The 72089-nt window shown below is 36.2% G+C and overlaps 5 protein-coding genes across 16 annotated transcripts; 2 read left to right on the forward strand and 3 right to left on the reverse strand.

Annotated features, from left to right (window-relative positions):
• The first annotated feature begins 1932 nt into the window (after nucleotides 1–1932).
• On the forward strand, nucleotides 1933–9696 carry LOC127792352 (probable WRKY transcription factor 20). Of its 4 annotated transcripts, XR_008021114.1 has the most exons (7): nucleotides 1934–2286; nucleotides 3557–3760; nucleotides 4615–5164; nucleotides 5252–5402; nucleotides 5499–5657; nucleotides 8167–8753; nucleotides 8927–9696. XR_008021114.1 is itself a non-coding variant. In XM_052322820.1 (6 exons), exons 1-6 carry the CDS (start codon nucleotides 2014–2016, stop codon nucleotides 8645–8647), a joined length of 1815 nt encoding a protein of 604 aa, XP_052178780.1. In that variant the 5' UTR covers nucleotides 1933–2013; the 3' UTR covers nucleotides 8648–9696. The 4 variants fall into 4 exon arrangements, 3 of the variants coding, with proteins under 3 accessions (XP_052178780.1, XP_052178779.1, XP_052178781.1); XM_052322820.1 differs by having other exon boundaries at nucleotides 1933–2286; nucleotides 4615–5161; nucleotides 8167–9696; XM_052322819.1 differs by having other exon boundaries at nucleotides 8167–9696.
• Nucleotides 9697–12551: 2855 nt separating this feature from the next.
• Nucleotides 12552–13284, reverse strand: LOC127792189 (uncharacterized). The gene is made up of 2 exons (XM_052322594.1): nucleotides 13053–13284; nucleotides 12552–12916 (listed from the first exon to the last, which is right to left on the reverse strand). Exons 1-2 carry the CDS (start codon nucleotides 13204–13206, stop codon nucleotides 12768–12770), a joined length of 303 nt encoding a protein of 100 aa, XP_052178554.1. The 5' UTR covers nucleotides 13207–13284; the 3' UTR covers nucleotides 12552–12767.
• Nucleotides 13285–15360: 2076 nt separating this feature from the next.
• On the reverse strand, nucleotides 15361–21325 carry LOC127791540 (zinc finger CCCH domain-containing protein 18-like). 7 transcript variants are annotated; one of them, XM_052321466.1, is made up of 9 exons: nucleotides 21010–21325; nucleotides 20645–20797; nucleotides 19692–20518; nucleotides 19430–19597; nucleotides 19152–19331; nucleotides 17686–17759; nucleotides 16164–16301; nucleotides 15934–16024; nucleotides 15364–15830 (listed from the first exon to the last, which is right to left on the reverse strand). In XM_052321466.1, the coding sequence occupies exons 3-9, from the start codon at nucleotides 20504–20506 to the stop codon at nucleotides 15740–15742; spliced, it is 1557 nt and encodes a 518-aa protein (XP_052177426.1). In that variant the 5' UTR covers nucleotides 20507–20518; nucleotides 20645–20797; nucleotides 21010–21325; the 3' UTR covers nucleotides 15364–15739. The 7 variants fall into 7 exon arrangements, with proteins under 7 accessions (XP_052177431.1, XP_052177429.1, XP_052177428.1 ...); XM_052321467.1 differs by having other exon boundaries at nucleotides 20645–20764; nucleotides 21006–21325; XM_052321465.1 differs by having other exon boundaries at nucleotides 21006–21325.
• A 12870-nt stretch (nucleotides 21326–34195) lies between these two features.
• On the forward strand, nucleotides 34196–54948 carry LOC127792502 (uncharacterized). 3 transcript variants are annotated; one of them, XM_052323011.1, is made up of 3 exons: nucleotides 34196–34299; nucleotides 36676–38111; nucleotides 54787–54948. In XM_052323011.1, exon 2 carries the CDS (start codon nucleotides 36695–36697, stop codon nucleotides 38081–38083), a length of 1389 nt encoding a protein of 462 aa, XP_052178971.1. In that variant the 5' UTR covers nucleotides 34196–34299; nucleotides 36676–36694; the 3' UTR covers nucleotides 38084–38111; nucleotides 54787–54948. The 3 variants fall into 3 exon arrangements, with proteins under 3 accessions (XP_052178971.1, XP_052178969.1, XP_052178970.1); XM_052323009.1 differs by lacking the exon at nucleotides 54787–54948 and adding an exon at nucleotides 39451–40036; XM_052323010.1 differs by lacking the exon at nucleotides 54787–54948 and having other exon boundaries at nucleotides 36676–38354.
• LOC127792306 (uncharacterized) lies at nucleotides 50379–51314 on the reverse strand. Its single transcript, XM_052322760.1, has one exon. The coding sequence runs from the start codon at nucleotides 51312–51314 to the stop codon at nucleotides 50379–50381; it is 936 nt and encodes a 311-aa protein (XP_052178720.1).
• Nucleotides 54949–72089: the final 17141 nt, after the last annotated feature.

Raw genomic sequence — 72089 nt, forward strand, 5'->3', positions numbered from 1 at the left:
ACACAAGTTATTTTCTAGCTTACTAGAAGCATAACAAAATAGTCATCAAGAGAAAACAAATTCTTGAAATACAAACGCAAAGAGATTGTGATCAACACTGGTGGAAACCTGAACAAAGGAAAAAATGAAAGGGTCTTGCCCGAAAAACAATAAAAAAAAAAGCCATACTCTGGTCTACTAAGCACTTTTTCGAAATCGTATCGTTTAGATTTTAAATGACTTCCTTATGAATAACTTGGTAAAATTTCAAGTCAATCGAACAAAAAATTACCATTCAATCTAATGCACAAAATTGCTGGAGATCACCCTCAACATTGGAGGGATACTCACCCAACACTCTTCTCTAATTAGGTTATATGTTCCTTTTTACAACGGTTATTATGTTGAGGGAGTAACTACCTATTCCAAATCGGTGCTTTGACCCAATTATTTGGTGATCTTCGTACGTTATCAACCATACATAACAATAACTTTTCCTTAAATCTTGCGTAAGATAAGATCTGAAATGTCAAAAGTGTTATTATTTTAGTTCATTAAAATTATATATTTTGAATAAATAATACCAATTATCATCATGTCAAGGGAGTAGCAATCTACCCTAAATCAGTGCTTCAACCCAATTCATTAAAATCATATATTAACGACCATCATGTTGAGGGAGTAGCAACCTACCCTAAATCAGTGCTACGATCCAATTCCTTGGTAGCTTTTATATGTCATCAACCACGCATAACAATAACTTTTTCTTAAAACTCACATAGCATAAAGTCCCACGTATAGTCACTATTATTTTAGTTTATTAAAATTATATATTTTAATACACATTTTGAATAAATAACACCAAAGGTAAAATTTACAAAATTGCTTCCCACAAAAAATAATTCTGGCGATAGAAAAAAAATTGTAAAATTGAAAAATAGGAAGTTAATTTAATTTAATTGGGTCAAATTTTTTGGGATATTTATTATTGGCAAATAGCAAGTACAATCAAGTGAGGTAGGAAAATGACAAAAGCCAATAAAGATCAAAGATCCCATATCAGGCATTTAAGACTACTTCCACTCCTTGTACCAACACATCAACATAAATATTTTTTTAAATTAAATTATGGGCTAATTAAAAAAAAAATTAAAATATAATAAAATTTTAATTTTGTACCAATTACTTATTTTGTGGTTTTACTATTGAATTCTGACTTATTATCATCTATATTTTTTGTTAAATGATTCACTCAAATCACTATGAATGTCTCTAATTGTTGAAATAGAATTATATTTGAAAGAGAATCTTAAAATATATGGGATGAATTTAAATAAATTATTTTAAAAAATATGGTTATAAATTTTGTTTATTTGGTATTATTATATTTTTTAAATATAATAATATTTTTTTTAAAAAATAATGTTTGATAAAGTAATGTTGTGCTTTTGAAGCACAAGAATTTTTTACGAGGCCCATCACTTTTGTTACTTTGAATATATCTATGACATATTAAGAAAATGTTAATTAAACAATTGTTATATGCTTTTAGTTTTAATAAGCATAACAGTATACTCAGTAAGTAAATATTATTTTTATTAATATTATTTTTATAATATGATATAACCATAGTGATGTAACGTGATACAATAATATTGATCAAATATATATATGATAACATTTGAGAAAATCTTTTTACGAATAATGCTCACTTTGATAGGTAAAATGTTCGAAAGATAATTATGGAACAATATATAAGAGTATTTGGGATATTTATGTAATTATATTATTATTTATTTATTTAGTATTTAGTTCTCTAAATTATAGAGTCGGTTTAAAATACTAAACGCTTGTTAATTAAAATAAATAACTAAATAAATCCCTAATACTGAATTGCCCAAACTGTCCCTCCACTTTTCTTCACCATCGAAGCGACTCTCTTCGTCTTCTTTCCTCGTCTTCTCTTCTTCTTTCTTCTTCTTCTTCTTCTTCTTCTCTCTCTCTCTCTCTCTCTCTCTCTCTGTCAAATCGTCAATGGACGACTCTCTTTCGCAGTCTCAGTCCCAGTCCCAGTCTCAGAGCTCTGTAAATCATGAAGACGAGGCCACTCCTTCGGAGCTGCTTCCGCTAGGCGCCTCTCGCCACAGCTCAGATGCGAACTCCGCCGCCGGATCGAGCTGCTCCGCCCGATACAAGCTCTTCTCGCCGGCGAAGCTCCCGATCTCCCGCTCTCCCTGCATCACCATCCCTCCCGGCCTCAGCCCCTCCTCCTTTCTCGAGTCCCCCGTTCTCCTCTCCAACATCAAGGTCTCTCTCTCTCTCTCTCTCTCCCCTCTTCTTCTTTAGTAGCTTCAGTTCCAGATTCGAATCGGCCGCTCAGATTATCCTCTTTCTGCCCCCTGTTTGGTTGCTTAGAAAATGAATGGGGGAGAAAAGGGAAAAAGAAAAAGAAAAACCGCTTCAATTTTTAATTTGGGTTAATTATACTTACCACCCTCATTTTCCATGTAAATTCAGTATGACCCCCGAGTTGTCAATTTTGTTGCGTTAAGCCCCAGGTCAATGGTATCTTTGTTGCATCTACAGCCGGAACTGAAAAGGGTGCCAATTGTCACCGAGTATACGCGTTGACCCCCATTGAAAATCGAGGATAAAGTGCCCCCGAATTTCAAGTTCAGGGGGTGTGAATATGTAGTTAACCTTGTCGATTTACTTTTGTGTTCTTATTTTCTTTAGCATATGGTAACTGTCCTGTCATCAATTGAGTTCAGAATTGGAATTTTCGGTCCCGTTTCTTTTTATACCCTGTATTATTAGCTCAGCAATCAAACGAAGACGCGGTTGCATCACATCAACTTTGGTGGAGTTGTATGGTGTGAAGTGATGTAAGATGTTTGTTCCTTAAGAAAAAATGGACGTTCTTTATGTAAAGTACGACATGAGATTCTGATAAGAAGTTGGGTTCCTTTTTTCAACTTAACAATTTGTTGCGCCATTTGTTTAGCTGATTGCTCGTCTGAGCTGCTAGTTTTTGCTGGGGCCTAAAGGTTCTTATGCTCGCACTACCATATTCTATCGCTAGGTTCTTCATGGAATTATGCTTGTACATTTGTTTGTTCTAGAATCTGTCTTGTTGCTAGTGTTTCAAACTTTTCCTTGTTTATAGACTTCAGTGTTGTTTTTTCAGTGTGAATCTTCCTTTTTGTTTGTGCTTGGCCTTTATGGTTTTTATTTGCTTATTTCTCATGTATTGTTCCATCGTTCTGATTTGACGTGAGAGGAAAAAGAGAAAAAAACAAAAAAGAATCACATTTTTGCCGATGACTTTCACAATTTTGGTGTTTAAAAGACTAATCATTATGTGCTCAAACATGTATAAAACCATTTGAAGCACTTTGTATAATTCTTCATTGCTTGTTTGTAAGTCGATGCTTTGAGGTTAGCTGGAATAGGGCATCATATATTTTTTTTCTTTTCATATTGCCTTTCGTTCCTTGTGTCTCCTTGTGTATACTGGTGATTATACATACTAGAAGATTCAAAATCAGTAATGTTTTTGAACTTCTGATTCCTGCAGGCAGAGCCGTCTCCAACTACAGGTTCTTTTTTCAAGCCCCAATTGATGCATTTCTCTAGCGGTACCCATGGTAGTGGTGGTTTTTCATTAGCTCCAAACTTCTCCAATGGCAATATTACTGATGAAAAGAAAACTGGCTGTTTTGAGTTTAGACCGTGTAGTGGATCCGATTCTATTTCTGGATTACCAGCAGTGGCACCTAAGGTAATGCCCTAGTGAAGTACCAAATGGTTATATTGATTATTTTCTTTCCCAAAAAGGTTCATATCATTTCTATTTGGTTTAACTATAAAACAATGTTCTTATTTGTTGTATTATGCGAATCAAAAATCTCTTCTGTTATGAGCTTTGACTATGTCATTTAAGTTTGATGCCTTTTCATTTATATATATATATATATTTCGTAGGGATTGTTGATGTTACACATAGGTGTGAAAGCTGCATGTGTCTTAAAAATTTGAACCAAAATAGTTGTTCTGGTGCCCAACTTACTAGGATATCAAAAGCTAAATTAGAGACTATCTTTCTAGAAGAGAGCTAGTCATTCTTTGCATGCTCCTAAACTCTTTCTCTGAGAACATATGTTACTAGCAGGCTGCTCCTTTGTGACCAAAAGGTCACTGGTTTGAATTGTGGAAAAGCCTTTTGCCAGAAAATCAAGGGGAAGGCTGTGTACAAATACAGCCCTTTCCAATCCTTGCAATGCGGGGGGAGCCTTGTGTATTAGGACACCCTTTTTGTTTAGCACGAGGCATCTGCTGGATAATATAGTTTGTCTACATAGACAGTTAATGCTCCATGTTTTTGTGAAGATTAAATTTTCTGATTTTTTAAATTAGAAAAGATTCTATAGGATGTAGGTGGACAAGGTCCTATATATTAAAGAGAATTATTGAGGTTTTTCAATCTTAAAAAACATCTTTTTTATGCATAGAAGAATCTTTAACATATTTATATATTTCAGTTTGATGTGTGTGTGTGATTACAGTTATTGTGTGACTACAATGGAACTGATTTTATGCAATTGGCACTTAATAAGGCTTTCCATTTTTCTGAAGAACTCCACAGGTGGAAACAATGAAAACATGGAACCATTTGAGCACCTTAAAGCTCAATGCCAGTCTCAATCTTTTGCATTGTTGCCTTCTGTTAAAAGTGAGATGGCATCTTCCTCAAAAGAGTTGAGTCTACCTGCACCTGTTCAAATGTTTGCTTCAAGAGCTATCATATCTGCTGGAGTTCATACTGATGAACTAAACCAGAGAATTCCCTTGGGTACTGGGGTTCAAGCGTCACAGCCTCACCATAAAGACATCGGGCCTCCTGTTGCTGCTGAGAGGTCATCTGATGATGGGTATAACTGGCGGAAGTATGGGCAAAAACTTGTGAAAGGAAGTGAATTTCCTAGAAGCTATTATAAATGTACGCACCCTAATTGTGAGGTGAAGAAGATCTTTGAACGTGCTCCAGATGGGCAAATTACAGAGATTGTATACAAGGGTACACATGATCATCCTAAACCTCAACCGGCCCGTCGATTGACTGCTGGTGCTATTATGTCCATCCAAGAGAAAACTGATAAGGTTTCATCTATAACTATTCAAGGTGGTAGGTAGCTGAAAGAACTTTCCTATTATTTCTATTGTTCATTGATTATGGTGTGCTGATGGAATTCCTTTTTCTTGTTTCTTAAAGACAAATCTATCATAAATGCCCCTCATGATGTTGATACTAGTACTCCCGATCTATCTCCTCGTGGGACAAATGATGATAGTGTAGAAGGTGCAACTCCCCAGTTGAACACCATTGAGGAGGGTGACGAAGATGACCCATTTTCAAAGCGGAGGTGATGTAGTTCAACAGAACCCTTATGTCATGATTTTAATGTTTGCATCCATTCATTTACTATATCTCTTAATGAAATGTCCAAAATTTCTCACAGGAAGTTGGATGGTGTCAGTATTGATGTCACACCAGTGGTCAAACCTATTCGTGAACCACGTGTTGTTGTTCAAACTGTGAGTGAGGTTGATATACTTGATGATGGTTATCGATGGCGTAAATATGGGCAGAAAGTGGTGAGAGGAAATCCAAATCCGCGGTAAATCTTTTGTTTCCCAACAAAGGTGTAGAATTACGAGAAATACATTGATTGCAGTTGATTTAACTTCTCCTATAAGTTGTCAGTGCTAAGTATCTGCAGAATTGATGTGGTAAGCTATTTAATAAGGAAACAGATACAATGGAAATATAACAAAGACATAATGTTATTAAAAATATAGAAAAGTATCAATAGTCATACCATTTTCTTTATATAATATTGATGTATAAAAATATGAAAAAAAATACTTCTTATCCAATATAAAGTACCTGTAAATTGATAATGGTGATAATATGAACGCCATTCATTATAGAGATTAAAAAGTAGTTATTTTTGTTAAGTTGTAATTAGGCTCGTTATTTATGTTTTTATTTTTTATCCAAAAAGTATACCTTGAATAATGTTATTAATCACATTTTTAGGCATGTCCAACCTATGAACACATGACTCTTGTGTGTTCTGGGTATGTCTAAAAATGAAAATAATAATAACAAATACGACAACATTTGGAGTGTTCTATCATTTTGTCAGGGGTGAGTACTAGGGTATGGCAACAAAATGGAATATTGGTGCTTCCTAACAGACGTATTGAATTTTCAAGCATCTCACATGGGTGCTTAATCAATTCAGAATAGTCCTTTAACATGTCATATAGGGTGCACCTATCAAGAAATAAACAAAAAAAGGAAACGTGATGTAGTCCAAGAGCAAGTTGCTCATGGTTTATTCCCTAACTGGTCTGAGACTTGTGAAGTAGTAACTCCGGGAAATGAAGCTGTCGTGGACTTTCTTGGAAGATGAAAATTAGTCCAATCCTCCTTAATTTTATGGCTTTCTGTTCAGCTGGATAAGCAACATGTAGGAGAGGGGGGGAAGTATCAATTCTAGCAGTTTTGTTTGAGAAAGCTGATGCCAAGAATTAAGGTTTTGATGGTTGCATTTAGGCAAGTGCAAACATTATGTTTGACCATAGCCAGATGAAAAGGTTTGAGTAGGAAACTTAAAACCAAGTAGGTTTTGGTGTCAACTTGACCTGACCAGATATAAATCTGGTGTCGGTGCAGGTGTGGTGGAATGCGCATTATTGCATTTGGGAAAACATTGTGGTTGACCTTAGCTGCACAAAAGGATTTTGAGTAGGAAATTTCTAGACAAGTAAAAATCTTGGGTGAACATGACCTAACTGGATATAAATGTGTTGTTGACGTGGGCGTGGTGGTGGGGCATGTGTTATTGCATTTAGGCAAGTGTAAACATTATGGTTGACCATAGACAGATGAAAAAGGTTTCAGTAGGAAACTTCTTGCCAATTAGATTTTGGCTCACACGACCTAACTGGATACATTTGGTGTTTTTGGTGTGTGTGCTTGTGTTTCTTTTTATTTTCTTGCTTTTTTTGGGATAAGCCAATCAGGTAGTTGTTAATTATCAAAAAATTTACCAAACTTTAGCCGATGCATCAATTATACAATAAACTTTAAAATTTATCATTTCTAAATTTGGACTTTCAATTTTGTATCAATTGTACAATATGGTTAAAACTTAAATAATTAACTTTATAGTTATTAGTTTTCTTTCATTTTTCAAACTTGACCATTGTCGGGGTCCTAGGGTTGAGCTAGGGTTTAGAAAGGTATTACGAGGAAAAGAACGGATTGGAGCGAGAAAACAGAACAGAAAGAGAGAGAACTGAGGTAATTAAAGGAAAACAGAGCAGATTGGGAGAGAAAAATGTAGGGAGAGATGACTGAATTCAAAATATCATTCCACACAATGACAATTCTCTGACTACTATAGGCTACTTTTAGGCTGTCTAGGCTTTCAGTTATTAGAGGAACTGAAAGGTATAAACAGGTAAAGCAGCAAGTACAACCACTAACTAATACATGTAACGTACTATGACTAATATACCCTTGGGGTTGTGACAACCATGTACATATTTAGAGCTCATCATTATATGCATGGTTAAGTTTTGAAAAATGGGAAGAAAATAATTGATACATCAAAAAAGTATTAATTGTGCAAGTTTAACGGTGTTGTAGAATTAATACAAAATTAAAAGTTAAATGTAAAATTGATTAGTTTTAAAGTTTATTGTAAAATTGATACAATGGCTGAAGTTTGGTTATTTTTGTTAGTAATTAACCCTTTATATTATTAGATTGTTAATTTCTTTCTTTTCTAATGTTTTCATCATGTTAAATCATTAGTATAAATCAATTTCTGGAATTTTTCGTTGAAGAATAGTGAAAATCTTTGGCTTGTACTTAAGATGGAAAATGAACAGATCCAGTTACCTTAAGTGCTGTTAGCATATTACTTTACTTGCATAACATTTATGGAGTTAGATCAACCGTTTCTCTAGGCTAATGCTTCGCTAGATATATCATAAAATTACATGTGAAATCTCATGCACTATAAATAGTTATGTCTGCCAACTCTTTCAAATTAAGTTATTCTAGACAAATATGCAGATTCAATGTTGAATGTCATCTTTCCTTGTGTGCAGGAGTTATTACAAGTGCACAAATGCTGGATGCCCTGTTAGGAAACATGTGGAACGGGCATCCCACGATCCCAAATCTGTAATAACTACATATGAGGGGAAACACAATCATGATGTACCTACTGCAAGGAATAGCAGCCATGACATGGCGGGACCTGCAACCATGATTGGGATGTCAAAGGTTAGGTCAGAAGAGAGTGATTCAATCAGCCTTGATCTTGGGGTTGGGATTAGCCCTGCTGCTGATAATAGATCCAATGAGCAACAGCAAGTACTGGATGTTGAAAGCCAGGTCAACAGTGCCCCCACCAATTTAAGGCTTGTTCAGTTGGCCCCAGTTTCAACATATTATGGTGTTGTTAATGGTGGTTCACATGGATATAGAGAAAACCATGTTGAAAATCATGGCTACCAAACTCCACCTTTAAACCATTCGTCTAACCCATATCCACAAAACTTGGAAAGAATACTTTTGGGCCCATAGAATTGTTCTGTTATCGAAGAAAGAATAAGAATTAAAGCTGTAGATTGCCTTCCTCGGTGGTGGATGGCTGGTTGGTGAAAGTTTGCCTATCTCGGGATGGAATTGAGTGAGTCCTTTCATATTAACATTGTCTAGTGCTTCTCTACTGTATCCTTTACCTTTCTGCTCTAATGTTTTTCCTTCCCAAGTCCAAATGTTGCTTATACTGCATTCATCTCACTTAGCCCAAAACTTGTGTAGACATATGTAGTTAGACGACGCTTATTTCCTGACTGACAGGCATAATGTTGTAACTCAAAGCAGTGCTTGAACTGGAAGCTACTGGCTGCAAAAATTCTCACCTATGTTCGGTTTGGCCTCTAAGAAGGCTTTTAAAAGGCTTGTAACAACTAAGGCTTGAGTTGCTGATCTCTGCATTCTTCCGATCTCATCGGTTGAAGTCCAGTCCTTAAAAACAGTTAAACTTTGCCTGCATTGACAATTCTTTGATATCTATCTATCTATCTATCTATCTATCTATCTATATATATTGTACTCTTAAATTGTGGCACTTGGTTTCATTGAGGCCTGAACTTTAGGAATCATGGTATCGATCATACAAGCGAAGTTCATTATGTCTTTGAAGAAATTGATGGCTCAAGGAAGGATTTGTATTGCCTTTTTGTGACAGTTGGAAAGGTGAACAGTTGTTAAGTTGTCTTGACGTGTTATCTTGTTTGCCCCATCTGGTGATGAGAGGCATGCTGATAGACCTTGTGTAGTATTAGTAATGTGTAAAGTGCCAGGGGAGGTGGGCTAGCTTGGGTACTCAAGTTCGAATTTTTTCCTAGCGCAGCCGCTAGTAGATTAGATTCGGATTAAATTTCTCGTCATGAAAAAGAGCACCGTGGCGGGTACGTTATCCCAAGGAATGTATAAAGCTTTACCAAGTGCATTGGGACATGCATTCAAGATCATCCCTCCCCTCTTAGTGTGATTGTTTTCCTATAATACTACCTTTATTTGCGAGGCTGAGCTTTAGTAACAATAGTAAAGTTGTTCTTTTATTATGTGTAAAGCTTGGGGTACGAGTTGTGTGAATAATTTCTTTTTGTAAAATAGGAAAAATGTTGCATTCAAAAATAACTATTTACAAAGTAAAAGTAATTTTTGTATGCAAGGACCAACTCTTCTCTTGACAATTATAAAGTGCTGCCAAAAATTAGTGATATTCCTTGTGCTTTGGTTGCGTCTTTTACATGTTAAAAAATATTAGTTTTATTCCTTTAGGCGGGTAATGATGATTAGTGATTAAGTAGTAATAAATGTATTTTATTTTAAATAATATAAATATATTGTATCTTCTTTTTAACATTAAATCAATTTTATTAGTTAATTAAATTATATAAAGTATGATATATTTATTATTAATGAATAAAATTATTTGAATGCATAAATAAAATATATTTATTGCTGTTTAACTATTATTTTTAACATTACTCTTCTTTATAAAAATGTTCAAATTTTTTCATATAAACATTTACACTAATTAACAAAAAAAAGTTATAAATACTATAATTATTATATGAAATATTAGTATTTTTTAAAAATTAATTGATAATTTAGTGAAAAAACATTACTATTTTTTTGATGTAAATGTATTATTAATTTTTGAACGTACAAAAAGGGTTTAAACTTAGCATTAACGTTTCCAATTAGTAAGAATTCAAATTTTAAATTTATGTAGTATAAAGGAAAATGGTTGTAAAATTTATTCAATTATTGTATGGAGCTCATGAAGAGTTATAGTTTTTTTATTTGTAATTGTTGTTATCTATATATAATAATAAATTTTTAAGTATGAAAAAGTGTCTCGAAGAAGTAACAAGTGATTGGTTGACGGATGACTTAATTACGAGTGATTTGCCTACGAATGACTTGTAAGAAAGAAATTAGTTAGTGGTGTAGGTGAGTGTCTCACACAGACCCTCCAATACTTAAATCAATATTCAGATGAGTGTAGAATGTTAAAAAGTAAATAGAATTGCAGCACTATTAGATTTTCGAGCGTATCTGAACAAGGGAGTGACTCTTATTTATAGAGAGGAGTGACTAAAGGATCACATCTTTTAACGGACATCCCTGATGCTCATCAAAATCTATCAGCGAACAAACTGGAGATAAATCTGTTCTTTGTGGTGGTCACATGTTTGGAGAGCAGGTCTCTTGGGGTCTATATAGTCTCTTGAGAAGGTCTCTTGCATAGTTTGGAGAGAGGCTCTTGAGTTTGGACCAGCAACAAAAGTCTCCCGTCTGAATTCTTGTGGGTGAGTGACTCATGAGGTATTTTGGAAGGATCTCTTGATGGTGTCCAGAGAAAGAGAGGGGCTCTTAGAGGGTCACTCGGCCATATTTGCCTGGCTATTCCTTGGTATTGCTTGGGTACCTTCAGTCTAAGTAGTTTTCCCATTGGTCTTTAGTCACTTGACTAGGCATTACGCAAGAGACCTCACTCGGCTAAGTCACTCGAGTAGCAATTAGCTTACTCGGCTATGCCGTTTCTCGATAATCATCTTACTTAACTACATGGTCTCTCGGTCACTTGAGTGTCGAGAGACTGCATTCGACCATATTTCTCTTTCATAGCTTAGCCACTCACGTAACAAAGTTATTCGGTAATATAGAATAGCTTCTCGGCAATGTAGAATAGTCACTCGGTCCCTTTTTCAGTCCAGTTCTTTGAATCCGCTGTGGGCCCATTTCATTATGGGCTATTAATTTGGGCACAACAGTAATCATTCAAGAGTTGAATAAAAAATCCGAGCTTCAGCTCTCTACTCCCTCCCTCTCTAGAGTTTCCTTTGAGTTTTACTTCCTAACTTGTCTTCTAGCACCTGTGCTGGTCCAACGAGATAGGTCATAGGTAGGTGACCTATCTCTTCCAGTGGATTAAGTTCCTAAACATAAGCAGCCATGTGAGGAGATAAAGAATGCCCAAGCAAGAACTCCCTTAGATGGCTGGCTCCAATATATATATGTTGCCTAGCGGTAGGATGAGGTTTACAAATTCTGCCTAAGGCAGCATTTGGAATAAATCTACCTCGTTCTTGTTTTAAAGAAACAATTCTCCACCATTTTTCTTGTTAACAAGTAACCAGCAACGGTACAAAGAGGGAAGAAACAAAACAGAGAGCAGAGCCTCTGTATCCACAGCCAATAATCAGTCGGCAAAATGTTGCACATTCGAGAACAGAGACGAAAGGAAAAGCAAAACGTGGATGGTTTTTGTTCATGTAATGGACTGAAAACTCGGTTGCATTTAAAAGCTTCATCTATGTATGGCCTACATCACACAAAATGAAGTAGAGCAGTCTAGGCGCTCTCTAACTACACCTCAGCCAACCACAACAAATCTAACACCAACATACAAAGCACAAGAATCATATAGGGTGCAGCCACACAGGGAACCTTTCAAAAGGAGAAGGTTAACCACAGAGTCTCCCCTTCTCCTTGCACATAAGGACCAATGAAAGATATCACTCTACAGGACCCTATGTCTCTATGCAACCTTGTAAAGAGAATGCCCAACCTCCGGTCCTGCTCTCAGGGGGAGGACGGTAGATCACTAAAGATCTGAAAACACAGTCTGGATCTGGACAGACTGGACTCCAAGCAACAGAATCAATTTATATAACATGACCACTTCTTTTACCCCTCTTTCCCACGGCATGTCCACCACGGATGATGGTTTCTTCAATCAATGCCATAGAACCAGAAAGAAGATTAGTTCTACTGTTACTACTAGTATTTCAGAGTAACGGCAAATCTCCATGAAAATTGGGAAGAATAGTTCTATTGATACTACTAGAATTTCAGAGTAACGGCAAATCTCCATGAAAATTGGGAAAGACTTGAAATGGCAACGTAAAACAATACAGAAGCTCAATAATACCAGATAAAAGTCTGTCAACATTCCATAAAACAGAGTGTAGAATTGGAAACAGACGAGCCGGCACAATCAAGAAGAACAACAATCTGATTATTCTGATAAAATCACGATACGGCAGGGACCAACATATGCAAACGCCAATTTCTTGTCTTTCTAGCATTAAAAAGCCTGAACGATTAAAAGGGTTTGGCCCTATTTCTTGTACCGAGCAACCTCACCGTCGTTCGGGAAAAAACCCATCAGCCGGCCGGCCGAGTTCTGGTAAGCGTACATGAAACCCCCCATTAGACCGATCAATCCGCCCGTCACCATGGACGGACCCCGTATTTTCGGCTTAATGCCTGTGAGAGAATGAGAAATGAATCGCATCGAAAGTCGAAACCCATCTCAAATTAGACAAATCTATAGCCAAATAAAAGAAAGAAATCGGAGATATGGGAAGCGAGAGAGAGGGGGGTGAGGGGGCGGGGGAAGTACCGGAGAGGTAGCCGACGGTGACGGAGACGCCGGTGATAGTGGTCAGGCGAAGGTAATCGAGGGTGTTGAAGTTGGCGACGGTCTTAGTGAAGGGAGGATTTCGATCTATCACTGGGTACTCTGGCTTTGCCGATGCTGTAATGTCGGTGTTCATCTTCTTCTTCTTCCTCTTTCTTCAATTCGGCTGCTTCTTCGATCCCCTCTGTTGTTGAGTTGGTCCAGTGTTCTCAGTGGAAATTTGGGAATATTTTTATGGGCTCTTGGGCGGTGGAAGATGGGATTTATGGGCCGATGGGCACGAACTTTTGGGCCCAAATTGACAGCCATCCATTCGGTTCATAAATCATTATTCTACATATTGAAAAGCATATAGATATTTTTGACTAAACAACTGTTAATTTAGTAAAATAACTAAAAATGACACAAAGTTAATCGTGGATATTAAAGGAAATAAAATTTGTGTAGGCTATTTTATAAGGATAAAATTGGGCTTTGAAAATTTGGTAAGATTGAATGACACATAGCTCATTTAACTCAATTTACTTTGGCTCATTTCTAGTTTTTCAAATATCTAGAGAATTGTAATTGAACTGAGTCAAGTTGAGTTTTATTGAACTCAGGTTCAGCTTAAGAATCAATTTCTAGACTCGAGTTTTAAAACTAGACTCGAGCTCAACACGAGTTCAAATGCCTTTTGGTAAGCTTGAGTTTGAGCTAAACTCACTAGAATTTATTATTTTGTTTAAATTTAATTTGTAATTTAATTTGATTATTTATACATACATTAGATTCCATTAAATGATTAAATTAATATATATAATAATAATTTTAAGCACATCTAATTTAATTATATTATTAAAATAATTTAAAGTTTGATATGTTAACGAATATATTTATAAAATTATAAAAAAATGTATTAATGAATTTATAAATATATTTATTTATGAGCTATTTGCATATTTTTAATCGAACATATTTACAAACTTTTAATTAATCCTATTAGTATTTTCGAACTTCTAATCGAACGTGTTCACAAGTTTTAACAAGCTTAATTTTACTGAATTTAAATTTGATTCGTTTACAAATTAAGTTTTAAAATTAGACTCAAATTTAATTTATTTATCTTAATAAATGAACTCGAATAAGTTTTTGTTGAGCCAAATACTAAACTGCTCATGAACAGCTCGACTCTTTACAACCTTTAATTAGAGTCTTCAAATCCAAACTCAATCAACCTCACTTGTAAATTCAAAGCCAAACAACTCATAAGTACACACACGCATAGAATAGTCAAGAAATTTGGTAAGAAAGGTGTTATATTATCACAAAATACTTCACTTCTATAGTAAACAAAGGGGAGATAGAATTGCAAGGTGAGTATCAATGGTTTTATCGATCTGCCCTTCCAATGATGAAACATAAGAATAAAATTGATTATGGCATTTGGATTTGATGTCTTATCTTCTCAAAAATAATAAGATTATTTAAATGAATTTCAAAATTTCTATTTTACAAAAGATAGAGTAGCATCACAAAAAAATTTAATACGATAAAAATTTCAAAGTTATTGAGAAAAAACACATCAAACTGATTGAGGTGTGATAATTGACTCTCCGAGGCTAATCCATCGGGCGTTGGTAGACAACTACTATTTTTATACATTTTGTAATATTCTTATTGTAAAAACAAAAGTTTCAATTTAAAATTTCTAGTGTATAAAATTTTAAAAATATATTAACATAATACTAAGTAATAAATAATTCCTCAAAATTATTTTTCTTTTCTTAAAATGTTGACAAATGAAAAGTTATGATTAGCAAAAAGATTATGCTTTACTATATTTTAATTTCAGAATTTTGATAAAATAAAAAGTCACAATTTATCATATTACATTTTAAGCTTTTTATTGAACAAAAACTTGGTGAGGGCCAATTTTTTATCGAACAAAAGTAGGATTAACTGTGGTGAGAGACCGTGTAAGGATGATAATCCCAAAAATAGGGTTGACAAAATAACTTGAACTCATAAAGACCCATTTTGATCAAACACTGTTTGATTGTAGTCAACGAGAATTTGAAAAATTCTAGACTATTTTTCAATTGGGGTTGGGATAGAGGTGATATTCACCATTTCCACCTCACCCCAAGAAATAGCTCTAAACTCTAAACCATTTAGGTAGTTTATGGATTCAGTTCGAGGTATCCCAACCCCACCCCCCCACCCCACAACTAGCTGGGGCAGGATATTGGGGTTTAGGGTTGGGGCTGCCCGACTTGTGGCCAATGCTAAACAAAAGTAAATCTCCTCATCAAGTAATAATTACCCACCAAAAGCATGAGACATGCAATCTGAACTGATGATCTTATATTCCTCCCTAAACCAGTAAACTAAGAAAAAGTAACATATTAGCACTGAACTTTCTATTCTTCTTTCTATCCACTGCTTGGTATTAGAGACTAAAAACAAAAACATATTGTAGTTTCTTTCATCAGCTGAAGACTATATATAAGCAATTACATTCTCTTCTACTATTCTTCTTCTGTAACTTTGAATATTTCTCCTTTCCTCTAGTATGTACTTTCCGGGGAACTTTGATCCAAGACAAGCAGTCGACTAAACATAAACATAAAACGAGCTGTGTATAAGATTTCCCAGTAAATGTGAGAGCTTTGGGGACCAGTTTCCAGTCAATTCTGTGATTCTTCTTCTATGACACTAGAGATGCTGTCAAGTATGGGAGACGGGAACTGGCCTGTTGGGAGATCGAGTTCCTCGCTGCTGTCAAAACCCAAATGACAGATGCTCGAGTGAGATAGCTGCAATAAGGCAAGGCAGATATACATATATATATTGGCAGATGTAGACATACAAAGTCACAAACCTCTCCTGATTGGTGTTACTAGCTCCTGTATCGTTGGGATTGTCGTTCAGCAGAAAGTCGAAATATTCTGCAGGCATGAACTCCGATTGAGCTGCACTGACAACGGTTCAAATAAGAGTAAGGCTCATGGAAAATGTACTGAAGAAGAACTAAGCAAGCAACAAAGTGCAGAGCATATGATGAAGAGGGCAAGAATGCATGTGATGAATTAGATGGAGACAGTACTAGACCTTCCGAAGCTTTCAGCTCGTCTGCAGAAGGCTTATGTGCTAACTGCAGCTCTGAGAACCGTCTTGACTGAAACTCGAGAAAGAATTCCTGCTCATCCATGGACACCTTCTTCCTAGGTAATTTGGATGGCTTCAATCCTGTTGCCGCAGGTAGGAAATGACTTATGCTTATGAAGTGGGGAGATTTACAGATTCTACACACAAGATTTATTCAGAAAGAGGTTTCAACTTGCACTAGAACATTTAGATTTGGCAGTGTACACTCGGTTTAGATGTCATACATAGAAATGCAGCCAACACTTGGTCATTTGTGGCACCAATTATGGTGTTTGACCCGACAAGTTCTACGATGATGGTCGACTAATCTATCAAAGGAGCAAAATTTACAGAAAGGATAATTTTCATGCAGACCTCTTGTTCATTTGGCCATTTTCAGGGACACCCTTTTGGTTTCAGTTTCACAATATAAATCCCAATGTTTTATTTCTTTTTTTCAAATCAACACTTACTTGTTAAGTTGGAGGGTACACCTTAGAGTCCCTTTGGACAGGGGATACTTTAGCTTAACCCTTTGGAATTTGGCATTTCAAATTCCAAATCTTTTTGTTTAGAAACATTTTATCCAAGGTATTTGGATTTGAGTTCAGTTCAAACATCAATTTGAACCCATAGAAATTAAAGATTTGAGACGACATATATAAGGGAATTATTATTTGAGATGACATAGGGGAGTTCATATAATTTTAAATTAAAAGAAGATGAAATTAAAAGCACATTAAATATATTTAAAATAAAATCATAAGTTCATGCCCACAAAATTGAAGCATTAATATCGAATGTTTATATGTATATATTATTAATACACACACACATATGTTTTTAGGATCCAATATCAGTGAAACTTGTATGAGAATATATTTTAAGGATTCAAATTGTATATAATATCCAAAAAATGTGTATATAATTACTAGTTATTATATAATTATAATATTAATAAAATTTTAAGGTAATAAACATCAATTGTGTAAATATAGGGTATATATTTGTTGTATATAACAGAATACAAAATGTTAATAAAATCTGAATTTCAATCCAAATACTTGAATTTGAAATGCAAAGTATTTCAAATTATAAACACAGACACTTATAATGCCAAATCAAACAAAGATGCCCTTGTAAAGGATATACATCAACATTGAAACCCCATCAAACCTTTTAAATTCCAATAATACTCTTTTTATGTAATTAACCTCCAATTGTACCTGGCTTATAAACACCCTATTTACCATGATACCAAGTTTTATTTTGTTTAAAATTTTGGCCAAAATCTGTGAGAACTATGCTACAACTACTAAACGTACCCTATAAATCTTCATTTGAAATCTTTTATTTAATAGCATGCATCTGCATAGACGAGCCATTCCTTTGGTTAACAATATTAGATTGATCAAATGGCTTGTGCAGTTAATGTAAATTTATGATAAGATATTTGTTTGAGCTACAACAAATTACTAGGTCTTACTCGAGTCAAGCTTCGAATCCATGCCTGTGCTGCCTGAGTTGTAATTCATTAAGGGCTCCAGTCTCTTGGAGATCCTGCATTCAAATAAGAGAACTCCATGTAGGATAAAAGAGGAAGATGGCATTGATGCAGTTGCCTCGTGGGTCGGGTTGGCTCGGGAACACTATATGAACCTAACCAGTATGTAGTTTTGTACCTAACATGTGAAGTGGAATCAAAGCAACCAGACCCAATCAAAATTAGGTCTACTTTAATGGGGTCTTTCAAATAATTCACATACTATATCTCTGCAACAAAGCAATGAAAAAAATAAATATGGAAAGAGAAAATGGGGTCATCTATAGTCGACAAATGTTTACACAAAACTTCTAGCAACTAGCACAGATTGCAGAGGATGAAAGGCTACAGGGGTTTTGCCATTCATCTGGCTTTGCTAGATGCAAGACAAAGTGAATGAGAGTGCCAAATGCAAATTCCACAGAAGTCAGCAAGGGCACCAGCACAGTGAGGCATAAATCACAATAGTTTGGGTTATTTCTTGGGTCTACTTGAACATATGGACACCCCAAAATGGCCTAAATTCAGACTAGCAACAAGATGCAAGAGACCAACAAGTATACCTTAGGACCTGAAAGGTTGGTACAGATAGTAAATAAGCAAAAAAGCAGAAAAGGAGCTACCAGGGTAGCTTTCTGCCTAGACGTGACATGAGTCACTTTTATTCTTGTTAGACTCGAGGAAAACCTGAGTGAGGTATAGCTCCTCTCGACAGCAAAAGGGAAAATAAAAAACCAAATAAGATATAGCTATATTTGACACCAAGGAAATACAAGTATGGTTTACGATTTGTATTCAATTTTTTTGTAAGTCAAACTGTAAAAATATCATAAACCATATTGTTAAAAAATTTACAAACCAAACCATACTGTATAGAAATTTAAACTGGACCAAACCCAACTTAATTATCTGTTTTGGTATAGTTCAAGGGTTTGGACCAGATTGTTCACACCCCTAAGACCAAGTGCCCCTCATACAGTGTCCTGACAGAAAACACTATCAAGAGTTCATGACCCTCTGTGGTATCCATATAGTTTTATTTAGGCATGTTTGAGTTTGAATTTGTCCCAATTTTTCGTTAAAAATACATTGATAAACATTTAGGTCTTAGCATCATTGCTCTAGGCATCATATTTAATCATGTTTTATTTGTGGCATTAATCAACTAGAGTCATGCATCAATGTTTGGGTTAATTTTTCAATGCAATCAACAGATGCCCTTCTATCAACATAATCTAAAGATTAATGTGTTTAATCAACATCTCATACTAAGAATTCACCTCTAGTCTTGGCAAGGAAAAGAAATCATTGTAGAATCAATAAACAGATAAAAAAAAAAAAACAAAAAACAAATACCAACACATATAAGGTTCTTTATTTCGTCAAAACCACAAATATGAGATGCGTACCTGTCGAGAATCTTTGATTTCTCTTTGTAAGGTTTTACAAGAACACGAGCACCACAAACATAATGCGGATTTCCCTTTGACAAAATCTTCTTAACCGTATCAGCACTAGCAAAAGTGACGAATCCAAACATCCTTCGCTGGTGGCAGGGAATTCTTACGTCTTGAACTGGCCCAAATGAACTAGAAGCGAAAAAGAAAAAGCAAGGAAGAACTTGAGAGAAGGCTAGGCGACTTACATACAAATATCCCAGCAATTTTTCTACAGAGAATTGAATCACCTGAAGTAGTTGGAGACATCTTCCTCCTTAAAACTGCTCTCAGCCGGAAAAGTTAGATATATCTGCTGTGCTCCACTAATGATTGGAATGCAGTTGTTTCTTTCACTCTGATTTTCCATATACTTTTTGGCATCTTCTGCCAAAATCACTGAATACTCACCATGAGCTCTGTAATTATCCATACATATAAAAGAGAACTGTTATTTTTTCGGCATAGAATGAATTCATCGATTGAGAATGTAACAAGAAATCATAACTAAACCTGTCAACCAGTTGGAAACTGTTATTCAACAGTGCAAGGAGCTTTGTCAAGAGATAACCTTCAGCGGGGAGTAGCCTCCCATAGTTGTCGTAGTACAACCTGGGCAAAAGAGCAATTGGAATAGGTTTCCCCCTTCCCAATTTCAAGATTTCTGCGATCTCCAGTTCCATCCTTTCAAGTGACCAAGGGGCGAAGTACTGGTCTACGTTAGCAAATTCATTTGAATTAGGATGAAATAGTAGAGATGAGATATCTGGAGGAGCTTCCCCAGCTTCCCCATGGAAGTACCGGCAGTTAGTTCCATGCTTACAGAACCCCTTGTTGAAGTAGCGACAAACTTTGACTGGCAACTCGGATAGTATTGGATCCTGATGATAATAACTTGAAGAGGCTGGAATCCCTGGATTCACCTGTTCCAACCCAACATTCAATCCCCTGAATCGGGTCTGATAAGGTATGAAACAGGAATTATGCGCTGGTTGGTTTTCACTGTTGAATTGGGGATCCCATCTAGCATTCGGCACACTCAATGCTGGTGGGCACCAAGTCGGTGTGATGCCGCTAAAGGGAAGATTGGAAATGGGGGGTTGGTTCGTAGAAGGTGAGATTGGAGGCGATACCGACGCTAAACCAAGCTGAACTTTGATCCCCCGAACCAAGTTCTGGATTACAGTGTCTGGAGCCATAGCCAACTGAATCATTTGGCTGTCACAGTCCCTTAAAAGGAGATACCCAATTATCTTTTTGGCAACATCCTCTGGTTCTAACTCCCGAATTCTGCTAATCAGAATGTACAAAACCTCGAAAAGGTCCATTTTCAATTATTCCTGCATAAAAATTGAAGACAAACAGCAACACAATAAGCAGCAAAATCCAAGTAAGCTACGGTTCGTAGAAACAGATTACCGTAAATGTGGATCATTTAGCAAATCTAGTACGAGATAGGAATGAACCTGATTTTTGCAGAGAAGATCGTCCAGATACAGAACTAACAGAGATGGAGTATACGTCGCTCTCAACACAGGATCAGATAAAAGGTAATGAAAAGATCATATCTGAAAAAACAAAGATTTCTATGTCCCCGTCGAGTGAGCGTGGTTTATGAGCTATTAAGCGTACCCAAAAGTAAGTTAGGCGCGAGTTATATAATCATTAAATAAAGAAAGAAAAGCATTTAACCCTCAAACGCATTCAACTCTTTCCCAGAAGAAGAAGAAGAAGACTAGGTTTTGAGCCATTTGAGGAGAGTACAGTTTAGAACTCAAAATCACAGATTGAGAAACGAAAGCCCACATTAAGGGAGAGCAACCATACCCACCAAAAGCGCGAAAGTAACACCATCAGTGGTCTTCTTCTTCTTCGCAGAAAGCAAAACGACGGAGACGATGCTTTAAAGAGGGAAAAGTGGGGTCTCCAGATGAAGTTGAACGTCGTCGGGATCTTCTTGGCATTCAAAATGGTCAAGTTTTTTGAAATCCAATAGATAATATGTGTTTGAACTTAGCGCTAAGCTTCTCTTGATACAGAGATCAAGGCAACTGCGAATTAATTGGTTTCTTGGGGGACAGCTCCAATTCTTTTTGGGCCTCTCGAGCCAATCTTATTCCGCTGAAATCGTCGCCGCCGTCGTTGATTTTCTCTTTGATTTCTTATAGATTTAGCAAAATTTCATTGACATGTCGGACGACCGTTATCTTTATGGTATAATCGAAGTGCTGTCGTCATTGTCCCAGGTTGTCCATGCCAAATTCAAGTACCATATATTTGATAGTCAATTAGTGCTTATATCATTCATTCATTCATATATATATATATATATATTAGGAATAACCCGTGCCGATGCAACTAAAAAAAAATTAAATATTAAATTTGAACGTGAAATAATCAAATACTAAACTCAGACACATATAAACTCGTGTTGCCCTATATGCATTAAATTAAAAATCATTTGATCATTTTTAATATCATGACTTTAGTGAAATAAAAAAGGTCAAATAGTGGATACTCAGCTTGTATTCTGTTGAAATTTGTGAAGAACTTGTAATAAATTTAAATATAATAATATCAGCCTGTATTCTACAATTAAATACCAGCTTATATTATATAATTTCAAATAACTCAAATATAAGAAAATAAATATTAAATAATACACAATAGTCAGTACTCTACAATCTAAAAGAAATTAAAATTAAAATACACACAAATTAGTACTACTGACATCAAATTATAACTAAATAAGAAAAATAAATATTATAGTCATACACCAAAAGAGTGGGTAAAACCTTACAAAAAGTGGGTTAAACCTTTCCAAAATATGTATGATTTACAAAAAATCTTTCAATAACATGTCTTCAAATATGTGTTCGCCCAAACTTTTTTCTCATTACTTTCCAAAAAGATTTTGTATCAACTTGTATGTATCCCCAATGAGGAACACGCACAATAATCTGGTAATTTGTGGAAACAAAAAAAATATAGATTAGTACATTTATTGAAAATATACATATATCAAAATACTTTGAGATTGAAATTACCTTATTACATTCCCATTGAAGCAAGCTAGTCGTATTTCTCCTTTTAAGCTCCATAAATTTTTCGATCCAATCTTACAAAAGTCAATATTTCAAATTATTATTAAATTAAAATTTTATAAAAAATTATATAATCAATAGAAATAAATGTACACGGTTACCTTTTGATAAAATGTGATTTAATTTACAATAGTAGAACACTATAACAACACTTCAGGATAAACAATATTTGTAGTAGAATCCAAACTATCTTTAGGGAGGAGAATACTTATACGATCAAATGATGTACATTTGGACAATGCCACATATAATTGCCCATGGCTAAACACTGGCATGCGCAAATCAACTTCAACAAATTGAACAGATTGTCCTTGAGATTTATTAATGGTCAAGGCATATGCCAATCGAACTGGAAATTGACGTCTTGTCATTTGAAAAGGCTTTTCTGAAGAAGATGGTGTCAAAGATATCCTTGGTATGAATGCCAAATTACCAAACTTTTCTCCAGTTAAAATTTAAGCTTCAATTATGCGAATGTCGCACCTAGTAATCATCAATCTTGTACCATTACATAGTCCATCTTTCGATGCAATGTTTCTCAACAATATTATAGGACAACTCACTTTCAACTCTAACTTAAAAATTGGAAGCCCAGGAGGATCTAATGAATTTAAATATTCATTAGGATATCTATTTGTAATGGTAGGATCAATTTCATTATCTTCAGACATTTTATCTGCTGCAAGATAAGTACATAATCTCCCTGGAAAGATATTCAACGCAATAGTATTAATCTCACTGACATTATCATTACGCGCAGACAGAATTGTGCGTTCGGTTAAAAATGTTGGAGTTGATGTCTTTATCATATTCAACTGTGGGTAAACTGTAGAGAGTAATTCATTCAAATCTTGACATTTGTGCATTATTGATGGGAGGTTAACGATTTCCTGAGGATTGGTCCCAATCTAAAAAAAGTGAAATCAATAAAAAATTAATAGTGTAAACACAATTTATTAATTTAAAATTATAATCTATATAATAAGTAAAAAAGTTAAAGTAGTGTTACCTCCATCAAGAAATTTGCAAAATTAGCATTTTCATGGCCTTCACGATTCAAGTGCATATTCAAATCCAAAGTTAAGATATGTATATGTTTCCATAGAATAGAGTGTCTTAATGATGCATTCACAATTTGCTCACGAACTCATTTGGGTATAACTGGTAAGATTTGTCGAAAGTCTCCACCAAGAACAACAGTAATACCCCCAAATGGCTTTTTACTATCACAAACATCACTCAATGTACAATCAACCACCTCAACACAATGTCTATGTTGCATAGGAACTTCATATCAAATTATGAGTTTTGTTTCTCTAAATAACTCAGCTTGTAATGATTGTTTGCTAAGCCCACAATTCGAATTGTCTAAGACATCTAGCAGAATGGAAAATGTTGAATATACAATGCGACCTCCTACCAATAACAATGATGCAATTTCAGATGAAGCCACAGTAACAACGATATGCCCAAGGTTGTGACATTTTAATGCAATCGTATTGTATAAAAATGTTTTCCCTATTCCAGCACCCCCATTCAGAAAGAAAATAGTTCATTTATTTTGAAAAACTGAAGAAGTGATTGTGTTATAAGCATTTTGCTGTCCATTGTTGAGGCAATCAATAGTAATTTGTGGATCTGTCTATTGTGCCTCACTCTGCAATGGTTGATGTTCGAATATCAATTGATTACCAACTACTGCACTCCAATTTGCAGTAGGTTGTGGCATGGGTGGGAAGTCAATTAAACTTTTGCCTGATTCATGAAGCATTTGATTCAAAAGATAAAGACCATAATCTTTAATTTGAGCCTCAGTTGGGTTAGAAATGACAAATAATGTACAAATCTTATGTGCGAGGTCATCACATATATGTGCTGAGAATTGATTCCATAATGCACATGGATTTAGTGGAGAGCACTGGGTGAGAATAATACTAAACAATCTCCTCAATTGATATCCAGTTTTTATAACTGCAGCCTCTTTCAAGCATTGTATCCATTCTTCATCATCTTCCAAAAACCCCATTGCAACACATGCTAATTTAAATGTATCATGCACAACATTATCGATCCTGCATAAAGACTGAAATGACTTTGGTCCTTTGACAACGGTTAATAACAAACGCAGATAAAATCTTTCACCATAATTAAGGCTAGCAAAGTACATTCTACCAATTGCATATCCCATTTCTCTTGATTTCCATCTCTTTTCCGACTTAAGTCAAACATAATGATGTGGAAATTCTCCATAAGTGAATGGACATTCCTCTTCACTGCTAGCACAATATGCAAAAAAGCCAGTAAGAGTTGACATTTGTTGATCAACTCTGGATTGAATCGTTTCTAATGACTCTTCTGGGTTAAAAACAACGCGATGCATTCCAGGTAAATAAAGTGTCAATCGTACAACTGTTGGCATCTCTGCATACAAAGGATGACCAAATATTCGCCAAGCAGCTTCTGGAGGTCTAATATACCTTGCATCGAGATATTTTTGAATCTCATTTATCATTCCTAACACCATCGTTGTACGATCATAACCCTTATAAATGTACTTATGTATATACTTGACACATCTCATCCCGGCACAAACTTCCACATTTATATGACAGTTGAAAAGTTTAGAAAGATATGCATTGTATGGTACGACATCCCTGTTATCAACTTTTTGCCCCCTCACAGTATATACTTGACCATTATTGCGACGACGATAGATAGGGTATCCATCTTGATCCATAGCTGTTGTTTTTGTTAAAACTCGAGGGTATCTCTTAGTGCATCTACCATTTTCCATACATGGTGCTTGCGGATTTCGAGCACCACATGGTCGTGTATCATACAACATTTGATAGTTTCAAAAAGCATAGGATCATCTTTTGGGTCTGGAAATTCTGCACAAACCAATTTGTCTACTTGAACACATGTCCGAATTTTGTTTAGGCCCTTAAGAAATAAAAGTGCATGCATATGAGAGAGGCCTTGTTTTTGAAATTCAATTGTAAAAACATGTGCAACTTTATACCCAAACACTTTATTTGTTTCTATCACCTTCATCAAATATTTTCTCTTCAACTCAAAAATATGGGCAATTAAATCAGAACGATCAATCGATTTTTGAAGTAGTAGTAATGCTGAAGTAATTTCTGGGATTTACAGTCATGGTAATAAAAATATCTTGGTGTTGGTTGTATCGCGTGATAGCCATTGAATCTTGAAAGATTTCAAACATATGTCTAGGACTACCAGTAAATGAAGATGGCAAAACAAACCTTTGACCAATTTGACCAGGTTGCACATAATCTGGATCCATATTTGACAACTCTTGGTAAAGCTCAGCCCGAAGTTTTCCTTGATTAAGATTATAGTATGTCAATCGATTTTGCTCAGTTGCAGCCCAAGCATCTACCAAAAACTCTTGAAATAGTTTCCCACCTTTCAAAATTGTTGAATACTTTGTGGGTCGTTCAAACAAACGATAACTATAAAAATCCATTTGAGTAAGTCGATCAGTTGAAGGTCGATCATACTGAACATTCCACAATTTCAACTCAGGTTCCCATCCAAGCTCACCATATGGAAATAATAGAACGTAATGTAATGGCAAATATGCTGGGTGACATTCATTAATTTGCATCAACTCATTATTTCCTCGAAAATGTAAGATAATATCTCTCATTCCACTTGCCTTTGTTCCATCACCTGGTATTACAATCGTAATCTCATCTATGGTTGGTAGGTTATATCGACGTCGATCAGTTCTTGAATTATAATGAAGATGAGCAGGTAGATTGTGTCCTGTCGAGTCCAATTGATGTAAAATGGCATGAGCCTGGCAAAATTTATCTACAAATGCATTGACTTGCAACAAACTATCTTGAATAGTTTTGAGAACATCCCTTCTCAAGTTAGGATTTCTACGATTACGAATTTCTAAAGCTGAATTAAGGTCATAGATATACAGTTGAGCATAACTTACATCCTGCCCTGGTTGTGGTTGTAGTAATCCTGTTCGATGTCGCAATTCCCCATGAATTGTGAATGATGTAGGGCCCCTTCCACTAAGTACTCTAGGATCCAATGTAGCACCAAGACTCGTAAAAGCATTGGCCGCATTATACACTCGAGTATAACTTCGAAAGGATTTTGATTGCTCATTATTCCCATCATACAACGCCTGAAGTGGTGGAGGAGGTGTAATAAGTAAAGGAAGCCCAATCTTTCCTTCTAAACAACAAGTTCCAAATAAGGGACGCTTCACAGATGATTTTGTCAATTTTTCATCCATCCAATGTAAGGCTGAACAATAAGGACATAATACATCCTTTTTGCCAAGATAATGGCGGCAAGAATCTTTATGTGCCCGAGCATCAATTGATGTACTCATAGGCATATCTTCTAATTCATCATCAGAACATAGATCTTCTTGAAGAAATCGATTTATAGAAGTAAACCTGCGAATATTTGTGTATAAATAAAAATTTGTAAAACAAAACGGTGTGAGTAAAAATATGTATTTCAAGAATATACACAATAGTTTACCGGTTCCTTTGTGGAGCCAAAGATGTGCTTGGCATAGAAAACGAACGTGTAGACTGATGGGTAACCATTGTTCGTTTTTGTGCCGAATGAGAATCTTCAGTTATTGTTTCCAACTCCAAGTGAGTGCGATCGCGACGAATTGGTGTTAAAGAAGGTTGTCTTAATTGAACACATTCTTCTATTCCCTCTTGTTCTCGTTGTAAGCGTTGAATTTCAAAGTATGACTTATAATTTTATTCACGCTCTTGCCTTGCACGTTGGGCCAATGCAGCTTTTGATATTACATTATCATTTTGTGCCTAAAATGAAAATATTTTATCATTGGTGCAAAATGAAACTATCTTCTTTGTTTCTTTCTTTCTTCATGCATTTTGTTTTTTGCTATTCTTTTCATATAAGTAACAACTTATGGATGGTACATTATATTTATATTATAATGCACATGTATCCATGCAAAATAAAAATAAATACATTTGAAAAACACATACAAATAATAGCAAGTTTCAGGAAAATATATTACGATCATTCTACAAAAATAACACAAAACAACAAATTAATTTTATGTACTGATATCACTTGACATACATTTGTCATTCTCTTGTCAAAAGGAGTCATTTGTACTTACCACGCGAACACAATGTTTGTACTTACCGTATGAACACATATAACATTAAGGTCGTGCTCATCACGAATGACCACACCAATATTTCATGTTAAAGAAGATTGTCTTGGGTTAATACATTTCTTTGATATTTCTCATTTTAGTTGCAGGTGTTGGGCTAATGCAGCTTTTGATAACACATTATCATTGTATGTCTAAAATGAGAATAAAATGTGAAGATTATCCCCTCTTGCTTCCCTTTCATCATGTATTTTTTCTTCCTTTTAACTAACTTTTCTTCTTCATTCTGTTGAGTTGTTAGTCACATAAGAACCAATACATATATTAATGAAAACTCATTATACATATTAAGCACACAAAACTGCAAACTTACTACCCATCTCTTTATCATGTAATGTTTTCTACTTTCCTTTTCACTTTTCTTATTTTTCCTTAAGAACTTCTTATAAAAAAAAAATAAAAAAATGTAGTTTCTTTTTCATCATATATTCGTTTTCTTCTCTTATTTTTAATGCTTACTTTAACATGCTTCAGAAAAACAAAATTTAAATTAAATATTTGAAAAAAAAAACATTTTAAAAATATACATAAAAAAGAGTATATGACACTAAATTTCTAAAAAACTTTATATGACAATATTCGAAAAAGAAACTTTTAAAAATTGTTGAGAAACCATATCACAAGATGGACATTTTTCTTTCCTTTGCCAGAAGGGATAGCCTTTTCTTTTTCCTTTGTCTTTGCCTATAATAATAAAAAATAAGTAAACTATATTTATAAAAAAAATTAAATGATAAGAAAATAGATGTCCAATGTTGAAGTGACTTTTAGGCTTACCTCACGAATGCGAATAGTATTAAGGTCACGTTCATCGTGAATAACAACATTAACATTTCTTTCTTGAAGAAATCGAACCTATACATGTAAACACTTTAGAGTGATAAATAAAACTTTATACACATAAATAAAAAAAATTAGTAAGCTAAGTCGATATTACGGTTCGATGTAAATTTCCATCCACTTGTAAAGTATGAGGAAAAAAATTGGATATGATAAGTATTTTTTTTTTTTTTAAAATAGGCCTTACATTATTAAATTTATATGAAGAAAAAACAACTTACTTGACCAAAAATAGTAATATTATCCATAACTGTTATACTTCAACCTAAAAAATAAATCAGTTGCTACCAAATCAGATAATAAAATTAAATATTTTATTTAAATAAATAACTACCATGGATAGAATAGATGATGAGGAGAAGAAAAAAATATATATATCAAAATGATAAAAGGCCAACCTAATGTTTAGAATAGATGTATTTTAACAATCACATTAAAATGATAAAATTAAAATCGAAGCACAATTTTATAGAAATAAAATCAAAACTAAAATCAAAACCTGGTATGAATAATTATCACTTGGAAAGTTCAAGAGGAATAATTGGAAACTAAAATTAAGCAAGATGATGACTCTGATTTTTTACACCCAATTATTTTTTATAAAATTAAAAATAAAATAGCATTTATTATGTTCAGGTACATGAAATTACCATTGATGTTGGGTTAAATGGGCTTCCGAGCAAATTGAGTCTTGATAAAGGATTTATTTGGTTTTTATCTTGAAGCTTTCACCTTTATTCCATGAAGAGATTGCTTTTAGTTGTTTAATTTAAATTTATAATTCTCAATGAATTATAATTTACGTACACTACTCTTATGAGTTATAATTTTTTACTTTAAACATGGGTTATCTCAAATGAGTTATAATTTTTCTGAGAGAAACTTAAATAAATTATAATTATATAAAAAAAATAAACACATATATTTGGGTCCAACTTAAGAAAAAAATAAAATTGTATAAATGCATAATTTTATTTGAGTGGGACCTACATAAACACATATGAAAGAAAATTTCTCATAAAATTATATAATTGGATCCAACTCATTTTCGTCCCATAAAATTTTTAAAAAATAAAATTGTATATATTTGAATCCAACTTAATTGTACCCAATGTCATAATAATTTTTCTTTTGTTATATTTTTTGGTGCTTTCAATACTAAATTTCCTTTCTCTGGAAAGATGACAAAAATTACAATTTACGATTTTACATGGATACACATAGACATGACACTAATTTATAATTTAAATTTAATTTATTATTAAAATTAATATACATAGACACGACCCTGATTTACAATTCAAATTTAATTTATTATTAAAATTAATATAAAAATATATCAATTAAAACTAAAGCTATATTACATGGAAATGTATATGAATGGGTGAGATGAAATTTATTACCTTTGACCAAGGTACTTAATTAAACAATTTTCATTCATTTTAATTGAATTAGATCAAATGGCCCATTACCTAAATTGTTAATTTTATTTTACAAATAAAATTAAATTATTACTAAATTATTATGAATTCGTATTCATAATTATTTTACATGATTGTGTTGGGCCACGCCAAGCCCAAGCAAGTTGGGCTGCCCAAGCAGTGACAGGCTCTGTGTTGGGCCTCTGTATAATTATATTAAAATATTAAAATACATACAAACTGCCTTTTAAAGTACAACACACCCATTCTAAAAAATGCACAAAATACATATAAAATGACTACAACACATAAAATGACTACAAAATACACACATATACATGGGACTTGTAATACCATCGCCATGATTATGATAGATATTACATATATGAATGTTGATTTGAATACTGGACTATTATGATAGAAATTTTCCTATGCTTAATAATAGACTGTTATGCTTTTGGTCCTATCTTTATTTCCAGTGAGATTGAATTACTAAAAATATACAGTGCCTATACACACACAAAAATAAACCAAATTTATGCACTTACTGGAATCATGAGGTAATCATCAATCATATAAACCAAATTCTCAATTATCACTCTAAAATATGGATTAATAGTGTACCCAACAATCCAGTAGCCTTTGTTGGGTGAAGGAAAAAACGGTACCAATAGCCTAAAAATGCCACTCTTAAGTATTTATTTGTGAAAGTTGGATATGATTGCTTTAAATGCCTATGTGCAAGATATATACAATTCCAATAGGCTAAAATTGTAATCTTCACCTAATCTTGGGATTAAGGCAAGATCCTTCTTTTTAATAGGTAAGGTTATTTTTTTGCATTTTAATATAATTGTTTTTAACATTTGTCATTATAGAACTTTTGATCTTGTACATAATTTATAACTATAGTACATAATTTGGGGCCTCCCTTCGAAGTGTATTTGGTAGAGTTCTTTTAAGTGTTAGGGTTGGGGTTTTTTTGGCATTGCTTATGTACAATTTTTTTTTTTTTTTTTGCTTTATATATTTTCAGTTACAAAAAATAAAAATGTATAATTTTTGGATGATGTTTTAAGTTATGACTTTCTTTAACAATGAAAATACCATATAGGATAGATATTTTAAAGAAGGATTCACTACAATTTGGGCTTTATTTTTTTGTTGTGGGCCAACCCGAGCTAAGAATTGTGAGTAAATTATATTATTTGTTTTTGAATTTTTATCATCATAATTAATTAAACTTTAATTTTTAGTATAATTTATTAGTCTCTTTTAATTCTTTATCAAATTTTGTTAATAAAAATTAATGTGATATAACATTACTATAAACACCACTTAATGTTAAAATTAACATAAATTGCACAATTAAGTGGTTTTAAGATTTTCAGAAACACATCTTTCTCATAAAAATTACATTACCATATTTTGTTACAACCATTTTTTCACTCATAAACTTAGCTCCCTATTTATTTTTATTTAGTGTCTTTTTACGTTAATAAATGGGTGAATCACATTTCAATTAAATTAAAATAATTGAATTAAATCAACCAAAATTACTTGTTTGGTTCGATTTGACTTTCTAATGTAAGTAATGTTGCTATAGTGTGTATACACAGACACATAGAATGGGTACAAAATTTTGCATTAGATACACACACTGACACACAACGCGTGTACATACACTAAAAATTTTGCTACAATGCGTATAAAATTTCTCAAAAAGACTTATTTAGTGTCTTTCTGATGTAAGGGGTGAATTTTTTTTTATATCTAATTCAAAATTTTTAATTTTTTTAAAAATTTGTTTGGATGTATTATAGAATTTATGTTTATTTTTAGATTGAATAACTATTTTTTTATAATTTTTTATATTAAAAATTACATTTACAAAAAGACTTATAGTTTTTTATTTACATGTTTTTCCAATATTTTTATTTTTAACTTTTTTAAAAAATATTTTTTTTTTCATTTTTGTTTCATATTATATTCGTTTTTTGTTTATGTTTTTTTTACAACTTAGGTTAAAAAGCACAATCTATGATGTTAGTTATCTAATTCAAGCTAGTTAGGAGATTGAAGAGAAAGTTAAAGGGATGGTTTTTTAGTTTTTTTATTTAATTTTTTGTTTTTAAAAGAAAATTTAATGCAGTTTTCATTCTTTCAAAAACAAACTAATTATTTAAAACATAAAAAATGAGCATTTTAGAGTTCATATTTTTGTATTTATCACGTTTTTGGTCAATTCAATTTACGACAGTTTATTAGCCACTATTTTATCAAACTTGCGTCTGATAAACAATTAATTACTTTTTTGAAGTAATTCCATAATATTTGAAGTGGTGGTAGGTGAGGAAAGTACTGCATATAGAAGGGGCTTCCAACATGGTTATGAAATAGGATACGGAGGTGGATTTCCACAGCCCCGGCGGATTCAACAACGGAGGAGGCTGGGGAGGTCAGGGCGACGGAGGCTGGGGAGGAAACGGTGGTCCAAGCGGCGGAGGCTGGGGAGGATATGGTGGCGGGCAAGGAAGAGGAAGCAGCGGATTTGGCTGCTGCAATGGCTTTAATGGGAGCGACGAAGGATTCTGGGGCAGTTGCCGAAGATGCTGCTACAGTGCTAGGGAAGCTTATTAGGACTTCCGGCTGAATGGTGAAGCCAAGCCTTAATAATTAAAATTATAACACACACAGAGAATGTAAATACAAAAAAATGTTTTGCCTGGGTCACTGCCTCAAGGAAGAAGACACACTGTGCTTCTTTAATCTTTATAATATATATATGCAACTGCACCGAAGGAAAATGCGTAAAGGCACAAAATTTGCAACAGACTCACCACGTAGTCTTGGACGCACGGAGAAAATATGAAGGAGAGAGAGAGAGACCTAGAAACCACTGCGCTCTCCACTTACCTGAGACCAAATGGCAATTTATTTATATAAATATTTACGAATACAACAAATACTTTTAAAACTAAGGAATATATATACACACACAGTCACGACTTAGAGCTTCATACACAGAGAGAGAATGAAGATCAGCAACCTTCTTTAATCTATATATGTGAGTGTATATATAAACAAACAGTGACTATATATGCGAGTGTATTTATATAAATATTTATGAATACAACAAATACTTTTAAAACTAAGGAATATATATACATACACACAGAGAGAATGAAGATCAGCAACCTTTTTTAATCTATATATGTGAGTGTATATATAAACAAACAGTGACTATATATGTGAGTGTATATATAGCAAACAGTGTCTACCGTGCCTATGAATGAACCTTTCTGAAAACAACCAAATGGCTGCCATATACACAGTGTGTTTGTTTGGGTGTGGGTGTGTGTGTTTTGCTTTTCTTTGCCCATTCATATTCCCAGCAAGAAGCTATGTTTAATACACACAGTGACTATACATACAATGACTATATACATACCATGCCTTTGAGTAGTGCAGACAGAAAAGGATAAAGATACACAGTGAAAGCAGGTTTATGCACGGCAGCCAGGAGGCGATGAACAGAGGGGAAAAAGAGAGAGGGAGGTAATGAGTGAGAGAAAAAAAAAAAAAGAGTGAGATGGCGGTTGGCAGTGACTGAAGGAGTCCATCAATCAGAGCCACTGCAAATTGGAGAAGGATTATTGGGCGGGAAATGGTTTAATCTCAACCATCAAATATATCAAAAATGATCTCAGCCATTCAAATGTTTCAAAAATAAGACATTTTCAAAAATCATTGTGTTTTATTATATAGATATATATAAAATAAATATTGCAAATTAATAAAATATTATAAATATTCATTTAAAATTTACCACTAAGTTACATTAAAATTTGTGCTCTTTTTTCTTTATTGAAATAATTTTTTTAAAATTACAATAGAATTAATAAATTGAAATAAATAATTAAATAAGTACTCTATCATTTACTATTTTTATTATTTAGGTGACAAATTTAATGAAATTTGTCAAGTTTTGTCTTTTAAAAATTATTTATTTAAAAGGACTTCAAATAAACAAATAAAAAGATAAATTAGTGTTGCAAAGTAACAAGGGTTTTGATTTAATTCATCACTAAAATATATTTTCTTAATTAAATAGTTAAGATTAAATCTTAATTAAAAAATTAAAATTTAATTAATATGACATAACTTCTCTTAATATTAATAACGCGAGAGGAGTCGGATTCATTGAATTGAATTTGATTTTTAAAAATTATTAATTTTACTAAAAACATTAATTTGATTTTTTAAGAAACATGAGAGATTTATTTTTATTTAAAAAAATTTAATTTATATTTAAAAAATATAAAAGACAATAATACTTTACTAAATACTATTTTTCCATAAATATAAATAAAAAATTATTTTATTTTAAAATTACAACAATGCCAAGGCATACGTATTACAGACTTCAAGTCGAATTTTCTAGAAGACACACACACAGAGACGCGATTAGGATCCGACGTTTCTCTCGGTCCGAGGATACCTTTGAAGACAAATTCAGTATCTCTGGAGACAAGGTACTTCATGTATTCCCATCTATCTTCCCAGAATCCGATTGTTTAGTGGCTTCTCTGATTGAATTGGGAATCCCAAATTCAACTGTGGTTCCTGAATGATAAACCCTAAAATCTTTCAGAACTCGAGATTTTTGGGTTCTGCAATAAAATTTCTGCCAAATTTGGGGTACCCATTTTAGGAAACACTGGTTCATCAATTGGGTTGTGATCCTTTCGCGGATTCATCCGCTCTTGGGGATTTATGTTAAGACGTATTGATATGGATAGTAAATAATATGTTGTCTTTTTCTTTTCTTCTTTAACTTTATTTTGTAATACATTTTCGCTGTAATATACCAAATAGGTTGGACTTTGAATTAGGGTTTGTTGTTAAATGAATTTGGTGGGTGGCGAAGAAGGAATTCTTGAATTGCTGAATGTTTGCTTCTTGTTTACTGTATCTTGCACGGATCAGTTCTCTGGTAATGATTATATTAACATAATCACAGGCAAAGTATTCAGTGTTGTGCCTGAATTTATGGTGTCATCAATTTCAATTTCAAGTTTTTTATATTGACATGCTGATCACAGCGACTACTTCTTGATATCAATCTTATTCTTTGACAATTTACCCCTAGCAGAACTTGCCATTTTCTTCGGGTGGAGAGCCTCTCAGTTGTTTAGAGCAAATTTGAGAGTTATCTTTGGGTATCTATGATGGTTAGCCTTCACCTATGACATGAATGGATAACTTGGGGACGAAAACTAACTAGACCTGAAGAAAGAGTTCTTATTTCAGTCCTATTGGAAATGAGTTGTAAGGGATGAGTTTATTTTTGTATAGTTTCGGGTTTATCCTTATCTTTGGTAGAAACCCAATTGTATAAGGCTTGAGTGCTCTATATTCTAACATAATTCAGAATGCCAGCAACAAGCACTGTGCACTTCTTTTAAAGATGTAACTTGACGGATCTCCACTCCATGGATGATGAAATTCACATTGTTCCCGTCAGGAAATTCTCTGTATCTGAACTAATTCTTAAGGAACTCTCAGAGCTCCATGACAACATGCTGTGTTGCAGAACCTCTTAACATTTCAGCTGCATGAAACTAGGAAATACTTTTATGGGGACCATGGGCTATTTGAAACCTCCTTTGTTTCAGGGGAAGTTCCAAGTTTATTTAGTTCTTCACCAACCTGCACTGCGCTTTGAAAAGATAATGAAATCATAAGTTTCTAGCACTTGGTAGTGGTGAGATTCCCTTCAACCTTCATACGACAGAATAAATATTAATCAAGTACAGGGTTGATTTTTGGTTCAGCTAGCTCAATTAAGTTTAGAACTCAACAGCTCCTCTCTGGCTTCTCTCTGCCCCCAGGTTGAATGCAAGCAGCAGACATAGTCCACTCATAACTAGAAAATTAGAAAAACTTGACATCACTGCAAATGATCCTTGGTAGAACTTAAAACTAAGTAAAACTTTAAGATATTGAGAAATTTTATTTTCCCAATATCTTCCCCTGCTGACATTGGTTGGTTGGCTTCCTTTGAGAATCCTCAACAAAGATTGTGCTGTCTCTTTTAGATAGCTGGTGATTTGAAGCCAGCTCCATTCTTTCCTTATTTGAAAAAATCTGGAAAAATTTGGAAACAATGGAATATTGCTGCTCTTTGTTTATGGAAAATATAATGAAAAATAAGAAATGAATTGAAGAGACCAATTGCAATATATTGTGCAGTAACTTCTCTGACAAACCTTAGCAACTTGCAAAATATTGTTTCTACACATCCACGGGCAGTTCCATGCCTTTCAGATTTGTACAATTCTTCAAAATCTCAGAAGCAGTGGAAGATGCCGACTCTTTGTCTCTGTTTTATCCTTATCTCTGTCAATCATCTCACCTCTTCACACCCATAATTCTTGAGTGCTTTATTTTCTAACATAATTTGTATACTAGTAATTTCAGATGCATATGTTGTTGTCACTATATAGGCATACAACAACGATAACAAGCCTTATTCCCACTGGATGGGGTTGGCTACGTGAATTCTACCTCTCCAATAGCTATCTGTGTCATCTGTGTATATAGTTTTTTTTTTTTTTTTTTTTTGGGGGGGGGGGGGGGGGGGTGCATCTAAAGGTTAAGGTTGATGTAGATTTTTGGATGCCCTATTTTGTATCTAGTATAGTCACTCTGTTGTCTTAGATTTCTCTTTGTTGAGATTTATTGAACAACCTCCTTTGAGTCTTCAAGTGGATCTGGAATACTTTTCATTTCTTAAGATTCCAGCATTTTGTTGCTTGCTGTTTTGGATCTGGAATAATTGCTTGCTGCTTTTTTTTTTTTTTTAACCTGCATTGTAAATGCTGAGTGAAGTCATTGATGAATATCAGGTTTGATATCTCTTTATGGATGGATCGATCAGAGCTAGAGAGAGGCCAGCCAGTGATTGGCACTGACTGGGAGGAAGCATTTGAACTCTATTTGAATGTGATTGCCTGTGGGAATGAAGCTTTGCAAGTAAGAGCCACAATAAAGCTCGCTAGTCTTGCTAAAACTGCACCTGAGGATATTTTAGCACGCTGCATACCAGTACTTGTGGAACTCCTTGGAAGACCTTTATCTGATTCAAATCTGTCTATTCAGGAAGCTGTTGCATTCTGCTTAAAATGCATTGCTAGTCAAGGCGAGGGCAAATTAGCTGTTATCATTGGCCACTCTGGTGCCATCGCTTATCTCTTGAACTTGTTACCACATTCTGATGGTCGTTTAAGGACCACTCTGCTAAAATGCCTTAGGAATATAGTTACATTTGGTGCTGCTAATCGCATAGTTGTGGCGAAGGATGGTGGGCTAGAAGTTATACTGAATATGCTTAACTCTTCCCCTGAGGGTATGAGGCAATACTTGTTAGAGATTTTGAGTGCACTAGCCCTGTTGAGAGAAGTTAGGAGGGTCATCACCAGTTTAGGCAGCCTTCCTTTTCTTGTTGAATCTGCTGGGTCGGGCAGCATGATATCGAGAACAAGAGCTGCTCAGGCAATTGGATTACTTGGGTTGGTCAAAAGGGCCAGGCGGATCCTCGTTGATTCAGGTGCAATACCAGTGCTTATCAAATTACTTCAGGATGGAGATGTCTCAACAAAACTAGTAGCTGGCAATGCTCTCGGTGTAATCTCATCCCACACTGAATATATTAGGCCAGTTGCCCAAGCAGGAGCCATTCCTTTGTTTCTTGAGCTTATTCACGGGCCTGAACCCATGGGCAAGGAGATTGCAGAGGATGTCTTTTGCATTCTAGCTGTTGCAGAAGAAAATGCCATTACAATCACCAAACACTTGGTGAGAGTCCTTAGCGGGGACAATGACGAAGCCAAGGCATCAGCTGCCGATATCCTGTGGGATCTCTCAGGCAACAAGTTGTCTTATGTTATCCGGCACTCTGGTGCAATTCCTGTCTTGGTTGGGCTTTTGAGTGATGCCAGTGTTGATGTTCGAGAGAAGGCTTCTGGGGTTGTTTCACAGTTGAGCTACAATGAGGCTGATCGAGCTGCGCTAGCTGATGCAGGGGTAATCCCACTTCTCCTCGACATGCTGCAAGATGAGTCCGAGGAGGCAAGGGACAATGCTGCAGAAGCGATTGTCAGCTTTTCAGAAGACCCGTTGCTGCACGACAGGATATCGATGGCATTCAGCACGCCTGCTTTCCGGAGTATGCAGCGCAGATTAGTTCAGATTCATGCTTCTAATGCGGATCCGTTTAGGTCTTCAGGACAGACGAGGATTGAGGGTCTCATCTGATGGATCTTGCCTTCTCAACTCACTCCCTGTAAGTCTTTGTAACTCATTTTAGTTGTGGTATGAGGTAAATACTGAATTATATGCTGCCCAATTCGTTGAACACTTCGCATGTTAAATAGTTTAAAATACTGTTTGCTGCTTTGGAGATTAGAGTTTTGGAAGAAACTGATATCTTTATAGAATTTTTGTATAAAATGTGTTCTTAGAAAAATGCAATAGTCACGTTTTGTAATTATCATCCATTTTGAACAAGATTTTCCTTTTCTATGTATGATCGTTAGCGACGTAAATATAACCAACAAAGCTGGTATATCTACTCCGTTTGTTCATGTCACTAACTGTACTCTTAGTGACAGTCATTATTAGATGCAATATCGAATGATTTAGAGGCATATATATAATCTAGCAATTGTTGCCTTTAATAATATTTTGAACCCTAATTATGAAATCCATGGATTCATAATGAAAAATCTAGCAGCAGATCCTGGAGGATCATTAAAATGTAAAAATCAATGGGCTTTTAGAGGTTGGTGATTAATTTGGTGGAATTTTTATAAAGACACAGAATATGCTTTTACTTTTCCATTTCCTTTTTGTAACGTGGAAAACTCAAAGGTCCCGATTACAGATAGCTTTTGGCCTGAAATGTCCGACTTTCTTTAAAATCTACTGTCTGTGTTGATCCAGTCTTAGTGTTACAGACAGGTACTGTAAGCACCCCCGCCCAGATATCCCAACCACCCGGTCTATCCGAATGAAAGCGCTTATATAAGGAAGAGAAATAGACATAAGACAAAAATATCCTAGCATGCATACATACGAAAACTATAACAGCGGAAACAAAACAATATACATGCACGCCCACAAGTACCTCGCTGGAACAACGGTCACGGAGTATATAAATACACACAAACCCTGTGCCAATGAGTAGGAAATACAAGGGACAACCCGGTACAGTAAAAAATGAGAGTCAGAACTCCTAACAAAACATCAGAAAAGACGGGGGCAGCTAACTATACACCCTACCGACACGGCTGGCTGTTAGGTGGCGCGGTCCTCGCCCTCGACCTTTGCTTTATCCTTACCTGGAATGATGGAAAGCGAGGTGAGTCGCAAGACTCAGCAAGTTTATATGAAAAGAAAGGCTGTAAATGAAACAGAAGAGGAGATCACTCCAAATATAAACCCACATGTCCACACAAGCCATGTGACGCAACAACGCAACAGTGCTGCATAGTAAAAACACATACCGGTCTTTGGGGCCTGATAAGGGTCAATATTTCTTATATTCTAATGAATTATATCCCTATTTTGGCTTTATATTTATGCTTAAAGTAAATAATTATTCGTATTACATATTATTTCAGGATGAAGCAAGGAAATTGGCTTATACAATTAATTAGGGGCATAATCGAAGACATTGGATTACCCATTTTTTATTGCTCAAATTCAAAGGCCAATTATGGAGTCTAGAGGATGTTTCAAGTGCACTTGGTTCAACTATCAAATGGAATCCAACCAAAGGCCCAAGACCAATCAAAGGCCCAACAAAGCCCAATTTGTAGAAGACTTTTCTTTGTTTTGTATTTTTTTTATAAGTGATTTACCACCTAAAGTCTTTTGTATTCTTATGAGTAGTCCACCACTTAAAGTCTTTGGTATTTTTTGTCTTTTACCTAATTTTCTTCCATTAGTTAGGTGAATGTTTTGTGAGTGTCTATTAGATATAATTATGTTTAGTTGAATAATTGTGTGGTTTGTATTGCATCTTGTGGGCTATAAATAGCTCACTTGGGTGCATTTGTGAGGGAGGTGGTTATTACTTGAATCAAAGTTTAGTTTTGTTCTTAAAGTTTCTCTTAGAGAATTGCTTTTATTTTCTTTCTTGTTTTCTCTTGTAATCTTACTTTCTTCTTTTTTTCTTTTAAATTCTTATGTCATTTATTGTTACTTTATTATCCACCGCCTAAATGGCCAGTTAATTTTTGTCTTTAAATTTCTGTAATTTTAATTCTTGTCTTTTAATTATCCACCGCCTAAATAGCCGGTTAGTTTCTGTTATTTTAATTCTTGTCATTTAAATTCTGTTATTTAAATTACGCCATTTAAATTCTTGTTAATTAACTTTTAAATGGAAATGAGTAGCTAAATCTAATCTTGGGTTAAGACAAGGATAATGTCCAACCCCAATGATTTCCAAAGAAAGCTGCGCTTTAAATGAGTAACATTAATTTAAATTTTAGTATGAGTGTATTTTAATTATTAAATTTTTTTATTAATTTAAATCTCTCATATGAAAGAATTTGAGGAAGTATGTAGCATTTGCATGGACCATACAACAAATGAGGATGTTATAAGATTAAAACTCTTTCCATTCTCACTGAAAGATAAGGCAAAAATGTGGTTAGACACTCTTTCACCTAGATCTATAGGAACTTGGAGAGAAATGCAAGCAACTTTCTTAAAAAAATACTTTTCTGCCAACAGAACTGCTACTCTTCAAAGATCAATCATGAATTTTGCCTGTAAACCAAATGAGAATTTTGCTCAAGCTTGGGAAAGGTTTAAAAACCTTCTTCACACTTGTCCGCACCATGCTTTTGAGCAATTGAGAGTGGTCAGTTTCTTTTATGATTCACTCACTCTCCAATTGAAAATGCTAGTTTCTACAATGTACAATGGAGAATTCTATGAGAAGACTCCAGAAGAAACTTTTCACTTCTTTGACACATTGGCTGAGAATACAAGGAACTGAGAAGTTGGTCCAACATCTGCTCTTGATTCAAGAGAAAATCCACAACCTAGAGGGAGATACCAAATGAGTGAGAGTGACGATTTAAATGCAAGACTAACTGTTTTAACAAAGAAAGTTGAAAACATGCAACTCAAAAAGGTGCAATCCATTAATCAAGTGGAAGTAAAGTGTGTTGTGTGTGATGCAACAGATCATTCAACTGAAGAATATCCTACCATACCTGCTTTCAAGGAGGTATTGTATGGGCAGACTAATAACAATCATTCACACAACTTTGAGGGGAGACAATCAAAATCAAAGTGGAGTCTATTATGGAAATAATCAGAACTACAATTCATATCATCCCAATAATAAAAATCACCCTAATTTTTTTTAGAGAAATGATTCTAGAAATCATTCTCAACCTCCATTCCCTACACAACAACACATTTTCCAACAGAATCAATGTTCTTCATCCAATACTTACCAACCTCCTCATAGGAGATTTTTGGAAGATACCTTGTACCAGTTCATCCAAAGTCAAACAAGCATCAATAATCAAGTTCCCAAAACTCAAGAGCAAACTAACAAAGCCATGGAAGACATTAGGAGCCAGTTGACCAAGCTAATACAAACATTGAATGTGTGAGAACCCGAAAGGTTTCTATCTCAAACTAATCCTAACCCAATTAGGCAAACCAACCAGGTAGAAGCTTCAAAAAGTGAAACCAACACTCATGAACAAGTGCAAGCGGTGACTGCCCTAAGAAGTGGAAGATTAATTGAAAAATCAATTGATCATAGGATAAACCAACCTGCTGCTGAAGAGGAAGAACAAAAAGATCATGAATCTACCGTGGAAAAAAATGAAAAACAAAAAGAAGATGGGAAAGAAATTCAATACAGGTCCAAACCACCTTTTCCACAAAGGTTGAGTCATTTGAAAAAAGAGCAACAAAATGCAGATATATATAAAGTGTTTAAGCAAGTGAGAATCAACATCCCGTTGTTAGATACAATCAAATAAACACCTTCATATGCAAAATTTTTGAAAGATCTGTGCACTGTCAAAAGAAGAACAAATGTGCATGAAAAGGCTTTCCTGACTGAACAAGTCAGTGCTATTCTCAATTGAAAACTCCTCCCAAATATAAGGACCCAGGCTGTCCAACCATTACATGCATCATAGGAAGTTAAAAAGTTGATCGGGCACTCTTGGATTTAGGAGCTAGTGTCAATTTGTTGCCATACAGTGTGTATCAACAATTGGGATTAGGTGAACTCAAACCCACTAGAGTGACCCTTCAGCTGGTTGATCGATCAGTCAAAGTTCCACGAGGAATTGCGGAGGATATTCTGGTACAAATCGATAAGTTTTACTTTCTGGTGGACTTTATCGTTTTGGACACCCAGTCGCATCAGGGGCCTCAACCTCCTGTGCCAGTCATATTAGGTCGACCATTCCTTGCCACATCAAATGCCATCATCAACTGTAGGAATGGTGTGTTAAAGCTATCTTTTGGGAACATGACTGTAGAAATGAATATCTTCAGGGTAGCCAAACATCAGGACACTGAGAGTGAAGTGGAGGAGGTAGACTTGATCCAAACACTTACCGATGATTATTTTGAAGAAGTCATGAGAAGACCCAAAGAAGGAAATTAAGATCTTGAGGAAATAAAAGAAGTGGAAGTCATAGGCAAAGAAAGTGAGAAGCCTACATTGATGCATGGTTTAGAGCCATTAAGGAACTTGGACAGTAAGCTTACGGCTTCTGATAGCCATCAGTCAACGCTTGAGAGAAAGCTGTTGCCCAGTGATTTGAAGTACGTCTTTCTAGGAGAAGATGAAGCATTCCCAGTGGTGATCTCTTCTAGTTTGACACCTCAGTAAGAGCAACAACTGATAGAAGTTCTAAAAAGACACAAGAAGTCATTAGGATGGACCATTTCAGATTTGCAAGGTATTAGCCCTTTGATCTGTACTCATAAGATATTCTTGGAAGAATGAGCAAAACCAGTTAGGCAAATGCAAATGAGACTAAATCCCAACATGAAAGAAGTTGTCAGAAAAGAAGTGCTTAAGCTATTGGATGCTGGAATAATTTATCCAATCTTTGATTCTAAGTGGGTAAGTCCAACACAGGTAGTACCAAAAAAGTCTGGAGTCACTGTTGTAAAAAATGAGAACAATGAACTGATTCCCACACGCATCCAGACAGGATGGCGTATGTGCATTGAATATAGAAAGCTCAATTCTGTGATAAGGAAAGATCATTTTCCTTTACCTTTCTTGGATCAAGTTTTGGAGAGAATAGTAGGCCAAGCCTACTATTGTTTCTTAGATGGGTACTCAAGGTGCAATCAGATAGAAATTGCACTAGAAAATCAAGAGAAGACTACTTTCACATGTCCATTTGGGACATTTACATATAGGGGCATGCCATTTGGGTTATACAATGCTCCAACCACCTTTCAAAGGTGTATGATGAGCATTTTTAGTGAAATGGTTGAGCAGATTGTTGAAGTATTCATGGATGACTTTTCTGTTTATGGAAGTAACTTTGAGACATGTTTGGAGAATCTAAAAAAGGTTTTAGCAAGATGTGAGGAAACAAATTTGATACTCAATTGGGAAAAGTGTCACTTCATGGTGAAATAGGGTATAGTCTTGGGGCACATTGTTTCATCTAGGGGGATGGAGGTAGATAAGTCAAAAATTGAAACCATTCAAAAACTCCCCACTCCTAGAAATGTGAAAGATATCAAAAGTTTTTTAGAACATGCAGGGTTTTATAGGAGATTCATTGCTTCCTTTAGCACCATAACAAGGCTCTTGTGCCATTTGTTGTCTCAGGATGTTCCGTTTGAATGACTCCTGCTTGTCAAAATACTTTTGATAAATTGAAAGATGCACTCATTTCAGCACCTATCATTCAGTCCCCTGATTGGTCTCTCTCATTTGAACTTATGTGCGATGCTAGTGATTACGCGGTAGGAGCTGTGTTAGGACAGAAGAAGAATAAGAAACCTCATGTGATATACTATGCTAGCAAAACTCTTAATGAGGCGCAAAAGAATTATACAACTACAGAGAAGAGTTACTAGCAGTTGTCTTTGCCTTAGACAAGTTCCGATCTTACCTCGTAAGATCACTAGTGATCATTTTTACTGATCACGTTGCTCTGAAATATCTGTTCACAAAGCAAGATGCAAAACCTCGTCTCCTTCGATGGATCTTACTCCTACAAGAGTTCAACATTGAAATCAGAGACAAGAAGGGAGTAGAGAATGTGGTGGCTGATCATTTGTCAAGGATTCCAGGTCAAGATCTCACACAATTTGATGAACCAATCGATGACAATTTCCCTGATGAGCAACTGTTTGAAGTGAATGCTATTCATGCATCATCTGTTGTCCCTTGGTATGCCGACATTGCGAACTACCTGGCAACTGGTCTGATCCCAGACCATTGGAGTAAGTTAGATAGGCATAAATTCTTAAGAAAAGTCAGAACCTTCTTTTGGGATGAGCCCCACCTCTTCAAGTATTGTCCTGACCAAATCATTCGTAGATGCATACCCGATCATGAGCAACAAAGTGTCATTAATTTCTGTCATACTCTTGCATGTGGAGGCCATTTTTCTGTCAAGAAAACAGTTGCAAAAATTTTTTAGAGTGGATTTTATTGGCCGACACTGTTCAAGGATGTGTACAAGTTCTGTTCAAGTTGTGATTGATGTCAAAGGTTAGGAAGTCTGTCAAGGAGAAACATGATGCCATTACATCCGATCCAAGTGTTAGAAGTTTTTGACTGTTGGGGTATGGATTTTATGGCCCCATTTGTCAATTCATTTGGTCATGAATACATCTTACTTGCTGTTGACTATGTGTCCAAATGGGTCGAAGCAATCCTGGCTAGAACAAATGACCATAGGACTGTTGTGAAATTTTGGAAAGAAAACATATTCAGTCGATTTGGGATGCCACGAGCAATCATCAGTGATGGGGGTTCCCATTTTTGTAATAAAATTGTGGCAGGATTAATGAAGAAATATGGTGTACTGCATAAGGTTGCAACACCATACCGTCCCCAAACTAATGGTCAAGCCGACCTAGCCAATAGGGAGATTAAGCGCATATTGGAAAAGACTGTTGCTGCTAATCGTAAGGATTGGTCCTTGAGACTAGTAGACGCTCTTTGGGCGTACATGACAGCTTACAAAATAATTTTAGGAATGTCTCCCTATAGGCTAGTATACGGTAAATCTTATCATCTGCCGGTGGAAATTGAGCATAGAGCATATTGGGCAATTCAAAAGATCAACAAGAATCTAACTGAAGTAGGCCTATTTAGGAAGCTCCAATTGAATGAACTTGAGGAAATTCGGAACGAGGCATTTGAAAATGCACGATTGGCCAAGGTTCGCATGAAAGAGTTATATGATCGACATATCATCCGAAAAAGCTTTCAGGTAAGGCAACAGGTACTCTTGTATGATTTTCGATTGCATATCTTTCAGGAAAATTGAAGTCTCGATGGGTCGGTCCCTTTGTAATCAAGTCCATCTCAGAATATGGGGCCTTTGAGATAGAAAATCCGGAGTCAGGACAACTTCTTACAGTCAATGGTCATAGGTTGAAACCATACCAGGGTAATGTTGAGTAGAATGAAGGTGTTGTGGATTTGGATGATCCACCATCATCTGATGAGTATAAGACGTTTCATATCGTTTGGGAATCTGACGTTAAAAGACCATCTTTCCATTTAGGTTAAATGGATGTTTCTAGATTTGAAAAAAAAAAGTATAATATATATAAATTGTTTCCTTTCTGCATTACTCAAATATTATTTCTCTGTGTGCAGTTTAAACAAAATTTTTGCATACGAATTCATGCACTGAAGACTGCCAGGTATGCCTATCTTCTATCCTTTTATTGCTGATTGAGGACAATGCGCAATTCAAGTTAGGGGGTAAGGTGTACTTAAGAATTGATTTATCGGTGTTTGAAATTGATCCATTATGCAAATAATTTTTTTTGACTCAATAATATTGTCTTGTATGGTATATATATAATTTTATCAGGCCTCTAAATAATAATAATAATAATAATAATAATTAAAAAAATTAAAAAAAAAATTGAATTGAGAGAGACAGAATTGGCACTGGTGGTAGCCATTTTTCTCGGGCAGTGCAATCACACTGTCCTATAAAGGAAGAGGCATACTGCCAAATGTTGAAAAATGAGGCACCGAGCGTTGAAAAAAGAGACGCGCATGACCCTACAATTATGGCGTGCCTCGAGCCGAGTATAGAATAGTGATACCCATTACTCTATAAGAGACTCCATATCTGTATAAGGTAAGCCACACTTCTGCAAGCAAGCTCAGCCTCCTTTCCTTTGTGTTGTTCTTCGATCAGGTACTCGTTCATTTTGCAAGATTCATAGTTTTTTTTAGCTTTCTTTTATTATAGTTGTGTTTTAATTAAAAATTAAAAAAAAAATGGATCTTCAACTCTTAAAAATTCGCAAGTACTATCCATCTCTCCCAATGAATGATTTGAAAAAAAATTATGCCGCTAGGTGTGAAAGACTTAGAATGTTGATGTATAATAACATTCCTGAAGATATTCGCTGGTTGATCGAAGCAAAAGTTCGATTACTAAGCGAAACTTCACCTAGTTTTAAGCACTTTCCAGATTTGGGAAAGAGTAGTTTTGCGAAGAAACGAAGAGCGAAAAGAGTGAATGGTTGTCACAAATGTGCTCGTTGGACCTGTAGCACACGATGCAAATCTGTGGGGTTTACGTCCGTAAATCGAGAAGATAAAATTAGTTTCATAAAGGATGGGCTGAGTGAGGAGTCTTTGGATGATATCCGATTGACTCTTGAGACGCATCCGTGTGAATAGTGCAAAGAGAACTTATTGCTTTATGGACCCAGTTCATAAGTGACTACCAACGCTATAGTCTTGGAAATCTGACTAAAAACAACCCTGTTTGCCAATCTTTAAGAAAATTGGATGGGAAGCCTATCCTCACTTCATAGAAGGTGTTTAAGCCGTTTCTGGACGTAAAACCAGAGGAAGATGTGAGCCACAATCACAACTATTTGTACATACGTATAATCTTTATTTGTGTTTATTTCTTGTTGAATTTTTGTATACCTACTTTTGATCACCAAATCTCTTTTCAGGGCATACATAAAGAACAAATATAAATGGAAGGTCAGTTAGTTTGTCGAATCAAGACCATATGTGTATTATGTGGCTCTCAACTCGGGAGCGACAGTAGTTACGCACTTGCAGCAAGCGAACTAGGCCTAGAATTGGGAGAAAGAAAAATTAATTTGATATACGAAGGGGGAAGTCGTGGATTGAATAGTTGTGTTTCGCAAGGTGCACATCTTGGAAAATCATATGTGGTAGGTGTAATGCCAATCCCTTTTGCTGAACCACATATTTCTAGGATTACACGTACAACGCCTCAAATGGTGCCATCCCAATACTGGCCTAGGAGCTATTATTGTAGGCAAACTCTACTAGCGACAAATGGTCATCCTAGCTCCCATGGAAATCCAGTACACAGGCGCGGAGCATATCCTCCAAAGTCCGTATGGTTCGCTTTGACTGCCCGTCAGTCTGAAGGTGGAAAGCTGTACTGAAAGTCAACTGGGTCCCCATAGCATTCCGTAACGCCTCCCAAAATCGTGAGGTAAATCGAGAATCCATGTCTGACATAATACTAGCTGGTACTCCATGCAGTCTCACCACCTCATCAATATATAACTTGGCTAGTCGATGAATAGGATAGGTCTTCTTGACAGGTAAGAAGTGCGCTGATTTAGTCAATCGATCAATAATCACCCATATCGAATCGAATCCCCGATTAGAACGCGGCAATCCTGAGACGAAATTCATAGCTATGCGCTCCCATTTCCACTCCGGCACAGATAAAGGTCGTAACAATCCCGCGGGCCTCTGGTGCTCAGCTTTGACTTGCTGGCACACCAAACACCGTGAGACAAACTCTGCTACGCTATTCTTCATGCCGCTCCACCAATATTGGCGCCGTAAGCCCTGATACATCTTCGTCGCCCCAGGGTGGATAGTATAGGGAGAACGATGAGCCTCCTCTAGGATCCTCTGCCTGATATCACTGTCATTCGGCACACAAATCCGCCCAAGGAACAATAGCAAGCCATCGTCCCTCTTGATGTACCCCAATGGACCAAATCTCTCCATATCAGCCATGATCTCGCCAAGCTCCACATCCTGTCGCTATCGATCGCGAATCAGATCGTCTAGATTTGAATGGATACTCATGGCAGCACAATAGAGTGTATGATTGTCTGATGCCACTGAGATAGTAAGATCACTCATGTGCTCCAATAAGAACCACTCCTACACCATCATAGTTGCAACTGATGCTCCACGACGAGTCAATGCATCTGCAACCACATTAGCTTTACCTGGGTGATAGAGGATCTCACAATCGTAATCTTTAAGCAGCTCTAACCAACGGCGTTGTCTCATATTGAGTTCCCTCTGTGAAAAGAGGTACTTGAGGCTCTTGTGATCCGTGTAAATTTGGACTCTCTCACCATAAAGATAATGCCTCCAAATCTTCAAGGCAAACACTACGGCCGCTAACTCTAGATCATGTGTAGGGTAATTCTCTTCGTGCCTCTTTAACTGTCTGGATGCATACGCGTTCACCCGGTCGTCTTGCATCAAAACGCACCATAGTCCTGCATATGAAGCATCACTGTATACAGTAAATAACTTACCACTCCTGGGTATCGTCAGTACTGGCGCCGAAGTCAAACGCCGCTTCAACTTCTGGAAGGATCTCTCGCAAGACTCGTCCCAAATAAAGTTGACGCCTTTCCTTGTCAACTTCGTCATGGGTGATGCAAGTTGTGCGAAGCCTTCTATGAACTGTCGATAATACCCGGCAAGGCCAAGAAAACTCCGAATCTCTGTCACTGTCATCGGTCTCGGTCAATCCATCACGGCTCTAGTCTTCTCTGGATCTACTGAGATACCCTCATCTGAGACCACGTGTCCCAAGAATACAACTCGGGTCTACCAAAATTCACATTTAGAAAACTTGGCATACATCTGCTCCTCTCTGAGCTTCTGCAGAACCACGCTCAGATGCGCCTCGTGTATCTCAAGGCTCGGTGAGTAGACTAGGATGTGGTCAATAAAAACTATGACAAAAGAATCCAAATATTCCTTGAACACCCTATTCATCAAATCCATAAACACTGCAGGGGCATTGATCAGCCTAAATGGCATGACCACAAACTCGTAATGGCCGTAACGTGTACGAAATGCGGTCTTCGCAATATCCTCATCTCTGACCCGCACCTGATGATAACCTGACCGCAAATCTATCTTGGAGAACATCGATGCACCACGCAATTGATCTAGTAAATCATCTACACGGGGTAGGGGTACTTATTCTTAATTGTTACCTGATTAAGCTATCAGTAATCTATACACAGTCGCATAGACCCGTCTTTCTTACACACAAGTAATACTGGAGCCCCCTATGGTGATGTGCTCGGTCGAATGAATCCCCTTTCCAAAAGATCTTGCAACTGTACTTTGAGTTCTTTCAATTTATTGGCAGCCATACGGTAAGGAGTCTTGGAAATAGGATGCGTACCTGGCATCAGATCGACTGCAAAATCAATCTCCCGATGCGGTGGTACTCCCGGCAACTCATCTGGGAACACATCTGGAAAGTCTCACAGCACAGGATAGGTAGCCAACTCCTTCTTCTCCCTAGCTATCACGATCACAAATGCAAAATAGGCTTCACACCCACGTCGTATAAGCCTCTCGGCGTGCGTAACCGATATCATCGGCGTAGTCACCACTGGCTTCACACCTCGGAATGTCACGATTGGTCTCCTCGGGTGCTCAAATGAAATCACCTTCCGACGACAATCAACTCGAGCATAGTGTCGTGAGAGCCAATCCATACCCAACAGTAAATCAAAATCTTGGATCGCCAAAATAATAAGATCCCCCAAAAATACCTGGTCGTTAATCCCTATCTCGCAATCCCTAACCATCCCACTCCCCATCAATACCGTCCCTCTTGGTGTTGAAACAGACAAATCATATAGTAAGGGGGTACACGGGATCGGGATTTTATGTAACAAATGGGGTGCTATAAAAGAGTGGGTAGAACCTGTATCAAATAAGGCACGTACATCGTGGCCATGAAGAGAAATTATACCTTGTACCGTATCACTGCCTTCAGTTGCCTCGGCGACTGTCACTGTAAGTGCCTTCCCTTGCATTTGAACCCTCTCTGTGGGCCCTGGGCGCTGTGCTGTTGGTAGGGGTAGTGGTGCTACTAGACCCTGTGCCCTCGGTGTAAACTGTCTCTGAGCTGGTCTAGGCCCTACACCTCCCGTCCGTGGCCCTCCAATCTGTGGTGGCTGGGTGCACACATTCGCCCGATGGCCTCTCTGTCCACAACGAAAGCAAATAATATCCTGCCCTGTGGCTGGTGTAGCTAGTGGGGCCGGTATAGCTGGTCTAGGCCCTTGTGGACAGTCTCTCTTCAAATGTCCCGGTTGACCACAGTGATAACACACGTCCCGACATACATCCTGGCACTGACCCGCATCCCATTCTCTTCTTACTGCTACTCCCTGCGTCCTTCATGACTGACTGATCTGATCGAGCCTCTAATCGGTCCCTCTCCATTACGTGGGCCCGCTGTACAGCTGTAGGAAAGTCGGGTGCCTCGATACCAGCCATGGCGTGGCGAATCTCTGGTCGCAATCCCCTCTGAAACTTGCTGACTCTGCGAGACTCAGGGGTCACTAACTCTGGAGCATAACGAGATAATGCTACGAACTCAGTCTCGTACTGTGTAACTGTCTTGCTCCCCTGTTGTAAATCAATAAACTCGAACATCTTCCGCTCTCTAACCCAAGCCTGTACATAAGTTTCATTGAACGCCGCGACAAACTGTGTCCATGTCGGGCCCCCATCACCATATTGCTGTCTGGTGGTCTTCCACCATCGCTCGGCGTCACCCCGCAACAGAAAGGTCCCCAGTCGAACCCTATGGGCCTTTGCACAGCTTATAGATCGCAAATGCTTCTCCACAGCTAGTAGCCAATCCTCGGCCTCTACCATGTCGGCGCCTCCACTAAACTCTGGTGGACGTAGGGCCTTAAAATCTTTAAGCAATGCAGCACCAGAACTATCTCCTGCTCTTAGAGTACCTGAATGTGACGCTTGGGCCGTAGCGGTCCTACCATCATGACTGCGCTCCTGACGTAACTGAGATGCCGTCAGTACGTCTATGGTCTGTAGAAAACCTGTCAATGTCTCCTGCATGTCCGGAGGCCCTGACTGTCTCTCATCTCCTGTATCTGTCGCCTGTACCTCGGGAGTAGGAACAAGGTGCCCTTTACCTCGCGTCGGTGGTCTACCACGACCTCGTCCGCGACGTGCGTCCATGAGTCCTACATAACCAAAATTAATTAGAACGCATTTCAAAATAACAGACACGACCTAACACTTTAACTCTACCTAACAGCCTTGGTGTACAGTTACTTGTCCCCCAAATTGACTCAATGACGCTCTGATACCAACATTGTAAGCACCCCCGTCCGGATATCCCAACCACCTAGTCTATCCGAACGAAAGCGCTTACATAAGGGAAGAGAAATAGACATAAGACAAAAATACCCTGGCATGCATACATACGAAAACTATAACAACGGAAGCAAAACAATATACATGCACGCCCACAAGTACCCCGCTGGAACAGCGGTCACGGAGTATATAAATACACACAAACCCTGTGCCAATGAGTAGGAAATACAAGGGACAACTCGGCACAGTAAAAAATGAGAGTCAGAACTCCTAACAAAACATCAGATAAGACGGGGGTAGCTAACTGTACACCCTACCGACACGGCTGGCTGTTAGGTGGCGCGGTCCTCGCCCTCGACCTTTGCTTTACCCTTACCTGGAATGATGGAAAGCAAGGTAAGTCGCAAGACTCAGCAAGTTTATATGAAAAGGAAGGCTGTAAATGAAACAGAAAAGGAGATCACTCCAAATATAAACTCACATGTCCACACAAGCTATGTGACGCAACAACGCAACAGTGTCGCATAGTAAAAACACATACCGGTCCTTGGGGCCCACATAAAACACCTGGCACCCAAGTCTCATACCAACCTGTCGCTGCCCTGAAAGGCAACATAGATCTCCAACAAACCTGTACGCACTGTCCCGGGTCGGTACTCCCGTCATCCGTTCATGTCGGTACTCCCGACACTCGAGCCATAGGCTCCCTCGAAACGGTACTCCCGTCCGAGAACTAAATACTACCAGTAACCATGCAATGCATATAAAATGCAATGACGTAATGAGCATCAACGTGATATAAGGCACCCATACATTCAGGTATCAGGCCATGCTCCGCCCATATAGTAAATCACACGCAATGCATATGCCCGTGCTGGATGCAACCTGACCAAGCTAGAATGTCCGTGATCAAGCATAACCAAATCATGATAAACCCAATATGCAGTTCGTACCCATGTGCATACCAAACCATGCAACAAGAATAAAATATAACCAGGCATGCTATAATCACATAACGGTAGAGCTAGTCAGCAGTGCCTGGCACCGGTTAGCGGTCCGTGACTAGGAGAGACCAGCTGACGGCCTAAGATACATCGTGCAACAGTCACACCGTCATCGAACAACCGATCATTGCCCCCACTGCACAACCGTTCTAGCCAATAAACAACTAAAAATTCAATAATAATACCTGACAGCTAAGAACCTAACCCCGGGTGAGTACGACATCATTCCCATAGGCTTGGGGTGGTACAAACCCCCATAGGCAACCAATGAATAAAACCATCGAAAGCAGATTAATAAATTAAATTTTAAAACAAACCGTTTAAATTTCATAATTTATTAATAGCCGAAACCAACGAAGGGAGGTCAAATAAATTGACAACGAAAGAATTGATAATGAGGGTATAAAGAACTTGCCTTTCCGAAGATATCCTTAGGCTCGTTTTGACCAAACGTAGTCAAAATTATACAAACTGCAATATCCCAATTATTTGACAAAATTAATAAAATTGGGTTCTAAACAAAATTTCGACCGCACAAAATATTAATTACTAGCTTGTCTACATACCTGGAAAATTAAATCGCTGATTAACCTCGATTTAATCTAGATTTAAGCTGCAATTTCTCTCAAATTCACGTCGTGCGCACTGCTCCCTTTTCTGTAATTTTTTTGCTGTTCATTTGCACAAAATCATGCTCGAAATCGGGCTTAAATTCGGCCAAAATGAGCAGGGGGAGCGCCACGTGGCAGCGCTGGAGCGGTTGCTGGGGAGGCCACCGCCTCAATCAAAACGACGTCGTTTTGACGTCTAGCGCCTAAATTAAATCAGCCAAAAATCCTCCCTCGCGCGCGCAGCCCCCGTGAATCGATCCCTCGCCCGCTGCTTGGCCGCCTCGCGCGCGACCGCTCGTGCCCGCACGCCTTCTTCAACCTATATAGAACTTAAGTTATATTTAAGGCGACTGTTGGCCTTTTTCGTAATTCACGTCAACACCCCCAAACTTCCATAAATTACACTCACACCCCCTATACTAATTACAGTAACGCCCGAAACTTCTAAAAATCACACAATTTAATTTGTTTTAATTTTTTCTCTAATTTCAGAAATTCCTAAAATAATTAATCAATTACTTTAATTTCTTATTTCCTTAAAATCTCATAATTTATTTTTATTTAATCACAACAAATTATTTTGATATTTATTTTAAATCAAATTACCTCAAAATTAAATTAAATTGCCATTTTCGAGGCATTACAGGTACCAAAATACAAGACACTAACACTAAACTCTTAACTAAAAACATAACCCAATAACACAATGGAATACCATCGAACAGAGCAAGGCCAAGAGGGAGCAAGAACCATGAAGCAGAAATGCAGGGCCAAGCATCTGTTTAGCTGGGCGAACTGCTCTATCTCCCTCCACCTTCATCTACAACCGTCTTGTTGGATAAGAGTTGTAATTCCTGGATCTCATTGCTAGGACGACAGAGCACCCATGGAGCAGTATATTAGACCTAACAAACTTTGGCTCGAAACAAAGAGCAAGGATCTTCAATAGACCTCAGCTGGAACAAGAATGGGTCTAGAACTTACAAACCTCAACTGAATGCTTAAACTCTTAGAGGTCTTAGGGGATAAAGAGGTGGTCAATACGTTTGCGTTTGTTCCTCCGTGTCTGCAACTTGTCTTCTTCAACTGATTTCCTCTTCCTCTGCTTGTGGTCAGGCCTCTTTCGATTTTGAGATGGTTGTTGTGGGGGAGAGATGGCAAGAGTGGTTGGCCGAAATCGATTGCCATTTCAATTAGCAAATCAACTCATTGTTTTTTTATTTATTTAAGGTTAGATTAAACCAGCTCAATTTTAACAAACTAAGTTGACTATTACTAAATATAGAAGCAATTTGGTTGAAGTCCAATTTTAAGTTGGGTGTTGAGCTCGTAAATCTTTGTGTGATGGCCTTCGGTTTCTTGGTCATTGGTCTAAAGGAAAAGAGCTGATAATGTTAGTTCGAATTACTTGTAGTAGTTGTCTTGAGTATTGGATGGTTGATTCGAATTGCTTGTAGTAGTTGTCTTGAATATTGAATAGTTGATGGGTTGACTCTGATCGACTTAAAAGGTAATATTTTTCTCTATAGTTGCTATGAAAAAAAAAAAAGAAAAAACTCAATTTTGGATCCTCCATTTGAATAGTAAATTCAATTAAAATTTTCTTGTGCCAAAATAGAGTGATTTGTACATGTTAATTATTAACCATGATTATTTGCATGAACTTGTATCGATGAATGAATAATTTTATCTTTTATAATATTATTTGCATGGATTTAGTTCCGACTACTTGCGGTGCCTGATGATGGCGAGAGAAAGAGAAACAAAAGAGGGAAAGAATGGAACGCATGCATGAAAAAGAGGGCATTTTGAAAAATTTAACGATCATTGTTTGATCGTAAAGGGCAAATTGATACAACTTTTAATTGTCAGGGGTATTGAATGTAAATTTGTTATTATTGGTTTAGTGTAACTATGGAAGTGATGACCTGGAAAAATTTCTAATGAATTAGGATTCTTAAGATGTTAAATCTGTTGTTACTTTTTATATCTAATGAGCATAGGGACATGTTTTACATTAATTAGAGATAAGAGTGTCCTTGGAGTATATATATTATAAGGTCCAAGTTTAGGCACATTTAAGAGAAATCATTCTTGAAATACAATCAAATGATAATGATATCAAGAATTATTGTTTTGTCCGATGGTAATTATTGAATATGAGCCTCTTGCAATGTGATGAAGGCAATAGCTAAATCATAAATCATAAATAATTTATTTTCTTAACAAGAAGTATGATATTTTTTTTATCATCATTTTATTTATAAGTTTTTGTCATGAAGTTTTTCTAGTGCTGATATGATTGTTTTTTTTTTTTTTAATTAAAAGATCACTAAGGCCCTGATGGCCAATTTTTTTTTTTTTTTGGAAAAAGATATTCTTTCCACCCAATTTTTCATTTGTGTAATGTTTGACGGCCAAAATTTTCCAGGCAACTCATTTTCCAATTTCTTGTCATGTGATTACTTTTTTCTTCAAATCATGAAAACCATTTTCCTTGTGTGTGTGTGTGTGTGTGTGTGTGGGTGGGTGGGGGGGAGAGGAGTTTCGATTTTCCAAACAATTGAAGTAGCCAACCCACTGTGCTCCGTCTTCATCTCTTTTAATTTCCCTTGGAAGAAGATCTACAACGAGAGAGGGACATAGAGCAAATGAGAAGGAGGGCAAGTGAGTGAGAGATAGAGAGGGCGAGCGAATAGGTTAACGACAGTGAGTGGAGAGGCAGTTTTCTAGAAATATATATGTATGTGTGCGTATATATATATGTGTATTTGTGTGCGAATGAGATGGAAGGTGAGCGAGCAAGAGAGAAAGTGAGCGAGCGAGTGGGTCGGCGATAGTGAGCGATGGCGTTGAGCGGGGAGGCAGCTTTCCTGTATGTGTGTATATATATATATATTTGTGTATGTATCTGTATATATATATATATGTATATATATGTCTGTGGGGGATGTGTATGTGGGATTGTATGATTGTGTATATGTCTGCGTGATTGTGTAAAAAATCATGTAAAAATTAGTAAGTTTGGAAAACAAAAAATTTTTAATTTTGTGAGTTGATTTCATTGGGGAAATAATTTAGTTAATCTAAAATAGGTTATTATTTTGATTTTTTTTTTTTTGCATACGATTCAATATTTTTTAATATATTTTCACTATTGAATTCCATGAAAAATGTGTCATTTTTCATGAAAAATAATGCCTATCAAACATAAAATGTCAGGAAAATAATTAAATTCTATAGAAAATATTATCAATCAAACATCAAAAAATAAAAAATAATATCATTTTCCAAGTAGAAATTATACCAATCAAATAACTTAAATTTTTAATTTTTAAAAATTTATTTTCTCTAGAATTTAATTCTCTGAAATTTATTTTCTTTTCACGCAAATTCTACCCTTGCAATCAAACACACCTTAAGTTCGAATTGTGAAAACAATCTTTTTATTGATGGGATGATAGATACACATATACAGTAAAATAGTTAACAAGTCAAATTCAAAATTGTTATGAAATACACAATCCTAGATTAAGAGAGACAATATCAACGTATCTCTCCGACATCTTGAGAACAATCGTTATCACTCCCGACACAAGATGGTCAACATCAACACAGGTACCTGACTTATCACAATCACGTCAAAGATTATGTTTCTACTAAAAAGCATCTCGGAGACATTACCCATGTCCAACACATATGCCAATGCCACAACCACAACATGCATCATTTAAAACCAACATTTTCATGAACACAATTTAAAGCACAAAGTTCAATGTACATGTAAATAACCACTTTGGATAAACCATTCACTTGAAAATAACCTATCACAGGTCAAATCATTTGTATAAAACAAATCAAGTTTCTTGGGTTGAACTACTCAAAATAAATAGAGTTATAGGGCGGACACTCACAAGTCAAAGTTAAGTTTTTCGGTAGAACAATCACCTCAAATATAATTCAGGATGCTTCGAATAATGTGTCAAGTCTCAATTTTCATGCCAAACCTCAAGTAATCACACTAATGTTCAATCTTGAGTCTCAACAATCCCTTGGCATCATATTTATTCAAAAGAATATCAATATCTATTTTTCTCAATTTTTATAACTTTCTTCCTATTTTCTCCTTATTATATTTTAAAATAAATATGTATTCAAATCTTTTCCCAAATATCTTTATACCAAAATTCCTAAAATATTTTTTTAAGAATATAAAAAATTCCAAAACTCACCTTAACTTAGCTTTTAAAGCCTCCTTGATGTGCATGCCCGAATAATTTCTTTCCTAATTCCAAGCTCCCGACCATCTTCACTTGCTGCCTTCATTTGACTATTGCCATTTGCTTGCTCCCCTTCTCATTTCTCCACCTATATATAGCCATCCATTTGCACAAAGCTTAACCATTAAGCTTTCTATCCCACTTCACAAATCTTAGCCATTAAGCTTTCCATCACATTTCACAAAGCTTAACCATTAAGCTTTTCATCCCACTTGCACATATATATGTATAACTTATATATATATTATACCAATAAAATATAGAAATTTACACATTTAAATTCCAAATTTTCTCTTAATTCCACTCGGGCAATTCTTTAATTACATTCTCAAACATCAAATTAATTTGAATTACAATACTTAAAATGCAAAACTAATAACTCAATGCTTACTTGATAAGAACGATTTCTCCCCCGTGCCCTCACGGGACTCTTGTTTCATCCCGAAACCACTTCAGGGTTAATCCTTACACAAAATCGGAGCCCCCTCAAGGTTCCGTTAACTTTTCGAAAGTCCTCTACAACGATTCGATTTTTCAGTCTGAATCATTGCTGTATCGAAAACAATCTCGATTTTGATTTCTTTTAATACCATAAATCCTATCTCGGGATGCTCACCAATACCATATCATTTTGCTTAGACATCAATGTTTCAGGGCATTCCTTGTGGTTGATTTGACAACTTATTTTTACTATCAAGCCAATTTTCAGTATTTTAAACTCATCTAAATTACGTGACAATCTTATGCCGAAATAGGGTATTACAGGAGGACTGTATTTTCTCATGTTCCCTTAGCAGAAAAGTTCAAGCGGTTCATGAAAACGTCAAGTAAAAGTTGCACAAATAACAAGTATAAGGCGATAGCTGACAAGCATAGGAAGCATAAGGTATTTGAGATTGAAAATGAAGTCATGATATTCTTGAAGAAGGAACGGATTCCAACAGGAAAGCAAAACAAGCTCAAGCCAAAGAAGTATGGTCCTTACAAGATTACGAAGAAGATTGATGATAATGCTTATGTTGTGGATTTATTTAATCATATGGGTATTTTCAAAACCTTGAATATTGCTAATCTTTCTTTGTATTTGCTGGATGTTGAGTTGTCATACCCGAATTATAATTCGAGGACGAATTCTTCTCAAGTGGAGGTGAATGATGCAGTCATTAATCAAGACCTAACCTAAGGTGGAGCCGACCACGCCGAAATAGTAACTCCAGAACAGTATTTTAATACTTTATAAGTTGTAGGATTTTACTTGATTAAGGATTCTATTTCATGTTTGATTACGATTTATTTTTATTAGAATTCTAGTTGAATTTTACTTAGAATTTATTTCTATTAGGATTCTAGTTGACTTTTACTTAGATTTTATTTTTATTAGGATTCTAATTAGATAATTTTATTCTAGTTGGATTTTAGTTACAAATATTACATAGATTTGGATTAGTGAAACACTATAAATATGTAATTAAGTTTTTGTCAATACAAATTTTAGCCACCTATTTGAGTATCCTTAACAAAACAATCTTATTTTTGTGTATTCTTGAAAGACAAACTTCGGCCATTGAAATTTATTCTTTCAAAGGTTTATTTTACTGTGTTTTTTTTTCACACATGCGCTACACGTTGCGTTAAGTAATCAAAAGGTTCAAAGTCTAGAGACGCGGGTGCAAAATTTTAAAGGTGCAATGACTTATATTTTCACAAATCTTGTGGGGAATATACCACATGAGTTTGCTGCTATGCTCAATTCAATGGTATGTTAATATGTTAATTCTAAAATTATAAATTTTAATTTTTTCATTTTAAGTGATTGTCTATGTTTATCTCCACAAATACTCTTCAAAGTACGTTTTCGCCTTTTGTATACATTTAATACAATTTTATTTATTTTAGGCACCAAATGTGCATAGTGGACAAACATTACTAGCGATAAGGCCCTCTTCTATATCTAATCATGACATTTGTGAGATACAACAACCTTCACACCAACAAAGTTGATGTATTGTTTAAATATTTGAACTATTTGAATATTAATTTTTTTAATTTTTACTTAGATATGTAAGTCCATTTTGATTGGACTTTAATATGTTACAAATTTGGATATTTATATAAGTTAGATTGGATATTTATGGTTTGCTGATTAAATAGATTGAGATATTGTGTTTGTGAATTTGGTATATAGGTTCAGGGGCGGATCTACATGTGAGTTGCCCTGGGCTGAAGCCCAGGCAGCCCATAAGAAAAATTAATTAGATAGGCTAAAATTTTTAATTGTTTGGTAATAGCCTATCCCAAATTCACCCTAGCCCACTCTCAACCTAGCCCACTTCCCTTCTGGAAACCCTTATCTTCTCCACTTCTTCTTCCTCTCTCGACCTCTCTCTTACCCTCGCCGCCTCTCGCTCTCTGCCTCCTCTCTTTTTCTCGTCCGGCATCCGCTCGCGCTGGCACTCGCTCTCTGCCTCTCTCTTGCTCACGTTCGCCCTCGGCCCCTCTTGCTCTCGCTCGCCCTCGCTCTCTGCCTCTCTCTGACTCTTGCTCGCGCTCGCCCTTGGCCCCTCGCTCTCTTCATCTCTCTTGCTCGCGCTCGTCCTCAGCCGATGGCCCCTCTCTCTCGCCTCTCGCTTGCCCAGTTGCCCTCACTCTCTGCCTCTCTTGCTCTCTCTCGCCCTTGCCCTTTTCTCTTGCTCTCTCTTGATCGCTCTTACTCTCGCCGGCCCTAGCTGCTGCAACGCTGCCTCTCAGGTCTTGGCTCTCGCCCCGACGCCCTCTGCTCTGCCTCTCAGCCTCGCCCTTGCTCGCTGCCTCTATTTCATTTGATTGAGAGCTAGGTAACTTTTTTATTTATTTATTTTTGTCATATTGTTTTTTACTTGTTTACGCTTGATTTGTTGTTGATTGATTTGTTGAAGCTGCTGCTTTTTTTGAGCAAGTTATAAGTGATTTTTTTTGCTAATTTTGTGTTTGCTTGGAGTTGGATGTTTGACTGTTGCATTCAGTTAGGATTAGGAATACAATTGTCAATTATTATATTAACTTTTAAAATTTCAACCCCCCAACCTAAATTCCTGGATTCGCCCCTGTATAGGTTATAGATTTAAGGTTATTTGTGAGTTGGATATTTATGGTTTGATGATTAAACAAGTTCAGCTATTGTGTTTGTGAGTTGGGTATACAAGTTATAAATTACAAGTTCTTTGTTTTGGTGATAAAAAATAAATAAATAAAAGAATTAAATTTTCTATGCTTTTAGTGGCAATTTTGAAATCGCCACTAAAGTCACTACTAGAATAGAAATTTATATTGAATTTTAGCCGCTACTAAAGTCACTACTAGAATAGAAATTTATATTGAATTTTAGCAACAATTTTCTTAAACCATTGCTAAAAATAAAATACTTAATCGAAAAATCAAATGAACATTCAAATTTAGTGATGGTTAGAAACCCGTCGCTAAATGTTAGTAACCATCGAAAAATAATAGATTTTGCAACGATTCTTAAACAGTTGTAAAAAATATAACTTTGCGGCTGTTACTCTAACAGTTGCTAAAAATCGCTGCAAAATGCTTTGCGACGGCTATATCTGTGGCGGTTTTCAAAATTGACCCAAAATGACAAAAAAAAAAAAAAAATGCTGCAAAAGTGCAATTTTTTTTTGTAGTTATTTGTAATACCCGGGAATAATTTGAGGATAAAAAATGATATTTGATAAAGGGCATAAATGAAAATTTGGAAAAAATAAGGCTATAGGGTACACTAACACATCTTTGGACGACCGAATTAGTCAGAGGGAGTACCCCGGACCCTAGATAGGCAAGGAAAATAGTATAGTATTATCAATTAAAATAAATTATGATTTTTGATGATGAAGGAAATAAGATCGGGAGCAGTTTTCGGTACAGCAAAAATACAGCTGCCGATTAGATCGTAATACCGAATTGTTATAGACGATATCCAAAAAATCAACGGAGTGTGTCTAGGACTAATATTTGATGTATAGAACAACCCTTAAATGATTTCAGGTTGAATTGAGTGGATTTGAGGTCAAAACGATCAATCGGGCCTAAGTGTAATTTTCTAAAATTGCCTAAGGGAGGTCAAAACGGTAATTTTTTGAAAGTTTCAAGGGAGAAATGAGAAGTACTAATCTTGAGGGTTTTAGTGATGGTGCTAGAAAGACCAAGGGCTTGAGGATAAGGGCCAAAATGCAAAAGAAAGTTTCTAAGGGGCTAAAGTGCAATTTTCGAAAATCTGCTCAGAAATGGCAGATCTGGCCACGATTTGTGGCCGAAAAATCCGGAGATTGCAGCTGTTCTTTGACAGGGAATGGCCAAGGCCGCGTAGGGGTGAAGCAATGGCCTCTGATTGGTCGGAAAAATGGACGAATTTGGCTATAAATAGCTGAGTTTTGGTAAGGGTTTGCATAAAAAATTTTACTTCGAATTTCTCACTTTTAGGAGCGAATCAGAGGTCGGAGATCAGGGGCTTTTGTTCCCCAGGTTGTGAGGAGTAATTCTGGGAATTTTGAGAGTTTTTGGAGTGGTATAGGGGTGTTTTTGCATTCAGTCGTATATATATATATATATATTGAGTGAAAGTGAAATCGACTTGTAGAGTAAACGATCGAAGGATCTAATAAGGGGCTTTTGGTCGCGAGGTTATGGGTAACTAATCTGAAAAGTTTCGTGTTAATCAGAGTTTGAATCGAAGATCAATTTGGCTCGCCGGAAAACGCAAAGCTTCGCTGGAGTCGGACTGTAAATCGTCCAATCGAGCTATTTTCGATGAGTTTTTCGGCCATGTGAGGGTGCCATTGTGATCGAATTGAGGAGGGCTTCAAGGTGGTGTCGTCGGATCAGCCATCGGAGCAGGTCACCAGTCGCCGTCGCCTGAGAAGATGATCGGAGGTATTTTTTATATTTTTTTAAATACTAAAAATATAGAAAATTTGAGAAAAAATAGAATTAAAGGAAATAAAATTCTGAAAAAATATCCAGAAATTCAAGCAAAATGAATAGTTTATTTTCATGAATTTTTATCCTGAAATTTCTTGAGGAGATAATTATTTTGGATTTTTAAAGGGAAATGTAAATGGAAAATAAATATGAGGGATTTTTATAAAATTCTGATAAAATTCCATAAGGGTAAGGAATTTATTTTATGAGTTTTGGTGATTTTTCTTGAAGTAGATTCGAAGGAAATCAATGAGAAATAAATTTTCTCAAGGAAAAGTAATTATGGAAATTTGAGAAAATAGGAGAAAAATCTTGAAAATTTCCAAAAAATTCCATAGGCTTATAAATATTTTTTTATGAATTTTTGTGGAGAAAAATTTAGAAAAAATGCTTGAAGAGGTATTTACTTGAAATTATCGAGAGAAAAATAGGAAGAAATTAGAGAAAAATAATGAGAAAATTGAAAAAATAGATATTGATTTCCCTTTGAATGTATATGATGTCTAGGGTATCATTAAAACTTGAGGTTGAACTAGAGAGCGCCTGGCACGAGAATCAAGGTTGATCGGGCATGCATTTTGAGGAATCTTGAATTTAGCCCAAGGTGAGTGGTTTTGACCGAAAAGACTTAAAGTAGTATGTGAATGGTTTACTGTGAGTGTTCATCCCTATGGCTTGGTTTATTGTAATGGTTTGTCCAAACGATTATTTACACATGCATTGAATTTCGTACGATAAATTGCATACATCGAAATGTTGATTTTAAATTATGCATGTTATGATTTTCGGCATTGGCATGTTGTATTGTCCATGTGGGACGTGGGTTGTTAACCTGTGACGTAGCTCTCGAGTGTCAGCACTCGAATGCGTGCCAAGGGTTAATATTATGTGACCCACTTGGGACGGGATTGAGACGGACTTCACCCTACGGTACTCAAATGGCGGGGCTGAGAGTGGACAACACCCCGATTGTTGGCTCAAGTGGTGGGGCTGAGAGTGGACACCACCCCAGGTTCCTTTGAGTAATAGCATTAAGGCCGAGGTGTCGTGGATTTCGGGATAGTGCTGATGTGACACTCTTGGGGCTAGGATTGCATTGGGTTTTGGAATGCTTTTGAGTAGAAGCGTAAAGCCTAACATTGACAATGGGGTGATTCCCGGGTTCATATGTTAAGGTTGTCCCTCTTAAACAGGATTAGTTTGCTAATGGGTCGGTGTGGTCGTGTTGCCTTTAAAGAGATTGCATTTTCCCCGGTTAGGGCTAAGTGCTATGTGGGATTCTCTTAGGTTGGGGCATGTCAGGATTTATCGGTTTTATATATGGTTTTGCATATCTGTATGAAAATATTTTTGAACTCTCACTTAGATGATTCAGCATCTAATTTGGACTATATCCTTGGAATATTCAAACGTTTCAGGTGAATGTAGTGGCGCCAAGGGAAAGAATATCATCGAGATGTAGCTGCTATGTTTAGTTTTCGTAGGTTTTGTCTATGATTACGATGTTCAGAGGTTATGTAATATTTTGATATTTTCATATGAAACATCGATTTGGATAATTGTAAAAGGAATTGTCGGTTATATATCATTGAGGTTTCGATCTTGCTTCTGCTGATGTGATTGATAATACCTGTCTTAGTCTATTATTTTCTTAAATTTTGATATGCTGAGAAGGTATAATCGGGATTGTCGGGAAATAATGAAGGTATGTATATCAAGAGACTTATGTTATGTGTATGAGAATATTGAAAAAAAAAAAATATTCTCGAAATTTCGAGGTAATGCTCGTTCTGAGAAGACGGGACGTTACATTATTTGTTGTATTTTTAGACTCTTTCCACAAAAAGGTCTAAAAATTGAACAATCAGAGGGCACGAGGAGTTCACCATGCAAACATTCCTGTAATATCTCGAAATTTGAAAATGATTAATAATTATTAATTATTTTATTTGTGGTGATTATTGAATATTTGTGGGTTAAAAGGAAATATTAATTTCTTTGGGAATTTGGAGATATAAGAAAAATAAATTAATTTAGTGGATTTTTGAAAGTTTTCGGGTGTAAGTGCAATAAAGGAAATTGGAGTCCGGGGTGTGTGTGCCAATAATGAAAGTTTTGGGTGCTAAAATGTGATTTGCCGAAGTGGCCGCAAATCACCTTAAATATAAGTGAAGGCATTATACGGTTAAAGGAGTCAGCTAGCGCGGGCGGTCGCGAGTGCTCGTGTGCTGGGTGAGGTCGCGGGTTCGAGCCCCCGCGGGTGTGCGCGCGCGCTGGAGAATTTTGGCTGATTTTTCAGCCAATACCTTGCCCAAAACGGCGTCATTTTGGGCAAGGCGGTGGCAGCCATGTGCGGCTGCTGGGCGCGCCACGTGGCGCGCTATGAGCCACCCAATTTGCCTTGTGTTAAAGCAGCATTTTTGCTGCGATTTTAAGGCCGATTTCGGCCAAATTCGAAGCAGAATCAGGGAAAAAAAGGAAGAAGAAGAAGCAGCGCGCAGGGCCATTTTTGTGGGAGAAATCTCAGATTAAAAGAAGTTTAATCGCAGTTTAATTATCTCGGTAAGTAAATAAATGTGTATAAATCATTTTGTACGGTTGTAATTTAATTTTGGGCCTAATTTTATTAATTTTAAGAGTTTAATCTAATTTACAGTGTGTATTAATTTGGTGATGTTTAAGCGAGGAAACGCTGTAATCAGCTGAACGAGGCAAGTTCTCCTCTACCCTTGCGATCTATTTCCATTTGGTGAACCCCTTGTCTTCCCTTAATTCGGTTTGGTTTTGCGTATTAATTATATGAATTAGGGATGTTTTGGGCATGATTTAATTTAAAAGAAATATAAGATTTATTGGGATTTTATTTACGGGGTGCCTATGTAGGATTTAGATGGCTAAATTAATTATATTATACGGTTAGATTTAAATAATGTGAGCCTCGGGTTTTATTAATCGCTATTAAACGTTTTACTTCGCAGCGGGAATGCAAGAAATAGAGGAAACGGCCGTGTAAAGGCAAGGCTTCTAACCATCTCCTCGTGTTCTTTAATTCCTGTGAGAGACTTCGTAGTTTCTCGTATTTTATCATCTCCCTTACTTTAATTCGGCGCCTAGCCTTATTTGTTGAATTATTATTCATCGGGTTTAATTTAAATTAAATCCAGGACTTTTAGAGTTTTATTTGTTGTGAGCCTATGGGGGTTTGTACCGCCCCCACTCGTTTTGGGAATGATGCTAAACCAGCTTGGGAACTAGGTTCTTAGACGGACGGGTTTATTTATGATTTTATCGGGTTTATTTACAGTTTTTCTCAAATTTATTTATGGTTCGGTTAGAGCTATCGAGCAGTAGGGCAGGGGTCGGTTGTTGGTAACGTTAAGGTAGATTATTGTACGGCCCTGATGTGGACCATCGGATGGACACTCCTAGTCACTGACTGTTGACCGGTGCCGGGCACTGCTAACTAGCTCTGCCAGTATGTGATTTACTGCACGTTTAGATTTATTATATTGTTGTCCATGATTTGATATGCACATGGGTACGGGTTGCATATTGGGATATTCATTTATTGAGTATGCTTGGACACGGACATGCTAGTTTGGTTAGGTTGCATCCAGCACGGGCATATGCATCGCATGTGGTTTACTATGTGGGCGGAGCATGGCCTGATGCCTGGATGTATGGGCGTCGGTGTATCACGTTGATGCTTACTACGCCATTGCATTGTTATGTGCATTGCATGGTTACCGGTAGTATTTAGTTCTCGGACGGGAGTACCGTTCCGAGGGAGCCTATGGCTCGGCTGTCGGGAGTACCGGCAGGGATACGGGTGTCGGGAGTACCGACATGGATGGGTGACGGGAGTACCGACCCGGGATGGCGCACAGATTGGCTGGAGGTATTTGTTATCGTCCAGGGCAGCGACAGGTTGGTATGGGACTTGGGTGCCAGGTGTCCTATGTGGGCCCCAAGGACCGGTATGTGCTTTAATTATGCTATGCTATTGTGTTGTAGCGTCTCATGGCTTGTGTGTGCCTGGGAGTTTATTCTAGGGAGAGATTTCTGGTTTTGTGTAGCCTTCAGCCTTTATTTTCTTATGCTTGCTGAGTCTCTCGACTCACCTTGTTTTTCCATCATTCCAGGTAATGGTAGCGTGGGCCATGGCAAGGGAGTCATCTTTTAGCGACAGAGTCGGTGTGGTGTACAGGCAGTCCCGTCAATCCCTATCAACTCTGATATCTGAGTAGGGTTTACCCTATTATTTTGTACTGTGCCAGGTCTTTTCTCGAGTCTCGTGTATGCCGGCACAGGAGTTTGTGTTTCTTTATTTATTTTGTGGCCGCTGTGTTAGCGAGGTACCCGTAGTGCATGTATGTCTTGAGCTTTGCTTCCGCTGTTCTTATTTGTGTATACATGCCAGGGTGGTCTTTGTCTCATGTTTTATTCTTTTTTTCCTCTCGTAAGCGCTCCCGTTCGGGTAGTCCGGGTGGTTGGGAATATCCGGGCGGGGGTGCTTACAATTCCGATACTTAAATCATATATTGAAAATAACGAATGCAATATTAAAATCAGTATTAGAGATGCACCTTTTTAATAATGAATGTCTATTTATTTATAGAGGAATATGGAGTAATTTTAAGCAATTTGATATTAGGATTCCTCGTAGATAACATCTATCTTAATTATTCCTAATTTGGTTGGGACTATAATTGTTATGGATAACATATATTTCTTATGAATAACGTTTATATTGTTCTTTTTGGAAATGAAATTTCTTATGAATGATATTTATCCTAATATTCTAAAATTATTTTAGAATTAATTTTTTTTATAGATAATTGTTTATCTTCTCAAAAAAAATTTCGTATATCTAAATTATCTAATTTACACATTTGTTTGAGACCCCTTGCATATAGGAAATTTATGCTCTTTATCCCAAAAAGATTATTTTGGATTTTTGAATTTTTTATGGACTTTTGTCTATGACACAATACTACGCTATGTTTCATTGTATATGCAAGATTTCGATTATAACTAATAATTTAATTTTAATATATATTGATATTTTTTATCAAGTTATTACAAAAAAAAAAGGAAAAGAAATTATAGTATTTATATTATGTTAGTTTTAATTTATATAGATGTTTTTTTATTGGGCTCAAATTAAATCTAAAAAAAAAAATATTTCATTGATTTGACACATGAAATGAGAAGACTAATTGGATAGATATATAATGTAATTAAACTTAAGAATGAAATAATAAGGCTTCTTTAATTAGAGACTGTTTGCTTTTCTTTTTTCTTTTTTTTTTCTCGTAGAGAATTTTCAAGTATTGGAATGTAATTGGCCTATTAAGGTGGCGATTCGACTTTTATCTGCATAAATTTTGTTTTATTTGTAATGGGGTTTCAATCTCGCTAAGATCAATTGAACAGCTCATTTACGTTTCGATATCAAGAAAAATTTTAAAATAAAATAAAATAAAATGAAATGAAATGAAAATGGAGACAATGAAAATATTAAAATTTGTTTATTTTGACGTAACATATTTTATATTTTTTTAGATAAATTATTAAAAATATTAAATTTTAGTTTTGTTTTAATTTTAGGACGAATTTTTAATCTTCTTTCTTATAGAACATTCAACTTAATTTTTAGCTATAATTATAGAACACTGTCATTATTGACCACCTCTAGTATTTGGAAACAAAACTAAATAATCTTTCGTTTATCGTCTTTTGACAAGCTCCCTCCCTCCTCTTCCCCCCCCCCCCCCCGCGGTGCGCTCTCTTTCTCTCTCTCTCCTTATTGATGAAGTATAAAAGTTAATTGCCCACAGTACATAGGTCAAGTGGTGGGCAAGTATCATAGGTCAAGTGGTGGGTAAGTGATACGCTGAGATTAGTATCAATAGGTCACAAGTTCAATACTCGGGTTAGGCAAGGGCCATTTGCGATTTACCTATTATGTCGAAATCAAGGGGAAGAGCGATGGGGATTGAGCAAGGATAGTAATCCCAAGTATAAGGATTAATTGACTCAAAAATATAGATATAAAAATATAATTTAAATAACGAAAAGTTTAAATTACCACGTGAAAATTTTCAGCACGCCAAACCGTTAGTGCGATTTTTCAACCAAACCAGACCACGGTCTAGTTTGGGTTCGGCCAAACCGCACCAAACCAGACTGCATTTGCGGTCTGGTTTGGTGTGATTTACTGCGATTTGAAATGTTACTTAAAATCACTAAAAAAGATATTTAAAAATAGTAAATAAAAACACAAATATTGGTAAATAAAGACAATTAAATGTAAGTAAATAGGAGCAAAAAATAAAGACAAAATAGTGTAAAAATAAATAAGATGGGTTGCTAATTATTAGATTTTTATAATAATAATTTTTTTATAATTTTTTTTATTATTTTCTTGGGCGATTCGGTTTAAAATCGAATCGCAAACTGTCTAAACCGCAAACTGCACAGTTTGGACAGAATTTAAACCATTTTCGACCGTAAAAAAAAAATCGATCAATTTGATTTAGTTCGATTCGACTTAGTCGATTTTCGCTATATATTATTTTTTTAACACCTCTAGTGGGAGGCAGCATTCATGGGTGTATCACGTTGGTGCGTTGGTAGAAGGGCGTGTGGCAGACGTACTGCACGTGGGTGCATTGGTACGTCTGGTGCACGCGTCATTTCAATTCGTTGAGCCGACATTAAATTGCTTAAAATTTAATGCGTTGGTAAAGAAACATTGTTGGTTGTGAACATGTGATGCACGTGGGCATTAAATTAAGCCCACATCACATGCAAATTTTGAGTAATTAATTAACTCACTTCCATGCAAATGCCTATCATACTTTACGTAGACCTAGATGACCCGAAGAGAAAGAGAGGTCAAAAACAATAGTACACATACTGTTTTTAACTTAAAGGATCGGTATAAAACCTAGCCAACATCGCCGCTCCATTATCTTCAATCCATTCATTTCCAGTTCTTGGGCCCAAGTTTAGCCAATCCCGAGTTGTTGCTCAAACAATGGAAGATGGCTCCAATTCCTTCACAATAAGCCCAGAAAGACTGGAAGAACTGGTTCAAGCCAAGAATATCACTGAAATTGTTGCTGCTTAATTTAGACACCAACATTGATTCTGGAATATCTGGAACCTCTGCAGACCTCATCCGACGAACCCTAGCATTCGGATCCAACACTTTGGAATATCGGCCTTCTCTTTGTGACGCCAAAGGATTCCACCAACTTATTCTCGAAGCTCTCAAAGATTCAACGGTTAGCCTCCTGCTGTGCTGTGCAGCGCTCTTTGTTAGAATTAGTGAGGCTGCAGAAGGAAAAACAGGGCAGAAAACAAAGCTCAAAAGAAGGAACTTCTCTTAGAGATATTTAATCAAATAGGTGGTGGGCACAAAACCAGTTAATCTGGAGAAATCTGCTCCATAATTTCAGCAACCCAAATTGCCTGTAAATAGGCATTACAATACGTGAAGACCGGATATTGTGGCACAACTACAACTGCATTTTGATTGAACTAAAAACCAGAAAAATACGAAACCACCTACTTCAACTAAACAGAAAACATGGAAAATAAATAAATAAATACCAACTCAGCAAATGTTGAATCAGTCTTCAACACTCCCCCTTGATTCAAAGTTGCAAACTCCAAGTTGTTCTCTGAAGAACTCATGCTTTGCTTGCGGAAGTGACTTTGTGAAAATATCTGCAAGTTGCTCATTTATATCACAAGCTTTCAAAGTAATTTCTCCAATAGATACGAGACTTCGAATATAGTGATAACGGATGTCAATGTGCTTGGTCCTTCTGTGAAATACTGGGTTCCTTGTCATTGCAATAGTTGATCTATTGTCACAAAAGATTTCCGTTGCACCAATTTGTTTCTGATTGAAATCTACAAGAAGTCTCCTTAGCCAAACTACTTGACAAGCTGAAGAAGTTGCTGCAATATACTCGGCTTCTGAAGTTGATAAGGCCACCACTTCCTGCTTCTTTGAACACCATGAAATAGCTCCAGAACCAAGATTAAACAAGAAACCTGATGTGCTTTTTCTGTCATCAATGCTACCTGTCCAATCACTATCCGTAAAGCCAATTAATTTGAAACTTGATACTTTACAATACCAAATTCCATGTTCCACTATTCCTGCAATATATCTCAATATTCTCTTTGCAGCCCCAAGGTGAAGCTTGCTTGGATTAAGCATAAATCTAGACACAACTCCAACAGAGAAAGTAATATCTGGCCTTGTATGAGACAAATAGTTTAAGCCACCAACAAGACTTCTAAAATATGTTGCACTTGCCATTTCAGCACTATCATCACGACACAACTTCTCATTAACATTCATGGGTGTGGCAGCAACTTTACAATTCACCATATTAAACCTTTTCAAAAGATCCATTGCATATTTTCTTTGTGAAATAAATATCCCATCAACTCCTTGTTTCACCTCAAGACCAAGAAAATAATGCAATAACCCCAAATCAGACATCTCAAACTTCTTAATCATGCAATCTTTAAATCCAGCAACAATATACTCATTTGAACCCATATAAATCATATCATCAACGTAAAGGCATACCACTAAAAAATCATTTTTACCTTCTCTCTTTAGATAAAGAGTGGGCTCATTATTACTTCTTTTAAAACCATTCTCCTGGAAATAAGAATCGATTTTGAAGTACCATGCCCGCGGTGCTTGCTTTAAGCCATAGAGCGCCTTTTTTAACTTGTAAACTTTTTCTTCTTTGCCATTAACTACAAAACCTTCAGGCTGTGAAACATAAACTTCCTCTTCCAAGTCACCGTTCAAAAAAGCAGATTTAACATCAAATTGGTATACTGGCCAATTTAATTGAGCAGCTAAGGCCAAAAAGGTTCTCACCGTTTCAAAGCGAGCAACAGGAGAAAATGTTTCTTCAAAATCAATACCTTGCTGTTGAGAATAACCCTTTACTACCAGCCTTGCCTTGTGTTTTTGGATGCTCCCATCTGCATGATACTTGGTTCTGAGCACCCATTTGAGCCCAATAGCTTTCTTTCCTTCCGGCAAGTCCACCAAATCCCATATCAGATTTTTCTGAATAGCTAACAGCTCCTCTTCCATAGCTTTGCACCATTGGTTTTCTTTTGCAGCTTCTTCAAAACAAATAGGATCAGAAACAAGCAAAGCAAAGGTACAAGAATCATAAACTTCCTGTAAGGATCTAAATTTCCTTGAAGGAGTATCATTTGACAAGCTTGAAGATGAATCATTGCTTGTAGGTGCTGATAGAGTGCTACTTCCAGGAGTAGAGAAACCAAAAATTGTTGGTGTTGGATCCTGCAATGATGCAACATTGTCTTCCAACACTTGAATTTGTTGCTGCTCATTTTTTTCACTCCAAACCCATCTTGCATCTTCATTAAATACTACGTCCCTGCTGATGGTAATTTTACCACTGATTGGATTATATAGCTTATATGCTTTGGATTGAGAACAATAACCAACAAAGATATATTTCTCAAATTTTTCATCAAATTTTCGAGAATGAGTTTTAACCAAAGCATAAGCTATACAACCAAAAACTCTTAAGTGGCTTACTGTTGGCCTTCTACCTGTCCAAGCCTCAAATGGTGTTTGATTTCGAATAGCTCTTGTTGGGGACAAATTGAGAAGGTACACCGCTGTTGCAACAGCTTCTGCCCAAAAATAAATAGGAAGACCTTTTGCTTGCATCATGCTTCTGGCCAGCTCCACTACCGTTC

This window comes from Diospyros lotus, chromosome 15 (genome assembly GCF_014633365.1).
Source record: "Diospyros lotus cultivar Yz01 chromosome 15, ASM1463336v1, whole genome shotgun sequence".
In the NCBI taxonomy this organism is placed as follows: Eukaryota; Viridiplantae; Streptophyta; class Magnoliopsida; order Ericales; family Ebenaceae; genus Diospyros; species Diospyros lotus.

Coding starts and splice junctions, on each gene's coding strand:
- LOC127792189 (XM_052322594.1), bottom strand. CDS start 13,206: ATGAACACCGACATTACAGCATCGGCAAAGCCAGAGTACCCAGTGATA. Junction 12,917..13,052: donor CACCGTCGGCTACCTCTCCG/GTACTTCCCCCG, acceptor ATTCTCTCACAG/GCATTAAGCCGAAAATACGG.
- LOC127792502 (XM_052323011.1), top strand. CDS start 36,695: ATGGATCGATCAGAGCTAGAGAGAGGCCAGCCAGTGATTGGCACTGAC.
- LOC127791540 (XM_052321466.1), bottom strand. CDS start 20,506: ATGGACCTTTTCGAGGTTTTGTACATTCTGATTAGCAGAATTCGGGAG. Junction 19,598..19,691: donor AGTTTCCAACTGGTTGACAG/GTTTAGTTATGA, acceptor GGATAATTACAG/AGCTCATGGTGAGTATTCAG. Junction 17,760..19,151: donor AAATCAAAGATTCTCGACAG/GTACGCATCTCA, acceptor ATTTGAATGCAG/GATCTCCAAGAGACTGGAGC.
- LOC127792352 (XM_052322819.1), top strand. CDS start 2,014: ATGGACGACTCTCTTTCGCAGTCTCAGTCCCAGTCCCAGTCTCAGAGC. Junction 5,165..5,251: donor ATCTATAACTATTCAAGGTG/GTAGGTAGCTGA, acceptor TGTTTCTTAAAG/ACAAATCTATCATAAATGCC. Junction 5,658..8,166: donor AGAGGAAATCCAAATCCGCG/GTAAATCTTTTG, acceptor CCTTGTGTGCAG/GAGTTATTACAAGTGCACAA.
- LOC127792306 (XM_052322760.1), bottom strand. CDS start 51,314: ATGGACGCACGTCGCGGACGAGGTCGTGGTAGACCACCGACGCGAGGT.